Source organism: Lutra lutra, chromosome X (genome assembly GCF_902655055.1).
Source record: "Lutra lutra chromosome X, mLutLut1.2, whole genome shotgun sequence".
In the NCBI taxonomy this organism is placed as follows: Eukaryota; Metazoa; Chordata; class Mammalia; order Carnivora; family Mustelidae; genus Lutra; species Lutra lutra.
The window spans coordinates 78822062-78894150 of NC_062296.1; the positions used below are offsets into that span (position 1 = coordinate 78822062).

Genomic DNA, 72089 nt, shown 5'->3' on the forward strand with positions numbered 1-72089 from the left:
ATCAAGCCCTGCATCGGGCTCCCTGCTTAGCTGGAAGCCTGCTTCTCCCTCTCCCTCTTCCCCTACTCACTGTGTCTCTCTCTGTCAAATAAATAAATAAAATCTTTTTTAAAAAGATATGTATTAAAATGAAAAGCTGAGGATGAAAACATGTGGTTAGAGAATCGGTTTATGCTAAGTGAAATAAGTCAAGCAGAGAAAGACAATTATCATATGATTTCACTTATATGTGGAACATAAGGAACAGCATGGAGGACATTAGGAGAAGGAAGGGAGAAATGAAGGGGGGATATCAGGGTGGGAGATGAACCATGAGAGACTATGGACTCTGGGAAACAAACTGAGGGTTTCAGAGGGGAAGGGGGTGAAGGAATGGGTGAGCCTGGTGATGGGTATTAAAGGGGGCACGGATTGCATGGAGCACTGGGTGTTACACACAATGAATCATGGAACACTGCACCAAAAACTAATGATGTACTGTATGGTAACTAACACAACACAATAAAAAATAATAATAAAATTAAATTTTAAAAAAAGAGAATTGGTAGTAAAAGTTCTATTTAAAAATAGATTAATTCTAGGAACACCTGGTGGGCTTGGTAGGCTAAATGTCTGCCTTCGGCTCCGGTCATGACCTCAGGGTCCTGGAATCGAGTCCCACATCAGGCTCCCCGCTCAGCAGGGAGTCTTCTTTTCCTCCTCCTTCTGTTGCTCCCCTTGCTTGTGCTTACTTTCTCACTCTCTATCAAATAAGTAAATAAAAATCTCTAAAAAACAATAATAATAAGCAAAAATAGATTAATTCTAGAGAACTGTGTGAATTATCAAAATAGACTAAAACAAACATAAACCTTAACAGTTCAAAAATAATAATAAGATGAAGAGGAGGTCGTGAAATGGAATAATAAAAATGCTCCTGTCTTTACATTTCACATCAGGAATTTAAGTTAATACTGTAAAAAACCAAAGCATACACATGTACACCCTTAATTTTTCATATTGTCTTTTATCTTAACCTAAGAGGGATCATGGGATCATTCAGCAAAGAATAACTCCGTGATAGAGAAATGTTGACTTAAAATAACTCCTTTAGGCTTATTTCACTGTATCATAATATTCTTAAATTCAGGTGAAACTAGAGTTAATGATACTTAACAAATGGCTTGTGTAGTATAATCCTATTTTAAAGTGTGTTGTCTACTTGTCCTTTCCATACAGGTGCACAGAATAATATCTGGACCATGGTCCCTAATGTTAATACTGATTCTTTTGAGGTAGTAGCTTTTTTTCCTTTATTACTTCAATGCCTTATGATCAGCAAGAATTAATCTTACCAAAACAAAAGAAGTCGTATTATTAAAAATACAAATCAAGGTACACCTAGGCACCTAGGCATAGAACTAGGTAGTTCGGGTGCCTGGGTGGCTCAGTGGGTTAAGCCACTGCCTTTGGCTCAGGTCATGATCCCAGGGTCCTGGGATCGAGCCCTGCATCAGGCTCTCTGCGCAGCAGGGAGCCTGCTTCCCCCTCTCCTTCTGCCTGCCTCTCTGCCTACTTGTGATCTCTCTCTGTCAAATAAATAAATAAAATCTTAAAAAAATATATTTAAAAAAAAAAAAGAACTAGGCAGTTCTATGCATATTTTTATGAGCTCTTACTGTGTCCTAAGTCTTAATGTTAGGCTTTGGGAACAGATCAGCAAACAGACTAAACACAGTCTCTGTCCTCACACCACTCACGGTCGGCAGAAGGTTTTCACTTCATTCAGATCCTGTCGCCGGCAGCCATCTGGATCACAATCTCCCCGTAGGGCAATGTCTCACGGCAACTTCACAGAAGACCTTCTTGGGGCCAGATTTATGAGGAAGCCATGCAGACAGTTACCTTTAAAGATAGCAACAAATTCATTCAAAATCAAAGTCATTTTAATCTGCTACATTGCGCAGAGAGTGATCTGGGAACTTGAAGGAGGGCAGGGTTGGGAAGCACTCAAGTACTTGAAAGACAGTGGGGTAAAAAGCTCAACGTGAATTCACACCCCAGCTCTAGTGCTTAATGCGGATGAGACCTCGAAAAGGCATTTAATGTGCGCTTCCATTTCCTTTTCTCTAAAAACTGGCAACAGAAATGTATTGTTATGAGGACACAGTTAAATGAACGAAGTCTATAAAGCACTTAGAACAGCAGCTGAAACACAGTTGAAACTAAGTGTTAGCTATTGTTATTTTTCAATTGCATTACTTGCGTCAAAAAAAAATCACAATTTATTGAGATATTGTGCCATCACTGTTGGTCCCATTGTCATCAAGGGGATCTAAAATTCATAAAACCATTTCTATACCATGTGAGCAGATAACAAAAACGTTTAAAAGCAGGGAAAGTTCTTTTCTGGGTTAAGAAATTAACTGAAGCAAATTAGCTCTTCAACCTTTTTGAGAAATGAAACTCACTGTAGTCTTATTACAAATGACTAAAGGCATATAATAAAAGGTTCGCAGTCACCAAATTATAAGGTATTATTACCAAGCTATAGAGTATGTGTTTGATTAGCCTTGAGGCAAGGAGCTAGAAGTATCTTAATTGCTTGTTACTTCTCCTCTACCTTCTATTGATAAACTTGAAGATAAGAGAGGGTAAATTTGATTTACTCAGGCAAAGACAACAGATGTTATATGTTGTAAATTTTGCTAAAAGCCAGCAAGATAAGAGAAGGCATTTACATGGCTGTCTAACCATTTTCAGTTTAATTTATGTGGTACAAGTAGAAAAATTAGAAAAGTTTTGCTTCTTCCCATCTAGTGCTGATTAAATCAACCTGAAGAATCCCACTAAATTAATCACTGCAAGACAGTGTTCTTTATGGCTTCTAACGATATTGTGACAAGAAGAGTAGGAGTCATAGATTTCTGATAACAGAACCAGGGAACAAACCCAGCAAATAGAAAGATACATAAAATAAGTGAGAAGAAAAATAATTTACAGATTAGATAATGCTGCTTGAGGGTTAAAAGTCTCCACTATTAGCTTGCTGGAGGAGAGAATATCCTTGTGAGTTTAGTGAAGAGTCATTGGCTAGATACAGCATGAAGGGGGGGAAAGGTACAAAATTGGCACGACAGTATCACACAAAGAAAGAGAACATTAAAGAGGATGGGGTGGGTCTTTTTTTTTTATCATAATGGGAGCTTTATAAGTGACTCCTCTGTTCTCAAAATTGTCATACTCTGAAAAACTTCTCAAAGGCAGGCCTATAATCTACAGGTTTCGCAACCACAGGAAAAAAGAAAGGCAGCTGTTCTTCCATCCTTCAATTTAGGCCCAGAGAGAAAGAGAGCCCTGCGGTGTTAAACACCCGATCCGGAGCGGGTCAAGAGGATGCCGTATAACCGCAGTTAGTCGACTCATACCACAAGTCTAATATTGCAATTTTCTTCCCTAATCCTCTGGGAATTTCAGAAACCCAGGGCTGTAATTAACTTCATTCTCTGTCTTCGTTTGAACAGTTGAGAAAAATAAACTGGAAGTTTAATGAGGGATCAGGCCAAGCCTTGATGATAAATGCAGTTGTGATAATACTGATACTACTTAGCATTCATACAGCGCTCCGCGGACTCCAGGTATGGGGCTCAAACATTTACGCACCACGGCAAGTACTGATTCTCCCACAACATTTCTGGGAGGTAGATACTACTCCTGTTTTACACATGAAAGTAGCACAGGGTGGGGAGCACCTGGATGGCTCAGTCAGTTAAATGCGCAACTCTCGATTTGGGCTCAGGTCATGATCTCAGGGTCGTGGAATGCAGCACCGAGTTGGCCGCCACCCTTGGTGTGGAGCCTACTTAAGATTCTCTCTCTCCTCTCCTTCCGCACCTCCCCCCACTCTCTCATAAATAAATAAATAAATAAATAAATAAATAAATAAATCTTTTTAAAAACACAACCATTAAGTAACCACAAATTGCACATCTAGCTAGGACCTCCGAACAGGCAGAAACTTACAAAAGCAATGTTCTGTAAAGGGGGTTTTCTTTGCCGCCTGTTTTTATCCATTCTGTGCCCAAGAGCCTCCCCCCACGCAGTCAGTTAGTTCCTCCCAACCTAAAGGACTACAGCAACTTCTGGAGGACTTGATAAGGCAGAACTTTGTTGAAAACAACGATAAAGACTGGATCCCCACCATGGAATCAAAGTCAGATCAACAGCCAGTTGAACAAGCAAAATTATTTAGCAAACCACAACTGGAATATGCCACGGTTCTTAATTTCCAGCTCTTTCAAACCACTAGCACATGTGGGTAAGAAAACTGTCTCTGCTTGGACCCTGTCTACCTGTCTCTTCCCATGTGACTCAGGTTCTGGGGCTCTCCTGTTGTGCGGCTTATACATTTCTGGTCTCAGACCAGGTTTTCACTGTGGTAAGATTTTATTTCAGGTGAGCCTGCAGTAACAATACGGATGGGCTCAAACTCCGTCTGGAGCTACACAGAGTTCCCGAATCTCCATCAGTGGCGCTCCTTCCCTGTGCTCTGCGAAAACAGCCTGCCGCTAATCAACCAGTCCCACCACTTCACCCGTGTTGGCTTTCCTCTGGGTCCTCTGACCTCCAATGTCCTCAGTATCCTGCCTGGCAGCCAGCAGTGGGAGGGGTGTTTGTGGTTCTGGTTTTCTCCAGGGAAGAGTCACTTCCTGCCAGAGATCCAACATGAGAGCCACTCCCTCACGGGGTTGAATTTCACACAGCACTGTACTTCCTATGTAACACAGCTGCCTAGATTTGTAGTTTTCAAAACATTTCCCCCATTATCTTTTGGGTTCCCCTCCCATGGGCTCCTACTTCAAATAATCTTCAAGAGATGGCATAAGATTTAAATCCACTCCAAATGTCAGAAAACCTCCTTACATTTTATTAATTATAAAATAGGGAAGAAGGGAAGGGCAAGGAGGAAGAGTACAGAGAGGAGGGCAAAAGGAAGGAAAAGAGGGCAAACTTAGATTTAGGGAAACGCAAACAGCAGGTGTAAGTCAAAGAGTAAAATGTGATTCCAACTGCACTGTCACTCTGCCTGTGCCTTGCCAGCCCACGAATAGCTACAAAGGCATCTCTGCATCAGATCAGTGCCTCTGACAACCATCCTGCCTTGAGAGCCCTCTACCCGCCCACCAGCCCTAAGCCCCAAGTATCCTAGGCAGACCTTCAAGTCTAGCATGTAAGCCTAAGGGCATAGCAGCATGACACTTAAGAATGCTGTCATTTGGAATCTTGCTATGATATGAATAAGAAAAGAGACGAAATGGGTAGCTTTTAAATCATAATTTAAGTCTAGGCATGATCATACTGACAGAGATTAAAACTAGCTAATATATGCTACTTAGATTTTTAACAATGAAATTAAACAGTAGAAAGACATTTGAGATAGAACTATTGGAAAGGAAAGGCAAAACTATCCCTATTTGCAGCTCATATAATTATATCCCTGGATAACTACAGAGAATCTACTGGAAAACAAATAGAAGGAAAGTGGGATATAAAATTAGTACCCAGAACCCAACAGTCATACCACACCCAAACAATAACCATAACCCAACACAATGGAAGAAAAGACCCTCTATGCAAGAGCAGCGAGGGAGATAAAACGCCCGGGAATAAACTTACCAAGAACTGGACAAAACCTATATAAGAAAGACTATGAAATAATCACAAAGGACTCCAAAGTAGACTTGAAAAATGGAAACACAGACCCTTGGAAAGGAAAACTCAGCATCATAAATGCATCAACTACCCTAAATTAGTTATAAATTGAATATAATCCTCATAAAAATGCTAATAGACTTTTTTATAGGAGACAAGCTGATTCAAAAGTCTATCTGGAAAAATAACTAGAAAAACTTGAGAAAAGAAGAAGAATGAAGAGGAACTGGCACTACACGATGCCTTGCTTGCTCTGTGAAAAGCTCTTGGATCAGTATTTCACACCGTACACCAAAATAAACTCCAAATGTATCAAATGTTTAACCATCAGCTTTAAAACCATTAAAGTGCTGGAAGGACACATAAGAGAGTTGTCTGATAACTGTGGCACGGTAAAGACCTTTCTAGTTATGACTTAAAGTCCTAAAGCCTAAAAGAAAAGATACAAGTCACTGAAATAAAAATTAACTGATTCTTTTTGTGGAAAAAAATATGTTAACCAAGTCAAAAGGCAAATAATATGAGGGAATTTATTTGACACATGGCATTAAGTACTAATCTCCATTGTAAATTTTTTTTAAAAAATCTTCTAGAGGGGCGCCTGGATGGCTCAGTGGGTTAAGGCCTCTGCCTTCGGCTCAGGTCATGATCCCAGGGTCCTGGGATCGAGCCCCGCGTCGGGCTCTCTGCTCAGCAGGGAGCCTGCTTCCCTTCCTCTCTCTCTGCCTGCCTCTCTGCCTACCTGTGATCTCTGTCAATTAAATAAATAAAATATTTTTTTAAAAATCTTCTAGAAATTGAGATGGAAAAGATTAACACCCCAATAGAAAAATGGACACAAGACACGCCCAGTTACAGATGAAAACACAAGACCCTTAAACATTTTATAAGAAGTCAAATCTTACTCATAAGATCCAAAAATCTGGCAGAAGACACAGTCTGTTGGGGAAACTGTGGAAGTAATTTCTATATGACCGGTTCGAGGGCAAAATGGCTAAACTCCTATGAAGAACAATCTGGCAATGCTGATCAAAATTACAAATAAATTTGCCCTCAAGCCTAGCAATCCCACTTCTAAGAACTCAACCTATAGGTATATCTGCCCATAGAAAAAATGTGTATATGGGTTATTTTCTCATAGCATCATTTGTAATACCAAGAGACTAGAAACCAGCCAAGTATCCAACAAGAAGATTCTGACTAATACACTGTAAGACACTCACACAGTAAGTGCAGATGCAGTCAGGAAGCTCTCTATGTACTTGTTCAGAAAGATTCCCACAATATACTATTAATGAGAACAATCCAGAGCAATGCATGTAGCTTACTACCTTCCATATGAGAAAGGAGAAAAAAAATATGCATTTGCATCAGATAAATACTGGAAGAGCAAATAAACTAAAGTAAATGTGCATTCATAGAAACAAGATGGAGATCAGGAAGGACAAGAATAATAATGGGAACACAGCTTCTGAATGTTTACTTTTTTATGCTGTTCTGAATTCGAAACAGGGGAGTGTACAGAATCTTAAATGTTAAAATTAAACAATATTTGCTAACTTTTTAAGTGTTGTGAAAGATTTCTTTGGTTTTATATTTTATCAACGTTAATTAGCTTACAAAAGATAATTTAGTACCGTAAGTAAAATTTTTACTTAATTTCCCCCCAAATATCTTAAGTTTCCATAAGAAACACATTTCAGGGGTGCCTGGGTGGCTCAGTTGGGTAAGCGACTGCCTTCAGCTCAGGTGATGATCCTGGAGTCCCAGGATCAAGTCCCGTATCAGGTGCCCTGCTCCTTGGGGAGTCTGCTTCTCCCTCTGACCTTCTCCCTTCTCATGCTCTCTCTCTCAAAAAAAAAAATAAATAAATAAATAAAATAATTAAAAAATCTTAAAAAAAAAAAAAAGGAAAGAAAGAAACACATTTCAGAGGCTCCCTTAGCATAGTGAAATTCCAAACCCTTTGCCTTTTCTAGAAGTTGGCCCCAAACCATTTACCCAGCTTTAGTTTCCCAAATGTACCCTTCATTCCACCTAGTATACCAGCTACTAACACATGTGAAAGGGTGTCACAGCAGAGGAAAAGAAAAGGAGTTAGGAGTTAGAAAGAAGACAGAGAGCCAATCCAGCTAGAAGTGTCTAGAACAGATCTCCTTGGGTAAGCCAGTATTAGGACACAGCAGGTCCATGTTCTTGGATATTTGTGACAATGGCCCACACACTCTCCAACAACATTAACCACCAGGTCATATTAAGCCTACATCTTCTGTATTGGAGTTGGTCTCACTTCTACTTAGGAAATATCTTAAAGTGAAGAGTCTTAGATACTCTCTGTAAACCTCATTACTTATAGGTCCTAAACTTCACTCCTCCCTTATCTATACACCCTAGCCAAGTTACTCAACAGTCCCTCCCCCTAGACGCACAGCGAGTTTCCCCAGGTCATTATTGTTGGCTTTGGCCATAAGCCTTGGTTTCACCAGTGGAATAAGGATAGAAGTGTCTAAGTCTGTTAAGACTTCGGACACTAAAAGATATTAATGTATTTTGGCTCACTTCTCTTGTACTTCAGCCATATCCATAAGAACAAGCCCCAGCTAACCCACTGGCCCAAGAAAGATGAGAGACATGTGGAAACCTGGATGTAACTGGCAAGCTGGGTCAAGCCCTGCCAAGCCAAGCCCAGATCAGAAGGCCCTCGGCTAGTACACAGATGTGTGAGCAATAAAAATTGTTGTTTTAAGTCACTGAGGTTTGAGGTAATTTGTTAGGCAGCATCACTGTGGCAAGGAGAAAGGCCTCAGAAGAAACCAACCCTACCGACACTTTAATCTCAGGTTTTTAGCTTCTAGGACTGTGAGAAAATAAATTTCTGCTGTTTAATCCACCCATTCTGTGGTATTTCTTATGGCAGCCCTAGCAAACAAACACAGATTTTGGTACTGAGAAGTAAGATACTTCTGTAACAAATATCTAAAAATGTAGAAATGGCTTTGGAATTGGATAATGGGTAGACAACACACTGCCGGGAACATATCCCCTGTGGCAGAGAGGAATTAAGATCTCTGTTACCACCATACCTATGTCTCCTCAGGCTCAAACTCCCAAGTATAACTCAGCCTTGGAGCCTAGAGGTGGAGAATGGGGAACTCTCCGGACACTGGACAATCAAGAGAGCAGAGCACAGGGAAGGGCACCAGGACTAGCCGTCTGAGGGGAATGTTTGAAGAACTTGAAAGGTTACCAGATAAAATACAGGACACCCAGTTAAATTAAATGTCAGATAAACAACTTATATTTAAGCATATCTCAAATACTGCATGTGACATTCTTATATCAAAAAAATATTTGTTGGGCGCCTGGGTGGCTCAGTGGGTTAAGCCGCTGCCTTCGGCTCAGGTCATGATCTCAGGGTCCTGGGATCGAGTCCCACATCGGGCTCTCTGCTCAGCAAGAAGCCTGCTTCCCTCTCTCTCTCTCTCTCTGCCTGCCTCTCCATCTACTTGTGATCTCTCTCTGTCAAATAAATAAATAAAATCTTTAAAAAAAAAATATTTGTTGGAGCAGCTGGGTGGCTCAGCCAGTTAAGCGACCGACTCTTGATTTTAGCTCGGGTCATGATCTTGGTATTGTGAGACGGAGCCCTGCACTGGACTCTGCGCTCAGCAGGGAGTCTGTTTGAGATTCTGTCTCTTCCTCTCTCTCTGCCTGTCCCCCTGCTCACACTCTCTCCCTCTCTAAAAATAAATACATAAAATCTTTAAAAATATATAAAAGTATTTGTTGTTTACCTGAAATTAAACTTTGAGTCAGCATCTCGTACTTCTGTTTGAGAGATCTGGACTACTCTCCCTCCCCTTCACTCTTGTCCAGGATTGAGCCTATAATAAGGAACAGTGTTGGGGTAGTCTCAGGCAGCTGCTGGTCAAGAAAGGGGTGGCAGACAAGGGATGTCCCAAAACATACATTTTTCATTAACAGATGAACAGCTAAACAATATGTAGTGTATAATCACTAATCACAATGGAATTTTACACAGCCTTAAAAAGGAATGAGATCCTGACAACATGGATGAGCCTTGAAAACGTTATGCTAAGTAAAATCAGCCAGACACAGAAAGGACAACTCCTGTACGGTTTCACTTGTATGGAATATTTAGAACAAATTCCAAGAGACAGAAAGTAGAACAGAGTTTACGAGGAACTAGATGGAGGGGGGAATGGGAAGCTGTTGTTTGATGGGCAAAGAGTTTCTGTTTGGGGGAGAAAAAAAAAAGACTTTCTGTTTAGGAGGATAAAAAGTTCTAGAAATGGAGTGGAGACAGCTGCACAAAATGTAAATGTATTAATGCCACTGAATTGTACACCTAAAAGGGTTAAAAGGGTAAATCTTACATCTATTTTACCACAATAAAAAATTAATGTGGGGCGCCTGGGTTAAGTGGGTTAAGGCCTCTGCCTTCGCCTCAGGTCATGATTCCAAGGTCCTGGGATCAAGCCCCTCATTGGGCTCTCTGCTCAGCAGGAAGCCTGCTTCCCCCTCTCTCTCTGCCTGTCTCTCTGCCTACTTGTGATTTCTCTCTGTCAAATAAACAAAATATTTTTTAAAAAATTAATGTACATTTCAAGAAAAGAGAATCCTTGATGCCCCTTGCCATTGCCTGGAGCGATTTTCTTCAAGCCAGTAAGGGATAAACACCAACTGAGGGCTACTGCATTATTCTTCAATGATTTGCATGGACATATATAACTAGATCACAAGCTCTTGTTGGCACTAAATCATGTTTCTTTATATCTTCCTCGGTGTAATACACAGAGCAGATATTGAAAGGTTTTTTTTAATTATTTATTTATTTGAGAGAGAGAGTGCATGCACACGTGCAAGCAGCAGGAGGGACAGAAGGAGAGAGACTCCCAAGCAGACTCCACTTTGAGTGTGGAGCCTGATGTGGGGCTCAATCTCACGACACTGAGATCATGACCTGAGCTCAAATCAAGTCCAACACTTAAGTGACTGAGCCATCCAGGCATCCCAAAAGTTACTTCTTAAAATATTTAATGCCTATGGCCATATATTTCTTTTTGGTCAGCATAAATTAGCTTATGTGGGGAGCTTTCCCCATATTGAATATTTTTACCAATGACTCATTATGACTTCTGAGTGGCTATTCTGGACCACATTTTACTCTTCAAACAGATCTTAAGATATTATATTAAATTAGTTTCATACCCAAAGCCCAAAGCCCTTGTTAACTTGCTTGCTGCTATCACAGTGCAATTTTACAACAAACAACTTATACATCAAATATTTAAGAGATTGAGGTCTACCAAAAGAACTTAAGAACTTTGAACCGGAAAATAATATATACAATGTTCTTGAAAACACTGATTTTTTAAGTATTCAAAAAAATAAATCCCCACTCCTCTGTGAATCTGACATTAGATGAAGGTTATAGTAAGACACCAATGAAATAACTTTATTATATTTCATCTGAAATCAGGTAACAGTATCCCTAACACAACCACTACAAACATAACTTACAAAAAGTATTTGTCAAACTGTCCTGACAAGCAGACAAGCAGTGGGTGAATTGTCAGAAGATTATGTTTAAGCATGAAGCAAGTCTCTACCTACTAACCTCTCAGTTTCCATGTACATAAAGAGGATTGAAAAGTATCTATTCCACTGACCTCACAAGATTGTTCTGATAGTCAAATGAGACAGTAACCTTGAACACACCTTTGAACCTGTAAAATACTATATAACATCCTGTTGACATTATGAATTTCAGGAGTGAAACTGAACTTATCCCCACCACAGATAAGGAGCTGAACAGTCAGAAAAACTTTTGCATTAAAAAGTCCAATGTGATGTCAAATCCATAGGAAACTGAATTCATATTTCAGAAAATACGTTAGATTCCAGGGCAGTAATTAATAGGATGGTAAATGGGACCACGTGTCTGGACCAATTCCCAGGGCTTATTCAAACAATTCAGTGAAGTAACCGACATTTGGTTCGGGAGTGCTTGAACAGAGTGTTTAACATATTCAGCAGATGAGAGGTTCATAATTTTCCAGAGATAAAGCAAAAACCCTCATTAAAAAAAAGTGGGAAATAATGAAGTCATCAGATAAGTTGTATATAAGCTTGTAAACCACATAGTGTCCCTAGTATAGACAGCTAATATCTAATGAGATCTTTCTCCTTGGTGGAATCTAGATACCGCAGTAAAGGTCATGCTTATTAGAAGTCTGAATGTTCCAGTTGGAAATGATTTCTGCTAACTGATCCAAAAATCTGAACTGGTTCCTAACATAATCGTACTGCCTTGGCCTCATCAACATTATGTTCTAGCCAACTAAACTGGGAGTCTTCCTTCCTTCTCCAATGACCTTCAAGAATATAAGCAAGAGGCCCCTCTTTCATGAGAGCATGACATAGGGATACAAGGACAGGCCCAGAGGGAAACAGCCCACAGAATAAAAATTTCAACTTTGAAAAAGAAAATTACAAAATTCTTGGACATGCTCAATTTCTAGGGGGGAAAGAAAAGATATTTCCAGACTCTACTAAGGAAGCTCATGGTCTAAGGGATTTGGGAAATTATATGTATTTACCCTGAAAGATAAACAAAGAGGTTCAATATATCCCATCTTCGGATGTTCTCAGCGATTCTACAATTTGGTTTCAAAATTAAGTTAATTTACTTCAAGATTCTCAGGGTTAAAAGATTTACTCTGAAGAAGCTTTCTGCTTGAAATTGTTATTGTTGAGGACAGATTTAAAATGCATTAGGTATATTCAGAAAACTAAATGGAAAAATAACAACACTAATTGGGCTGACCCTCCTGCCTCCATAAAGTTAAGATATATGTTTGACAGGTAATTAAGTGCAATATTCTAAAATGGGAGTGAAATCAACAGAGAAACTCTGCAGAATACCAATGGCAGAGTGGCTTGTGTTTCACTTACCTTCCTTTGACTCCCACAGAATATTTTCCACTAAAATGGATATTTGAGCCACTGCCAAAATGAATAGCTTCTCTCTGGGAATAATGCATATTTTGTACAGTTAGGTAATTTGATGCTGAAAAAAATAGGTTTTAATATTTGGTACACATGGGTCCAAATTCAGGTTTATCACTTACCAGTTTGTGATGCTAACTTATTTCATTTCTCCAAGCCTCAGGGAACTTTTTTCCCTCTATAAAATAATATGCAAGATCGTTAGGGAGAATAGAAAATTTTATAAATATTTATAAAGCCCATTTCAGTGCGAGAGCTTAGTACATTCACAATAAAAGTTTGTTGAGCCGTATGTATAGTAAGAATGCCAATTTCAGATGATGTCTCTAAAGGAGAACATCATCATTGCAAAGATAATAGCTATTATTCTCCTGAAAAGGAGGTAGTTACTTTCTACCAGGACTATTCTTAGCACTAAGAGCTTTCAAACACAGATCTAGCACTTTTAGCACTCACACCCAACCACAAGCAGATTTAAACCACATCAGTCTTCCCTTTAGGGAGTTATAATTGTATCAAACACTGAAGGTTCTGATTGGATAACTCAAAGGATTTCCCACCTACTGTGATCTCCACTGGCTGAGTGCAACAAGAAAACAGCTGTATGAGGGTTGACCTATAAAACTCATTTTTAAAAAAAACAAATGGGCATTTTAAGAAAAGATTATCATTGCCAAATGGGAGAAGGGAGTTGTTTTTTTCAATCACATTATTCATTTTCATCTTAACTGTATTTCTTTAGGGCCCCTAGGAATAACATGTGCAAACAAAATGAAAACGGGACGCTCATGTACATTTAAGGGCTTGGAGAATGCTAATGAGATCTTTTAACTCTAAAAAAAAAATCCCATAGCAATAAAAATATATTAAAAGGAAAACCACAGAAAACAATCAAGAGAAATGCAGAAAAAATACTCAAAGACTGAGCTCATATTATAGTCCAATGAATTGGTCTGCTTGGGTTTAACAACGATAAAATGTATATATATACACATACATCAGATGGCCTATTTGTGGTGATTTCCTTCAGTTCGAGCATGAACACATTTTCTCTCTACTAAGAATGGGTTCTTTTATTCTCAGTTTCATTCAAGTAATAGTGGACTCAACTTTTCCTCAGAATTGTGGGATACCATGCTGCGGAAATGGCTTCCTATAATGAGCACTGGTGGGGTGAATGAAATGCTGTTCATGTTTACACTGGCACACAGGCACAAACAAAAGCTCCAGCACACCAGCAGCATTCTGTTGATCTGCTGATTTTCTCCAATATGGTTCCTGCCGAGACACAATAACAAGGGAAAATAACAAAAAGTCAGCTAAGAGATCTGCTGTGGGGATGAGGAGAAATGTCTTTTTAAAATAAGACTATAATATGGTCATATAGTGCTGAAATTCACCCACACTGGTCAAAATGATTCATAAAGGTGAAGTTTCAAGTCTATTCAAAATATTGCCACAGGGAGCTCTACTGGTGCACGCCAAATAATAGAGTCCAAGGGCGTCAGCCCGTCTAAAGGAAATGTTCTGCGCTGCCCCCTCTCCCTGCACTTCTTACTGCCCAACTCAAGGGTATTGTTAGAGGCAGCCAAGAGTAGGTCATGGGGCCAGAAATGGACACAGTTCGTAAGGGATGTGTAGTACATAACTTGAATAGAGTAATTTAATGACATGTGAGCTTCACTACCATGCCCTCCATTTTGGGAAACAATAATAATGAGATTTCCCATCAGAAGACTGAAATCAATAGCATGTATCTAATTGACCTTCCCATCCCAGGGAATATTCCTTTTGTATGCGTATGTACCAGAGATTAAGTTCCACAAACTTTAGGAAGAGGGAAGGGAATGACTTAATCTGGAATTCCCTTAATTAGGTGTATTGTTCTGTCTTTCCATAAATAATCTTACATCAGAGCCTCAAAAATCAGTTACCACAATGGAAGGAAGGCACAGTAGATATCACAGTGATTTGTTCTGAATATTTCAGTAATGCAGCAACAGCCTGTCTAAATGCCTTGATACTGGTAGTAGGCGCATTACAAAAAGAAATCTAGGCATAGGGAAATGTTTGGCCCTAACCCCCAAACTGTTAGCAGATGGAACACAAGTGAAAGCAACACAAAAAGCCATATAATGAATTTAATGACACTCAAATGGCTTGGTCTCTGCTGGATGCCACTGGCCTCCCTTTAAACATCCTATTCAATGCCACTCACAATACTGGCAGAAACACTTTTACTGACAATTTTCAATTTGCTGTGACTCTTTGGACCAATTCTACCACCCAATCACTGCAATTGAAGTGTTGGAACAAAGGTAAGTTAATGGCTCAAAATAATTCTTCCTCTGCCACCACGACTTACCCTCTGCCCTCCTCAGTGCTGATCCTCCTGTCTATATTTGTGTATTAGGTGGAGAAAAGGCTTAAGAGAAAGAGAAGAATTGAGAGGAGAGAAATTCAGTAACCATTCATGGCCCTAAGGCCCTATACCAGAACCTATGATATCATTCCACCAAAGACATGAAGGCAGGAAAAGACTCAAAAATAAATTTAACAGTGAGACCATGTTGGGGAACAGTCTTGATCTTAGATGACAGAATTTGAATTCAAACACTCCTAGATGGAAAACCAATGAGACCTAAAGGAAATGAAGTTTAGTAAGGATTATGGTGGTGGATTTAACAGAATTCTTTCAGTGGCGATTGATAAAAATCTAACACAAGATAACAAAAATAAATGGGATCTTTGAATTATGTAATTAAAAATCCAGGGAGATCCCAGCTTCAGGAATGGTTTGAACTGGGGACTCAAACAATACCTTCCAGATACCATTTCTCTCTATCTCTCCATTCTGTAGCTTTACTTCTCTCAGTGGGTTCTTTTCTGTGTTTCAACCCAATGACTCAATTCTCCCAGCAGAAGAGGAAAAAAAGCTTTACCTTCTCACTATGTCCTAAAAAACACTCTCAAGTTCGAGTTCCACTGTTCGATACAAGTTCACATACCCAACCATGCAATGAGGGGAAGTGTAGCAAGGAGGGGCATATTGGCCCAACCCAAAGTTCATGGCCTGAGAATTTTCCAAAGGAAAATTTAAGTGCTATTACCCCAACAGAGAGGAAAGGACACAGGACAGAACAAAGCAAAAGATAGCCACACCATTAGGGCTTCATGCTTAAGGAGGAAATCTAGTCTAGATATGCACAGTTTGGTTAAGATAAAAGAAATTGCTAACTGTCCCTCAATATCCATTTTCTCTTTCTTTCTCTTGGTAATGAATTCCCCAAGTCTTTTCTGGTACACCAACACCCTTTCAGTTAGGCGTAGCTGTCTAAGTTCAGGCTGATGTGATGTGAGAGAAAGTCATGTGCAACTTTGAGATCATCTCAGAGATGAAGATGTTTCCAGGAACTTCTTTCTGCCTTCTTGGTATTTGAAAAATAGCCACAACTACAGCTGCGACCCCGGACTAAGATCTAGAAGCCACATAATGAAGATGACAAAGTTGACCCACTAGCCTGGGTCACTGAATGACCAGGTAGAGCAGAAATGTTTACCCAACCTAAACTATCTGCCTTTGAACTTTTACCTGAGACAGAAGTAAGCACCTCATCCATCTTATATACCTTATTTAACCCAAAGTATTTTCAAGAGCTTTTTGTTTACTCTATACACTAACTAATATAAGACTCACTATAACCAAGTTCTAGAGGAAAATAGCCAAAATATTTTCAAGTAATGGACCTAAAGGTTTTATGAATACATTTTATTACATATACATAGCATTTTATGTAACCACAATACTAAGATATATACTAACAGCATATTTCTTAATCTTTCTAACATTAGATCCTTACACAAGTTAAAGAAAAACAATAGTTATCTCTGAGTGGTTGAATTAGACATTATTTTTACTCTCTTCTTCATGCTTGTCTTCATTCTGTAAGTTTTCTAAAATTAGCTTATAATATGTTTGAAGTAAAATACAGGTTCTTATCAATCTTATAAAAAGGAATGAAATGGCTTTTCCAAGGAAATTCTGTTCAGGAAATTAAGATAGATTTACTGCTCAGTGAGAGATGAGAGAGCAATGGTCAAGAGTCCAGAATACAATCTCATATGCTGTGGCAGGTAGCAAAAACGGCCACAAATTCCTTCCATGTCTGCATCTATACTGTATAGTTTGCACCAGGACCCTGCAAAGTAGAGGTGGCCTCTATTTTCCCACCCACCTGAAATCTGAGCCTGGCCATGTGATTTGCTTTGGTCAATCAGACATGGGCAAATACAATGGAAGCTAAGACTTGAAAAGTACTTGCGCACTGAAGCTGGCTCCTTGGGAGCCCTGAAAATACCACCAGGAAACAAAGCCAGGCCAGTCTGCTGGATGATGATATGTGCCCAAGTTAACCCTGTTACTCCAGATGACCTCAAGCCAATCAGCAGACATAAGAACGAGGCCAGACTAAACCATACAACCCTGGCTATGCTGGCCCAGACTAGAAGGGCCAGCCAGACGATCCACAGCATGGTGAGAAATAACCCCATTTGTTTAGAGCCACAAGTTTGGTGGTTGATTGTTATACACCCTCTTAAATACAGGCTGTCCCCTAGTTTAATCATTTTAAAGACTAAAGCATATGTGGTATAGATTCTATTGGTAAAAATGAGGAATTTATCAGTGAATATCATATCATAATTTGAGTTATTTGGCCTAAAGCATAGGGAAAAAATGACTAAAGTCAGAAATTAGAAATTGAAAGCAATATATAAAAGCTATAATGAATAAGGCATTTTTTTAAAAGATTTATTTATTTATTTCACGGAGAGAGATCACAAGCAGGCAGAGAGGCAGGCAGAGAGAGAGATAGAGGAGGAAGCAGGTTCTCCTGCTGAGCAGAGAGCACGATGCGGGACTCTATCCCAGGACCCTGAGATCATGACCTGAGCTGAAGGCAGAGGCTTAACCCACTGAGCCACCCAGGCGCCCCTGAATAAGGCATTTTTAAAGTTACGAGGTTCAAGTAGCATTATACAATATTTTTCACTCCTATAAAATTCTCCAGAGAAATATAACGGGCAGGAGAATCATAGATGTTTTGAATTGAAAAGGAATTTATGGTTCATAAGATTCATGCAATTCGCTTTGCAGCTGAAAACACTAAGAATCAGAAAGGTAAACTGGTTTACCTACGTTTTACATGATTTATGCCAACTCCACAAAAACGCGGCACTGCATTGCAAAGGTTTCTTGAATCAAACCCCAAATCATAGGGCAATTTCAGAACCTCAGAGACAACGGGTCTAGGAATTTTGAATCAGAACACTACCTGACACTTAGGAAGCAACCAATGTAGGAAAATCACTACAGAGCAGCTCATGGATGTAATAAGGGTGTGGCTAGTCAAGGGAGCTCTCCATAAACATAAGCTCGGTTTTAGTTATATGCTTATACTCTTCCTCCAAAATACAGCCCCCCAAAATTGAGGGTAGACAATTTTAAAAGAAGATAGATTCTGATTGGCAATTAAAGGTAAGAAGAATTTTGTTAAAGCCTTAGATTTCTCTTCTGCCACAGACTCTTTTTTTATTTTTATTTAAATTCAATTAGCCAACATAAAGTACATCATCAGTTTCAGATGTAGAGTTGAGCAATTCATCAGTTGCATGCAACACCCAAGTGTTCATCACATCATATGCCCTCCTTAATGTCCAATATCCAGTTACCCTATCCCCTATTCACCTCCCCTCCAACAACCCTCAGTTTTTTTCCTATAGTTAAGAGTCTTTCATGCTTTGTCTCCCTCTCTGATGACTTCCCATTCAGTTTTCCCTCCCTTCCCCTATGATCTTCTGCACTGTTTCTCATAGTCCATGTATGAGTGAAACTGAACAATAATTATCTTTTTCTGATTGACTTATTTCACTCAGCATAGTACCCTCCAGTTCCAACACACTGAGAAATGGTAAGTATTCATCCTTTCTGATGGTTGAGCAATATTCCATTTTATACACACACACACACATATATGTATATACACACACATACAGAAACATACACACCCCACATCTTCTTTATCCATTTGTCTGTCGATGGACATCTTGGCTCTTCCCATAGTTTGTCTGCCTCAAACTCTTAAAGAAAATTTTGCTATGGACTGAACTTCTGTGTCTCCTCAAAATTCCTCTGTTGAAACCTAATCCCAGTGTGATGGTACTAGGAGGTGGGCCTTTGGGAAGCTCCAGAAGCGACTACTGCCCTTATAAAAAGAGACCGCAGAGAGTTCCCTCACATGTTCTACCAAGTGAGGACACCACGTGAATCTGGCCATCTATAAATCTGGAAGCAGGTTCTTACAAACACTGAATCTGAATCTGGAGGCCCCAGCCTCCAGAGCTGTGAGAGATAAATGTTTGTTAGTTAAGCACCCCAGGCTATGGTATTCCTGTTACAGCAGTCAGAACGGAGACAAAGTCTCACAGTTGAAAGAATCCCACACTCAATTTATTTTTGGAAACCAACCACTTCATATCCTCAGAGACTTATAACGACAATTTATTTGTCTCACAATTCTGCAGGTTGACTAAGGAGCTCTTCTGGCATCTCTCTTGGACTCAGTTGTGTACCCATATTTGGCTGGTAGATGAGCTGGAGCTATGCTCAGCTGGCACTGACAGCTTAGCTGGGCCTCTCCTCCATTTAGTCCTTCATCCCGGACTTCTTCATGGGATGGTGATCCCAAGGCAGCACTCAAGAGGACAAGGAAAGGCTTTGGGGCATGGCCAACTCAGATTCAAGGGGTGGGACAAGAAATTCCACTCTTTGGTAGCATAAACTGCAAAACACTGTGGCCATACTTCTCATCTTACAGTCTGATCCAGGCTCAAATATCTACTTTTCTGTCATTTAAACCTAATGAAAAATGACACTGCGGAAATGAAATTCTCTAGAATTGTACACCTAAATCTGTCAGCTGCACCGAACTCAAATTTTTCCACAGAGAGACACTGTGGTACATGCCGTATTGTGATTGTCAAATACATTAATATCTCCCTGAACGAAATGCTGCATTAGGAATTATACTCAACAGTCATCACCATAAGTCATATCCAAGATGATTATAAATTCAGCTTTGCCAATACACAATGCCACAAAAGAAGTGCTAGAGTTTTTTTCTGTCAAATGGATTTAAGATTTGAATGTTAAAAGGTGTAACAACAGGAAATATGGGTGAAGCTTTTTTTTTTAATGACATTTAAGTGAAGATCTTTTTAAGCATGACACACAGGCAGAAACTATAGATGGAAAGATTGATCCAGGAAATCAAAGAAGAACTTAAACAATTCATGGAAACCAATGAGAACAAAAACACATTAGTCCAAAACCTATGGGATATGACAAAGGGGGTCCTACGGGGGAAATACATAGCCATCCAAGCCTCACTCAAAAAAATGGAAAAATACTGAATACACAAACTGACTTAACACCTTAAAGAACTGGAGAAAGAACAACAAATAAATTCTAAGCCAAGCAGAAGAAGAGAAATAAGTAAGATTAGAGCAGAGATCAATGAATTAGAAACCAGAAATAAAGTAGAGCAGATCAACAGAACTAGAAGTTGGTTCTTTGAAAGAATAAGATCAATAAATCATTGGCCAGACTTATCCAAAAGAAAAGAGAAAGGACCCAAATTAATAAGATTATGAATCAAAGGGGAGAGATCACAACTAAAACCAAGGAAACAGAAACAATTATTAGAAATTATTATCAACAGCTATATGCCAATAAATTAAGCAACCTGGAAGAAATGGATGCCTTCCTGGAAACCTATAAACTATCAAGACTGAAACAGGAAGAAACTGACAAGTTAAATAGACCTAGAACCAGAACCAGTAACAACAAGAAGCAGTGATCAAAAAACAGAGTCCAGGACCTGATGGATTCCCAGGGGAATTCTACCAAACATTCAAAGAAGAAAGAATACCTACTCTTCTGAAGCTGTTTCGAAAAATAGAAACAAAAGGAAAACTTTCAGACTCTTTCTATGAGGCCAGCATTACCTTGTTCCCAAAACCCGGCAAAGACCCCATCAAAAAGGAGAATTTCAGACCAATATCCCTGATGAATATGGATGCCAAAATTCTCAACAAGATCCTAGCTAATAGGATCAACAGTACATTAAAAGGATTATCCACCACACCAGGTGGGATTTATTCCTGGGATGCAAGGGTAGTTCAACATTTGCAAATCAATCGACGTGACAGAACACACAAATAAGAGAAGAGACAAGAATCACATGGTCCTCTCAATTGATGCAGAAAAAGCATTTGACAAAATACAGCATCCTTTCCTTTTTTTCTTTTTTTTTTTAAGATTTTATTTATTTATTTGACAGAGAGGTCACAAGCAGGCAGAGAGGCAGGCAGAGAGAGAGGAGGAAGCAGGCTCCCCGCTGAGCAGAGAGCCCGACGTGGGGCTCGATCCCAGGACTCTGAGATCATGACCTGAGCCGAAGGCAGTGGCCTAACCCACTGAGCCACCCAGGCGCCCCCAGCATTAAAACACTTCAGAGTTAGGAACAGAGGAAACATTTCTCAATTTCATAAAATCCACCTATGAAAACCCAACAGCAAATACCATTCTCAATGGGGAAAACCTGAGAGCCTTTCCCTTAAGATCAGAAATACAACAAGGACGTTCAATTTCACCACTGTTATTCAACATAGTACTAGAAGTCCTAGCATCAAGCAATCAGTCAACAAAAAGAAATAAAAGTATTCAAATTGGCAAAGAAGAAGAAGTCAAACTCTTTCTCTTCGCAGATTACATGATACTTTATATGAAAAACCCAAAAGACTCCACTCCCAAACTACTAGAACTTGTATAGCAATTCAGTAATGTGGAAGGATACAAAATCAATGCACAGAAATCACTTGTTTTCTTATACACTAACACTGTAAGTGTAGAAAGAGAAATTCAGGAATCGATTCCATTTACAACAGCACCAAAAAACATAAGATACATAGGAATAAACCTAACCAAAGAGGTAAAGGATCTATACTCTAGGAACTATAGAACACTCATGAAAGAAATTGAAGAAGACACAAGAAGATGGAAAAACATTCCATGCTCATGGATTGGAAGAATAAACATTGTTAAAATGTCTATGTTACCCAGAGCAATCTATACTTTCAACACCATCCTGATCAAAATACTAATGGTGTTTTTCAAAGGGCTGGAACAAACAATCCTAAAATTTGTTTGGAACCAGAAAAGACCCTGAACAGCCAAGGAAATGATGAAAAAGAAAAACAAAGCTAGGGACATCACATTACTGGATTTCAGCTCTATTACAAAGTTGTGATCACCAAGACACTATGGTACTGGCACAAAACAGACACATAGACCAATGGAACAGAGAGCCCAGATATGGACCCTCAACTCTATGGTCAAATAATCTTCAATAAAGTAGGAAAAAATATCCAGTGGAAAAAAGTCTCTTCAATAAATAGTGCTGGGAAAACTGGACAGCTATATACAGAAAAATGAAATTCGACCATTCTCTTACACCATACACAAAGATAAACTCAAAATGGATGGAAGACCTCAATGTGAGACAGGAATCCATCAAACTCCCAGAGACGAACATAGGCAGTAACCTCTTCGACATCAGCCACAGCAACTTCTTTTAAGACCCGTCTCCAGGGGCGCTTGGGTGGTTCAGTGGGTTAAAGCCTCTGTGTTTGGCTCAGGTCATGATCCCGGGGTCCTGGGATTGAGCCCCGCATCAGGCTCTCTGCCTAGCAAGGAGCCTGCTTCCCCATATCTCTCTGCCTGCCTCTCTGCCTACTTGTGATCTCTGTCAAATAAATAAAATCTTTAAAAAAAAAAAAAAAGACACGTCTTCAAAGGCAAGGGAAACAAAAGCAAAAATGAAATTTGGGGATATAAATTATCTTCATCAAGGTAAAAAGCTTCTGCATGGCAAAGGAAACAGTCATTTTGAATATATACAAATTTAAGAGACTTGCATAAAAATACATCACATTAAAAAATGATAAAGAAATAAGTACTGACAGTGCTTACTAAGCACCGAGTACCATCCTAAGTATTTTGCATATTTTATTTCATTTGATTTTAATAGCCTGTGAGGCAGATACTATTATTTTCCCTATTTTGGGGTGAGCAAACTAAGGCACAGAATGCTTGTATAAGGTACCAAGGTCAAGCAGTAAGTAACATAGCCAGTGTTTGAACCCAAACATTATTGGCTCCAGGGTCTAACCTCTAAATTACTAGGCTCTACAGAAAGCCTGCAAAACACGAGCAAAATAAATATGACGAAGGCTTAATATCATTGATATGTTAAAAACTTGTAAATAAAAAAGAAACAGAAAAATATACCATTTTCTATGGACAAGAGCTATGAGCAAACAGTTCACAAAAGGGAAATGTAAAAGGCCTATAAAATATGAAAAATGTCCATCGTCACTAGGAATCATAAGAGCTCAAATGAGATACCATTTGTCTCCTGGCCAGTTTAGCAAAGACAAAAAGAATGATAATACCCATGGATATTATCTTCTTGCTGGTAGGAAGGCCAAGTGATAAAATATTCCTAGAGGATCATTTTGATATAGATACACCATTCAACTACTCAAATATGCATACAGTTTGATCCAGCAATTTTACTTCTAATAACTTTCCCGAAGATATCATCAGACAAGCACATGAAGATGCAGGTTAAAGAAAATTATTATTGCACTGTTTGTAATATTTATTAAAATATGGAGAAAATGAAAGATTGATTAAATACACTATGATTCCTCCATATAAGGAATATTATTTTGTTTTTAAAAATGATGATGTAGGGGGCGCCTGGGTGGCTCAGTGGATTAGAGACTCTGCCTTCGGCTCGGGTCATGATCCCAGGGTCCTGGGATCGAGCCCCGCATCGGGCTCTCTGCTCAGCGGGGAGCCTGCTTCCTTCTCTCTCTCTCTCTGCCTGCCTCTCTGCTTACTTGTAATCTCTGTCAAATAAATAAATAAAATCTTAAAAAAAATGATGATGTATAGGGGTGCCTGGGTGGCTCAGCGAGGTAAGCCTGTGCCTTTGGCTCAGGTCATGATCTCAGGGTCCTGGGATCGAGCCCCGCATCGGGCTCTCTGCTTGGTGGGGAGTCTGCTTCCCCCCCCCCCCACCTGCCTCTCTGCCTACTTGTGATCTCTCTCTCTCTGTCAAATAAATAAAATCTTTTAAAAAAAAGATATATATATTTCCATTATCTGATATGGAAGGAAGGTCATGAGATACTGTTAAGAAAAACAGTAGATTTCCAAAACTGTTTAAAGAGAATAATCCTGTCTTTTAAATCTGTGTATCCATAGGGTCATGGAGGATTTTTTTTTAATCTTTATAATGTTACACTTTAGCCTTTGTATAACTCTTAATGCATCACTTTTATAATCATAAGAAAGCCAATTCCCCTTACTTCTAGAAGTTTAGAGCACTGAAACTCTTTCCAATCCCTAAAATGATTCCTTTTAAGAAAAAGCAACCAGCAAGAAGACTTTTCTATTCATCTCAGTGAACACTCGTGTGACTGATTTTGCTAGAAACACAAGGAGTACATTTACTGTTACATAGTAAGGGCTATTTGATACTCGGAATGACCCAGTGGTCAGGGCCCCATGGTCTCCAACATCACATCCCCGGCCTGGTCGGCTGTCTAATCCCCAGTCACCTGAGAGCTGACAACAGTAACAGAGATGACAAATCACAGCTCCGCAGAGCTCCTCAGCCAATCCAACTCAAGCGGGGAAAGGCAGCCTTGTAATGGAGACTTTCAAATGGGTGTGAGGAGAGAGGAGGAGAGCCCAGGAAAACTCACAAAGGGCAAGCAATTAACAGTCACTGCACGGCGGGCCTTCTGAGGCAAAGCCGTCCCATGCTCAGAGCCAGGGACGGTCAGAAGCCACGGAGTGTCCTCACCTGCTGACTGATGAAAATGGCTGGTGCAGGGGTGCCAGCTGAAAGATCAGTTATTCGAATCTACTAGGCAGCCACCACCCCCACCACCCCCCACCCCCATTCGGCCAGCGGAGGCAGGTCACAGGAAGGGGAGGCTGCTGTGCTTTGTTGTTAACAGCGCTACCCATCTCTCTGGCCGGAGCTCAAAGGCTGCAAAATCATAGGCGCCTTCAAGCTAAGAAACAGACTAGTTGGGTCCCGACTGCATTCTAAGCACCTGGAAATCTCCTGACAACTCTGCCACAGAAGAATGACAAGAGAAGATTCCTTGTCCTGCCACCATCATTTTCTATACTCTGTGTCTTTCCTATTTGCCACAGGAAGGAGAGAGTTCTGTGTCTCCCTAACCATCAGGACACCTTCACCGAAAGTGGGAAAACAGGGATTCACTTTCGAAGGCTCCTCCGCTGTTCGTCACTCTTCTATTCATCGCTTGCCTTATGTGTGGGTGACCCAAAAAGTTCTCTTTACCTACGTGCGCCTGTCTTTTTAAAGAGCAGAACCTAGAAAGATTAAGCCCAGAAAACTCATTTTGGTATCTAACAAGCATTGTGAAATAAAGAAAATATAAAAGTTGTTTTGTCAAATCATTTGGCTTTTTTTTATTTTTTAAAGATTGTTATTTATTTATTTGACAGAGAGAGATCACAAGTTGGTAGAGAGGCAGGCAGAGAGAGAGAGGGAAACAGGCTCCCTGCTGAGCAGAGAGCCGGATGCAGGGTTCGATCCCAGGACCCTGAGATCATGACTGGAGCCGAAGGCAGAGGCTTAACCCACTGAGCCACCTAGGTGTCCCTGTCAAATCATTTCTGTTTAAAATATATTTTAAGAAAATATTAATCTGTATGGTTCTAATGTCTGTCACTCTTGACAGTCAACCTTGGAAGGTTCCCTCCCCATCCCCTAGGAACCACACTTTCACATAAAATATTCCTATTTCCTGCAGAATGCAATCACCTTCAGCCATTGGGCTGAAACCTGTTTTTCCATCCAACGAAGTTAAATTTTACCTAATGGTGGATGGTCAATATCCTTAGTCAAGCAGAACCTCTTTAGAAAAATTCTCAGCTGCCTATCAAAACTTTGACGGACATGCTTGAAAGGAATAAATACAGGACTAAATTCTGGCTTTTTCCCATTAAAGAGTTTAAGATCCTAGAGATTTGCTCTGGAAGAGGGTGCAACCATCTGATAGGGCTTCCTTCCTCAATCAACCATCTCAGTTATTACATATCTCACTCTACCAACTCACGTAGTGTATGTATATAACAGAGTCATAAAGCAGAAATAGTCTGAAATCCTCTGATTTTTATATTTCCTTTTTACTCTGCATGTAATGTATGTTGATCCTGATTCCATAACTCTATTAGGCATATGAGAAACATATATGTATAATATATATAATACATACATATACACTTTCTTCCTTTCCTTTTCTTCCTTCCTTCCTTTCATTTGTCCTTTCTTTCATTCTTCTCTCATCTATATAAAGTTCCAGAACTAAAACACAAACTACATGGGAAACTGGGTCACCTGAAGATACACATGGTCTACTTTCAGTCCTCAGAGCACTGCTTAGGACTTGCAAGTTATGAGACCTGCTTTACTTTGATTTTTTTTCCACAATTCCCCCAAGTAACATTCTTCATTCTTCCTTTAAACTCAGGAAAAAAAAAATTTTTATCTCTGTGTATGTTTCTGGCTGGAGTGGGAATAAAAACAACTCTGCAACATGAGAAAGAGAACTACACAGCGGGGTGAGCAGAGAACGGCCTTAAGCAGGGGCGCCCGCGGGGCTCAGTCCATTGAACATCCACCTGCGGCTCAGGTCATGGTCCCGGAGTCCTGGGATCAAGCCCCGCATCGGGCTCCCTGCTCAGTGGGGAGTCTGCTCCACCCCACCCCCTACGTCCCCCCACCCCCGCTTGAGCTCCCCCTGTTTGTACTCTGGCGCTCTCTGGCAAATAAATGAAATCTTTAAAAGAAAAAGAAAAAAAAAAAAAAGAACAGCCTCAAATAGCGGAACCCATCCCACCAGCGAGGCCACCGTGGGCGTTCAGCGAAGCACTAGTGCCACCCCCCCAACAGGTCAGAAGCCCACAGCTGCCCCATTGAGCCCCAGCGGAGCGTGGCGTCCACCCCACTTCTCCAGAGGGTGTGAGCGGTACTGAGGCTCCTCCGACTCTGCCGAAACCCTAACGTTCTTTATCCATCAGGGGTTGCTTTGTTAGAGGCCGGAGAGTAAGAATGTCTTGGGCAGGCCATCTGGGGCTCCCCCAGCGCAAGGAAGGGGCCAAGTAGCACACACGCGGATTGCTGCCACTTCTCCAATGTAGGGTCTTCATCCGGTTGAAAGCCTGCCAGAATCTATTCCCAGGAAATACAGACAGACAACCAGTGGCCGTGTTCGAGGCGCCTCATTTTCCAAGCAGTTCTGTATTGAGCCCCTGCCGGTCTGGCTAATCCATTCTCGCAGCGCTAAGGCCGAGGCCCTCTGGCAGCGCACTAAGGACGGCACTGAGCGCATTCTCCGTATCACACAAGAGCAATCGCAGCTCTGACCCATCTCTCTCCAAGGCCCGAGGCAAAAATGCGCGCTCGACTCTTCCTGGAAGCCTTTCCTTCCTTCTGATTGGCCTTTCCTTCCTCTGTTCCCCACCTGCCCGTATACAAAGCCACCCCATTTCCAGTCCTCATAATGATCTATGACTCTCCAAAGCCCCAGTCTACAGGACACCCATCCCAAATCACTTCTCCCTCCCTAGCACTCCATGGTCGTACATGACTGAGAACACTCTCCAGACGTATGTTAATTTTGAGGTAGAAATTATTAACCCGAAATAATTTCTCTCTCAAAGAAAGTAACTAGAAAATGGGCTTCTCCATTTTCAATTAACTTTGCCTTCCTCAGATGTCCAGAGGGAAGACAGTGGAGGGGGCGGGGACCTCTCCACCATCTCAGACCTTCTTTCCAAAGGAGAAATAACTTCCTGTCCGGCCTTCTCCAGGAGGAAAGCATCAAGGAAGGAACACCTCTCCCTCCTACGGAAGCCACCACCCACTTTATGATACCTCATTTCAACCTTATCAATGAGGGTTTTAATGAGGTCATTCAATCTATTTTAACAATTTATAGTAAAGTACCTTTTTTGAAGGTAAGTTTATCCACTGTTTGTCACAGATCCCTAATTTCCAAATTTATGTCACTAATAACAATTTTAAATTACTGTTTTTTAATTAACCTCTCTAACTTCAGAAACTTTATCTCCTCTTTCTAATTATCTTTTCAGTTTTATTCCAAGCGACCTATCGTAATACTCTTCTGGAAGTAAATGGGCTATAAGCAAATGTCAATACAGATACATTTTAAATACGTCTGTAGATGACAAATACAATTGTCCCGATTCTCGCAATGAGCACAGTTACAGGCTTATGCCGGGGCAAGATATTAACTCCCATGCTGTGAGAGGACCCAGGGCTGGGGGCACCTGGGTGGCTCAGTCGGCTAAGCTGACTCTTGACTTTGGCTCTCCCTCTCCCTCTGCCCCTCCCCGCCCCCAAAATAAAATGAGGACCCAGGGCTAAAAAAGCTAATAAGGTTAGCAACTTACTCCACAGAATGAGACTCATCAACTATTTAAACAATGCACACATGTGAAGCAGAATGACCTTTGGAAAGCTTCTTTCCCAGACTGAACTGTCAACTCTCTCCCTTGAAAGACGCCTCCATCTAAAGTGGTATCTTGACTTCCCAACTGACTCCACCTGGCTCCTACTAACAGTATCAGAATGCAGGAAAACCATCACAGATAATTTCTTGTTGTGTTGGGTGCTTTTTGAAAGAGGGAGCAAGATTGGCAAACAGCAACTGAAAAATCCATTAAATAAATCTATCAACAAAATGCAGAATAAGCTGGAAAAAATAATAAGACCATTGCTGAATGAGGCAGATGGCTTGGCAACCCTAAAAGACTAACATCAAACAAACATTCATTTGAGTCTTCAACTAGCTTCACTAAATTAGTATGTGAATTCAAACATTTGTCTTCCGATATTTCTTTCCCGATGATGGGGACTATGTGAGTAAAGACCACTAGCAAGAGGAGGAGGAAATGCTAGCCAAAGAAAATGGCACTTGTAACTCATGCTGACACTAAGCCTTATGGGGGTATAATAGAAACTATTGGAGACCTTCCATCTATACCTCAAAGGCCTAAGGACACATTTGAGTTCTTCCCTCATGTGTAATTATCCGTAATTATTGCCCCAAGTTTTCCAAACTCTGCCACCACATTCACTATGCTTTGCAGTAGAATCCGTGCCATGCTATTGGTGAATTGGTCTTCAATGATAGATGTACTCACAAACAGGAAAGATAGACTCTTACCCTCTGTGGAAGTTCATAGAGGGGTGGGGACTGAGGAAAGAAAATCTCTTGCTAATCTCACCCATAAATTGAGGGACACAGTCTTATAAAAAAAAAAAAAAACCACAGGACTTAAAGAGTTTACACTTAGGAATATCAGATCACAGTCACCAACCCATGCAAAGGCTATACTGAAGATGTGTGTGCGTGCGTGTGGGTGTGGGTGTGTGTGTGTCCCACAAGACTGACTTAGATTTTCTACTCAAAAACTAAAAATTTCAACACACTGAATATTTATGAGACCATAAAAGAAAATTAGTAGTTAAAAAAGGAAGCCACTACAAAGGAAAGAATTTGTCATTCACTCTGGAGAAGTCCGTGATGATCTCTCTTTTAAATGATTCACTATGAAAATAAAAGATGTTCAAAATGCATCAACAGAATATGTAAGCAGGATTAAAGGCAAATTTACAAAAAAGCAGCTTTAATAAAAAAGAATGAATCTTGCCATTTGCAACAACAATGGATGGAGCTAGCGAGAATGTGCTAAGCAAAATGAGCCAGAGAAAGACACATACCATATGATTTCACTCATATGTGGAATTTAAGAAACAAAACAGATGACCAAAAGGGAAAAATTAAGGGGGGGGCACCTCGGTGGCTCAGTTGGTTGAGCATCTAACTCTTGATTTCGGATCGGGTCATGATCTCAGGGCTCAGGTCAGGATCTCAGGGTTGTGAGATCCAGCACCGTGTCAGGCTCTCCCTTCAGCAAGGAGTCTGCTGAAGATTCTCACTCTCCCTCTCTCTCTCTGTTCCTTGCCCCGCTCATGCATGTGTGTGCTCGCTCTCTCGCTCTCTCTCTCTCTCTCTCTCTCAAGTAAATAAATAAATAAATAAGTCTTTTTAAAAATGAGAGAGAGAAAGACACAAACCAACAGACTCTTAACTCTAGGGAATGCCCTGAGGGTTAGCAGAGGGGAAGTAGGTGGGGGGATGGGTGTTAACAGGGGTTGGGGTTAAGGAGGGCACGCATATGAGCTGCGGGTCATGTATGGAAGTGCCGAATCCCTGTTTTGTACACTTGAAACTAATATTACAATGTATGTTAGCTACGCTGGAATTAAAAGTAAAACTTTAAAAAAATTAAAAATGTAAAAAACCACTTTTTTCTCTTTTCAGAGTTGTCAGCCAAAAGTGTATCTGTGGTACCAGGAAAAGAATGACCTCTCTGTTAGTCATCTAACAGAATCCATAATCCTAATGAGAAGAAAGATGATGATTCGTAAGCATAAAATATTAACACATGATGGGACACTGTCTGTGGTGAAAAATTACTTCCAGTTAGACAAGAACTGAAATTCTTGTAAAAGAGAAAAGCATTATAGCCTTTCTTCCCAGTATCCAAGTTGACTCCGTGTGCTAAAATCTAGGGCAAACAACTAAAACGACTCACCCAAGTATGTGCAGTATAGTCTGAGAGGAAAAATTACCTAGGCGGAAACACACAAAAATATTATTTTATAATAAATGCCTTTGGGTAGGTCAACTTTCTGCAGTTTCCATATTTTTTATAATGAGCACACACTGAGTGGGAAAAAAAAAGACTGCACATCTTCAAAATGGTAAGACAAATAATAGAGACAAATTCCTTAAATTGTTTTCCCTATTTGCCAGGTAGGTAAATGAGGCCATCTTCTACCCTGAGACGCTCCTGTGAAACACTCTTTTTCCAGTGTCACGAAAACTGCTGCTTCTCATCCTTTTAAAACCCATATGACTTGTCAAGCCAAGAAGTTGTTTCCCCATTTTAACTTTAAAAACATCTAAAATACCCTTCGCATATAAAGTTATTAGTCAAAGCCGAAAATTACAATGGGTTTCCTGCTTTAGCTCGATTTCATAGGGAACCCAGAACCAATAAAGGAGGAGTTAATAGATAAAAGGTTTTTCCTCTAGACACCAATTGTGTTACATCGATTATAACGTAAAATTCAAGTGTATAGAAATTCACTTGACAGCTACTAAACAAGACAGCATGAACAAGAGTAATCTAATATATACTAATTTCAGTGGAGAAAATAAATGTTTGTGGGAGGGGGGGAGTTTAAAGTGGCATTTAAACCTAAGTACTATTGTAAGTACTATTTCACTGTAAGTTCCCACTGTGCTTCATACAAGGCTCGGCACACAGCAAACAGTCAAGTTGCTGAGTAGAAAGAACACTGGATTAGAAGTCAAGAGGCCTAGATTCTCGCTCTAGCTTCACCACTATGTAATTAGCTAAATTATAATCCAGCATTTTATCCATTCCCCCATCAGTAAAACAGGAATGGAATCTACCTCGCCTGCCTCAGAGGCCTGGGCGAAGATAATGAGAGCAGAGAAGGAACATTTTATTGAAATTATAGAGCATTTTTCAGTTAACTAATTCACCCCTTTTATATAATCCTGATAGGCAAAGAAACACTTTGTTTTAGAATTGCATCTCATTATCCCGAAATTCCCTCAAGATCCAACAAAAATCAAATTCCACCTGCTTCTGGAAATAAATTTCAGGACATGCAATGGTAGGGTGTTAATAAAGCATCAAAGATATTTGCAGGGCTGCTTTCCAAGTTATTTGAAATTCCTATTTAATATCATTTTTAAAATTCCCTCTTCTCAGAATCAAGCCACAGTCATTTAGGGTTTTGACAACCAGCACACACATAGAACCAAGCAAGAGTTGTGTTTCTTCTACCAGACTCCCAAGGCAGAAAAATGTGGCCCCTCCCCACGGCGGAAAGATACAGACTTCCCAGAGTGGGGCTGGAAAATCCTAAATAATTCATTTTCATTTCTACCTGGAGTGACAAAAGGGTAGTGCAAAGAACTAAGAGTGACATCAGGACACTGAAAAGACTTACAGGCCAATAGTCAAGTTAGATCAGTGAACATGCTCCGAATGTAACAAACTGCACAAAGCTGGCTCATTTCGCACTAGGGGTCAGCAAACTTTTTCTGTAAAGAGCCAGAGAATAAATATTTAAGGCCCAGTGGGCCATGTGGCAACTGGCTCAACTATTTAACTGTTATTGAAGTGTGAGCAAACCCACAGGCAAACATAAAGAAATATGTTCCAATAAAACTTTATTTATGGATGCTGAAATTTGAATTTCATATTATTTTCCTATGTTATGAAAAATTTCCTACCTTATGAAAAATTATTTTGCTTTTCAAACTTTCCAAAATTATTCTTCTTTTCATTTCACTTAAAAATATTAAAGCCATTCTTAGCTTGAGAGCTGTACAGAAACAGGCCACACACTGGACTTGGGCCACAGACTGTAGTTTGCTGACCTATTTTAGACAAAGAATTAGCATGCATTTAGGCCAGGCTCCCCAGAAACAGATTCTAAGGCAAGAATGAGTGTATAAGTAATTGCTTAAGTAAGTTCTGCCATAGGAAAGCAGTCAAGGAGAGGAGGCGGCAAGAAACAAGGAAGAAAGAGAAAGTATGACGTTCAGCCCTCAAGATGGTCCCCAGTGGCTCCCACCATCCGGTATGCATGCCCTTGTGTGGGCCTCTCCTGTAGTGTACCAGGGTTGGTTTCCACGTGCAACCGAACACGACAGAGGTGACGATATATCCTTCCCAAGATTAAGTCATAAAAGACTGCTTCTTTTGTCTTGGGTGCACTCACGCTCTCGCTCGCTCTTTCTCTCACTAGCTCTGGAAGGATCCAGCTGCCATGTCTTGAAGGCACTCAAGCAGTCCTGCATAAAGGCACACAAGGCAAGGACTTGAGCTCTCCATCGAGTAGCCATGTCAATGACCTTGGAAGCAGATTCTCCAGCTTCAGATGATGACATTCCCAGCTGACAGCTCACCTACAACTTCATGACAGACCCTAAGCCAGAACCACCAGCCAAGCCACTCCTAGATTCCTGACCCTCAGAAACTGTGCATTAAGACACTACTGCTGTTTTAAGCTGCTAAGTTTTGCAGGAACCTGTCACAGAATAATCAGAATTCCAAGGTCAAACAAGGAAGTGGTCTCTGGCCCAGATCTATAGTGTCCCATCGGCCTGATCCTGAAGAGTGGGGGCAGGGGGCCTCTGGGGTTTAAGTTCCTCCTGAGTTACCCTGACCAGAGAGATAATGGAACTGGACAATTTACACTCTAGCCCTCGTCTGGCTGAGAGCCACCCCAAGGGAACATAGATCCCCAGGCAGTTCTCTCTCTACATGTGGAGGGCGAGACTGAGGGCAGGCTGAGAATGAGCCACATGCGCCAGCGGTTGGAAGTCAAATGTCAAATGTTCAAAAAATACCTCCGTGGATCTAGCACTTTGGATACAGCACTGACATTATCCACCACAGGCCACACACATCTTGAGATGTGTGACATGTTCGCGTGACACATTTGTACACTGCAATATGATTACCACTGTGGAGGTAATGCACGCCTCTATCACATGGCCCAATTACCATTTCTTTCTTGTGGTGGGAACAATTAAGATCTAGACTCCTGGCAACTTTGAAACTTACATTACAATGCTGCTGTCTCTAATCACTGTGCTGTGCCTTAGCTCTCCAGGACCTACATATCTCCTGGTTGCAAGTTCATGTGCTTAAACACCATGTCCCCAACTCCCCTACACCACCCCCAGCCCCTGGTAGCTACCATTCTACTCTCTGGTTTTAAGAAGAGTTTGGCTTTTTTAAATTCCACACGTGAGTAAGATTATACAGTACTTGTCTTTCTCTGTCTGATTTATCTCATTTACCATAATGTACTATAGGATATTTTTATGAGTCTGTCAAATGTACAGATACATGTTTAAACCTGAATTTGAGTGTGCAGGTTTGCAACATGCTGTAAATGAACAGACTTAACAACAAGGCTCAGTGTTCCAATTTCACATTCCACACATGTCCCAAAGACAAGCTGAACATAAAGAACACTCACCAGGAAAATCAGATATTGCTGCCTTTAGATAACCTACCACGAAGACAGTCAATAAAATCACTTTGCCAGTTTTAGATGTTAAAATAAATGATGAAAATCAGAATGAAGCTCTTATGGCCACAGACATCAACTTTCCCAGGTACATACTGGGTTCTAGCCTCTGAATTCCTGAGTAAATTTAGGGCAGTCATATAAAATTCATAGTAACTTCTTCAATGAATCAAATAACTCTTAAACTAAAGACCTGTTCCCCAACCAATACTAAAACTTCTACATAAACCTTGGTATTTTCTAAAGGAAGACTGAACTAACCCTCACCTCTAGATCTTAAATATCCTTCCTCATCTCTGCAAATTATCCCACTTTTCTCCTCATTTATAAAGGAACTCAAACTGGACCAAAATAGTCAGCACAAGTAAAATCTTGCTAAGCACTGATCCTATCAGAGCCTGCCTTTGGGGGGGGGGGGCTGCCATAAGGACAAAACGAAAATAGCATGGACTGGGGGGCCTGGATGGCTCAGTCAGTTACGCACCTGCCTTCAGCTCAGGTCATGATCCCAGGGTCTGTGATCAAGCCCTACATTGGGCTTTCTGTTCAGCAGGGAGCCTACTTCTTCCTCTCCCTCTGCCTGCCCCTCTGCTTGTGTTCTCTCTCTCTCTCTCTCTTTCTGTTAAGTAAACAAATAAAATCTTAAATTTAAAAAAAAAAAAAAAACAACAACAGCATGGACATAAGCAGGGCCGGAGAGCTGATCCACAACGCTGCCAGTACATGGCACTGGTCGGTCAAAACTTAGGTCCCCAGGATTCTGCAAAATACACAGGGGACTGGAGCACCAGGAACGATGCCGGTTCACACAGAGCCCTTGAAGATCCCTTTCCATCCTCAAGCATCACACGCTCATGCACGCAAGCATGCACTGTACCAGTCGTTTTCCATTTGCCTTCGGGTCCCTTTCTTATACTCTAGATCACAGAGAGGCTGACCCCGGCAGGTCAGTGGGTTTTCTGGCTTGGTTCAGCCAGTGACAGGCACAGGCGCAAGACCAGAGGGTGCGAGAAAGAGAAAATCCAGAGTACTTCTGACCCACTCTCTTTTTGCTGTAGGGCAAAACTACACACCCTCACGGCTCTGGTTCCACTGGAAAACCCTCCCATCCTAGTTCCTGCCAGGAGGTGGGAGCTTCTCAGAGACTTTGAAGATCACACTAACCACAGAAAGCATTCGACTTTGGTGCTTCTCACTGAGGTCTCCAACCTTTGCTTCCTTGGCCTCCTGGGGGTGACAGATTTCCTGACCTTTGTTCTCACAGTTTCTCAATATTCATCTAAGCTCTTATTCCCAGAGTAAACCACTGTGTTCCCAGATTATTTAGAATAGCTCTGTTTTATCGACCAGCAACAGATTAACATGCCATATAAGTAGATTTGAAGGGCATGGTATCAAAATCTAGCCAGTCTGCCATGTGAAATTTGATGCGTCCTTATATGCCATTCTTTCTTCTCTCAAAGAAACTGACATTATTGAAGTATATACTGTAAATTGTCCAACTCAGTATCATTCCAATGATACTATAAAGGCAGGACAGATGAAAGCTCACCTTCTCAGACTCCCTCGCCTCTAGGAGTGACCCTGGGACTCAGTCTTGTGCAATGAAACACAAGTAAAAGTCAGCTGATGCTCCTTTCCTTTTTCCTTCTTCCACTTCTCTGAATCTTTGGTAGTGCTCAAAGTGAAACAGCCATTGGTTAGGAGGGTACAACAGGAGGACAGGAAGAATTTTATTCCTTGATGGCCTCTCCAAGCTGTTTTCTTTCAGATTTCTGAAGCATTAGACAAATAACCCCATTAATTTTTAAACCACTGTTTGTCAGCTTTTCTGGGATTTTCTGCCAAATGCGATCTCTAACAGATACAATTTGTATAGAGAAGAAATTGTGCTTTTTAAAAAAAATCAGATTAGCTTAAATTTACTGAGTCTCAAAATACACTTCCTGCTGGGTAAAAGCTGTGTGTGTCTTCTAATTTCTCCATTGTAATCATTATTTAGAACAATGCGTCTTTACCAAGCATGAAAATAACTTTCTTTGCAGTTGGAGTTTACTTTACAAAAGAGACATGTTGCTAGTAAAGTCAACTGAAAATTTAATTATATTCTAATGTACACCAGAAAAAGTTACTATTTAAAGTAACCTGTTGGTGAACATTTTTACAATGGAAACACTTATCTTAAATCCAAATATTCAGTTATCAGACTAGCTTAACATGGGACCTGAAAACAGGACTCTATTTTGGAGCTTTTCATACTGAGCTAAAAATTACATAGAAATTTATTTTCTTTACAAAGGAGTATCAGGCAGGTAGGTATCCCTGGGGGTGTCCAAAGTCTAAGGCAGAATAAACTGTCCCGCCTTAGAGGCTTCTAGCGCAGAGCAGATGTCACATGCTGCTGGACGTGCCTACCTGCCATCAGAGAGTATAGATTCTGTCCTCTGCTCTGGTTCTGCCACGTCAGTGAAGGCAGCACACAGAGCAGGGGTGGAAAGCACAGACGGGGGCACTGCTATTGGTATCTCAGAAAGAATTCGTCTTCATAGGCACCTGGGTGGCTCTGTCAGTTGCACGTCTGCTTTAGGCTGGGGTCATGATGCCAGGGTCCTCGGATCGAGTCCCGTGTTGAGCTCCCTGCTCAGCGGAGAGCCTGCTTCTCCCTCTCTCCACTGCTTGTGCTCTCTCCCTCTCTCTCTCTCTAATGAATAAAGTCTTAAAAAAAAAAAAAAGAATTTGTCCTCATTCCTCCATCTCCCACTTGCCAGGCAGCCATCTCTCTTTTTGACAAGCTAGCAACCTACTCCTTGATAACATCTCTTATACTGAAGATGCGGCACAGAGACAGTCGTCCTGTCTCACTGAAAGGAAGTTCTTCTCCACCAGGCCTTACAGGAGAAAAGAAAGAAAAACAAGAGCAAAAGTACCCAGTGATTTCCCCAAATACAAGACTCCAGGCCAGCGCCTACTGTTTCACACTGGGCCCACTGCCAGATTCTTTAGCCTTAAGTCCAGACTCCTCCCTGCACTACTTCAGCCATCACATCATTCTCGAGGGAATCTTGCTTCAAAGGCTACATCCATCAACTTCAGTTTATGAAAGCTCTCTGTGATCTCTCACACCAAACCTCAACTCTTCTACCTGCTTTTCAAAGCTCTTAACGTTTTTCCTCCCTGTGACCTAAGCACACCTATTTCCCAGGTCAGCCAAACCTACACTGGTCCCTCTTGTATCATTTTCTATGCTCTGGGTTGCAAATAAAAAAGGAAAATCCATGCAGTCCCGCTGGCTTTATTAACTGACAAAGTCTGGAGAGACAGAAGTTTTAAGATTGATTCATTCAGTTTCTTCACAACATCATCATGTACCCTGGTTTCTTCCTCTCCTCTCTCCTATCCCAGGCCCCAGAGCTCATCCTCCGCAGGGAGACTGTCCTCAGGCTCACACTCTGATGCTCAAGGCATCACATGCAAATACGTCCACTGGGAGAAGAGGAGGCATTTCTGTCTCTTGCTCTCTTTTGAACAATAAGAAGAGCTTTTGCAGAAGGCCCCCCCCCCAGTTTGTCCCCTCATGACTCTCTGGCCACTGTATCACATACCCATGTCCAAACTTGGCAAGAGAAGAGGGACCACCATGGCTGTATAAAGGAGCATAAACACCTGAAAAAAAAACCAATTGGGCTCTTCTGGCCAGGGAAAAGGGGGAACAGCTGTAGAAAAGGCAAACACAACATTTGTAATATCTCACCTTGTTCTTAGCCCCTGTATAGATCACCCTTATTCCAAAGTCTGTGCCTTTGTTCTTGATTTCAACATCTTATACCCTCTCTCCCTTTCCATCTAGACAAATGCCATCTATTCCTGAGGGTCACAGAGAAATAAAAAAGAGAGTTTGACACTGCAAGATCAAAGAGTGAAGGGCACATAGCTCAAAAAGGGCCAAACTGGGAATAAAACCCAGAACTTTTTTTTTATTGTTGTGTTATATTAGTCACCATAAATTATATCATTAGTTTTTGATGCAGTGTTCCAAGATTCATTGTTTATGGACAACATCCAGTGCTCCATGCAATCCGTGCCCTCTAACACACATGTCAATCCCAGCAACTATTAAGCATAGATATCAGGAAGAACAAAAGGAAAAACCTTACCAAATGGAGATAGAAAGCCAAGAGATCAAAATACAAACACCCTATACAGATTTGGAACAAAAAAAAGTTTTAAGGAACTTCATCTAAAAAGTAAAGGAGAACAGTACATAAATCTGTCTTTAGGATTTACATTAAAATTTGAAATGACATTTCATTCCTAAAAACAGAACCACCTAAGGTCAAGAAAGATTGCTTTCAGATGAAAAAAAAAAATACAGTGGAGCGAGGTGGACTACTGCAGAGAACTAAACTAGAGACTTAGAAGGAGTTTAAGAACATTTCCTCAAACTCAGAGGAAACTGCTAGAAGATAAATATCATGGGAAAATGTAGGGGATGTGGAGGATAAATCTAGGAGCCTACATATCTTCACTGTAAATCAGATGTCAGCTGGCCTTCATGCTCCTAGGGGATCTAGCTGTAATTGGTTTCGGTCTTGCCATTTCCATGACCCCTGAAAGTCCAATGCCATCCCCTCAATTTCTGTTCAGTAGAGGTTTAAGCTCCCAGGGCTCCTCTGGCCCCATTTTCCATATTTTTTTCTCTATTTCTTGCCACATCAAACTGGACTCAACCCCTTTCCCAGCTCCACCAGAATTCCAGTCCCTGGTAGATTAGTACACATTGACCCTTGAACACACAAGATTTCGGGGCACTAACCTCCCTCGCACTTGAAAATTCACGTATAACTTTTGACTCCTCCAAAACTGAACTACTAATAGCCTACTATTGACCAGAAGGCTTACTGATAACATAAGCAGACAATTAACACGTATTTTTGCAGATGTGTTATATACCATGTTCTTAAAATAATACCTTTTTCTTAAATTTTTCAGTATTTCTAGGCTGTGTGGTTGGTCTGTTTCTTTCAAATTGTTGCAGATCCTCAAAAAATTGACCAATATATTTACTGAAAGAAACCCACACGTAAGTGGATCTGTGCAGTTCAAATCCATGTTGTTCAAGGACCAACAGTATATGAGACTCATGATCATTTGCCTTTTCAATGCTTTCCACCCCTTTTTCTTTCACCATCTCTGTTCCTCATGCTCTTCTTGGAAACTGCCATCATTCATTCATTCATTCACTAAATATCCATTTTGCTAGCAATACAAGACAGGCAAGTCCCTGCCCCCCTCGAACTTATATTCCAGTGGAAGATAGAGAAGACAAGTAATAAAGATATAATGTCAGATAATGTATTAGCTGTACAGGGCTGCCAAAACGAATTGCCACAACCGGCTAGCTGAAAACAACAGAAATTGATTGTCCCACAGTTCTGGCAACCAGAAGTCTGAAATCAAGAGGTCAGCAAGGCCATGCTCCTTCTGAAGGCTCTAAGGAAGATTCCTTCCTTATTTCTTCTAGATTTTGGTAGTGGTCAGCAATCCACATTCCTTGACTTGTGGCAACATAACTACAATCTCTGTCTCCATCTTCACATGGCCTTCCTCCCTGTATGTCTTCTCTGTGTTTCTGGATCACTCTCTCTTTCTGAGGACACCAGTCTTTGGACTTGGGGTTTCTACCCTCATCCAGCAGGACCGCATCTTAACTGGATTACATCTGCAAAGGTCCAATTTCCAAATAAGGTCATATTCATGGGTACCAGAGGTTAGGACTTTGTTATGGGCTAAACTGTCCCAAATTCATGTTGAAGTTCTAAACCCTAGTACCTCAGAAAATGACTGTATTTGGAGAAAGGGTCTTTAAAGAGGGGATTAAGTTTAAATGAGGTCACTGGAGTGGCCTAATCCAACACGACTGGTATCCTTATAAGAACAGGGGATTAAGACACAGACACATGCAGGGGGAAGAAAGAGGAAGAAGAGAGACATCTACAAGCCAAGGAGAAACTCTTCAGAAGAAACTGACTCTGCCCACACCTTGGGATTTGATTTCTAGCCTCCAGAACTATGAGGAAATAAATTTTTGTTGCTTAAGCTACCTAGTCAATGGTATTTGTTATGGCAGCCTTAGCAAACTAATGGATATTTCAACATATCTTTTGGGGGACACAATTCAGTCCACAACAGGTAGTGATGCATGCTATGAAAATAAATAAAATAAAGGGGTAAGAGAGTAAGAAGAGGGGTGGGTAGAGGAGTTCCGTTCTCCCCCTGTCTAATCCCAAATCTGCTTACCCAAAACTATTAAGGTGTACAGCAGAACAGAGTTCTTTATATAACTGGATCTACTTTCCTTGGAAGGAGATTAGAAAAAAAAAGCAACAAGTTCTGTTAAATTACATGAACAATTAATTATTCAGCACTGTAAGGCAGTGTGCCAAACTTTAATTGCATGATCTCATTCGATCCTTACAACAGTCCTAAGTATACAGTACTGTTATTTTCTCCATTTTACAGATGGGGAAAACAGAGGCTGAAGAGGGTTAAATGGCTTGCCCAAGTCCAAAAAGCAGAACCTACATCCTCTAAACCAAAGCCCCCTTCTCAACCAATGTGGCACACACTTCCTCTTTAGGTAGAGGTTACAAATGAGGACTGGTTATATAGAACTGCTTGGGGGGGGGTCAATAATTTCTTTCAAATTTAAGAGTTCTGTGTAACTGCGTATCAGATACATGTATGGCTTACCAAAGCTCTCCCAGTTTTCTGTTTTCAAATATGAAAGGAAATAATGGGAACACTTAGTGTCCCCCCTTATATTAAAAATCAATTTCTTTAAACCATGGAGAAAGACCCAATGGCCCATGTATTCTCAAAGGCAAAGTCAGGCCTCCACCAAAGAAAAGCTCTTTTTCAGACACTTTGCCCTCCTGTGACACGGTGATGGCAGACACGAGTGCTCACCGTATGCCACACTCACCGAGCAGCTCTCAGCGGAGGCAAATATCAACCCCATGCCCTCCAAGCCACATTTATTAAGCAGCCTATCATGAAAGAAAAGCCCCCAAAATGCCGTTCTCCTGGGGGATTTACAGCCGACTGCATTAACGGGCAGCTGCGAACACAAAACTCCCCAGCTTCGCAGGCGCTCCTTGGGAAATGCCGAGCTGGGTCTCCTTGAGGAAGACGGTCATTCCGAGAACAGGCCGAAACAGAAATCCTAGGAAAGACCTGGAAAATGCTCCCATCACCGTGAAAAGCAAGAGTGAGTCATAATTAAAACAAAGAGAAAGGAAAATTGAGGCAGAGGCTCCTGCCGTGAGTGATGGAGCGCCAGTCACAGCTTCTAACTGGAGACTGGGAGGCGCGATCTCCACTCCCTACCCTGCCCACTGAGTAACATTTACAGCTATTACTTTCTTGCTGTTTGTAGCAAATATTTATAGATGTCTAGAGAATCCACCCAATATAGAAAAGGGCCTATTGTTTTGGCTTTCTTACTGCTAAGCTCTTGATATTTTAGGAGAGTCATTGAACTTCCCGGTATAACTTGTTTTCTTCGTGAACTAGTATCCCCCGAAGATAAGTGAGTTGGCGGGGCATGCACGAAAGTATCTGTAAATCCAGTGCCTAAATGGCATTTGTGCTTATCAGCCTTTGAAGGAGAAGGGGGCCGCCTAGCTGTAAAGCATTTCCTCCAGTTTAAATCTGTCCTGGCCTCATCTTACACACACACGCAAGCATGCACACACGCGCATCTTGCAATTTGGCATTTTTTGAGAAAGGGGACAAAAAAGCAGATTTATTTTTGCAAGCTAACAAGTGATATTTCTCCAAGAGAGCTCCCATGATCTGTTTGCCCGCGATGAAAAGTTGCTTTCATCCCACACAGTCCAACCTTATTCTCAGGTTGCTGAAATAATGAGCAGCATTAAGTGAGTCAAAATCAGCACCAAGACCCATAACCACACTTGGTCCCCAGGCGACTAGGAGCCTCACTGGGAATGGCAGTGCCCCCTCTAGCCAGTGCCCTCCCCCACCCCCAGCACCGACAAAAGCCCCAGTGAGTGCCGTCAGAGAACAGCATGGGTCAGTAATCCCTCCAGCACTTCTCACCAGGAGAGAAGAACAAGTCTTTCTCTCACATCTCTCCCATGGTCCCCCTCCTGCCTCTGCTGCCAAGTGGCCGGTACATGAGTTAATGAGACAGCACTTAAGGACTCCACCTGTCACCCCACACAGGGGCAGCCCTCCTCTTAGCCCCGTGATCAGTTCGCTGGTCACAGTCCGTTCACCGCAGTCATTCCACAAGTGTATCTCAAGTGCCTCGTCTGTGACAGGCCATGTGCGACAGGTTAGGGTTAAACGTGACATCATCATCCCTAAACGTGTGGTTTCTGAACCTCAAAGAACTGGCCTTTGAGTGGGAGAGATGACCAGCTAGACGAGCAATGCCAACAGCAGGGACTGCAGGGAACAACGTAAGGAAGGCTCTGAAAGCACATGCGCAGGGCAGCTAACCTACCTGACCATAGCAGAGGCTTGTTAGAGAAAGTGTGTCTAAACTGAGAACCAGAGGATGAGTACAGGTCCTTACATGAATGTGCCCGAAGTGTGCCAGGCAGAAGGGATGACATCAGTGAAAGGTCAGGAGAGAAGGAGTACAAGTATGATGCAGTGACAGGAAGTTCACTATGTCTGACATGTGGGGTGAAAAGGGGCCGTGGCTTACCACACTTCCTTCCATAGTTCATTCTCCTACTCTCCACACCATGTGCTCCCTCACACTTCAGAGTGTCCCCAAATGCAACACTCAAGACTTCCCCCTCAACTCTCAGAACGTGATATCACCCACTGTTTTATAGATGAAGTAGAGGCCACGAGACAAGAACTCCACTTTCTGACCAAACACAGAAACCTACAGGCACCTGTGCCCATTCTGAGTGCTTTCCTCAGTCTGACCCTCTACAATAAGATTGAGGCCTGCCTTCCACAGGAGGCCAATCCCTTGATGCTTTAGATCCCATTTTCCTCTGCCACACCCCTACACTGAAACTTACTTTCTTCCTCCTCCCTCATATATCCAGCCCCCTCTCTCAAATAGACAGTTCCCATTAGGTCTCCAACATGCTCAAATTTCTCCCATTAAAAACAACAACAACAACAACACCTCCTTCTAACCCATAAGCTCCAAGTAAATAGTGACTTATCTCCATCTTCTGCTTCAAAGCAAAAACTTCTCCCAAGAGTTGTCTATGTGTATAATCTCTGTCTGTTCATCTTCCGGTCGTTCTCCAATTCATTCTAATCTGCCTACCACCAGGTGACTCCTACTAAAGTCACTAATGACATCCATGTTGCTAAACTCCAAGGGGACATTTTTCAGTCTTCAGCTTCTTTGGCATCTCGAGAACATGTGACACTATGATCCAATCAGTGTCTAATACTCTCAGTCCATGGTTTCTACAGCGCACACTCTTCTCCTGGTTTCCTCTTACTTTTCTGTTCATTCCTTCCAAGACTCCTTTTCATAGTTTATCCTCTACCAGGCCATTAAATGTCTGGATTCTTCAAGACATGGTTTTGGGCCCTCTTTTATCCCAGTTCTCTTGGTGTAAAATGATAACCCTGATTTTGATTACCATCTTTATACAGATAGCTCATAACTTTCTATCTCCAATACAAAGCTACTGTAGGTTCCAAAGCTGTGTCTACATACATCCACCTGCCTGACATTTGGCTGAGCTGTCTCAGGTGCCCCTCAAATGCTACATGTCCAAAACTGAACTCAGAACCTCCCATGCCCTTCCTTCCACACAAACACATACCCAAACATGGTCCTCTTCAAGTATTTCCCACCTCAGCAAATGGTACCACTATCCATCCATTTTCTAAAACCTGTATGACAGGAATCATCTTTTACATTTCCCTTTCATTCCCTGCTTTCAACTTATTACTGAATCCAATTAATTTTGCCTCTCACATGTCTGTTGGAACTATACCTTCCCCATCAATTCAGCTGCTACCGTCCTACCACAAGCTATCACCATCTGTTAAGTAGACGGTCACATTAACCTCACTGCATCCTCTCTTAACTTGGTCCAGAGATTGATCTTTTCAAAACATAAACCAAGACTGAAGTGCTGGCCAAGCTGAAATAAGCCTACCACTGTCTCCTCCCCCAATGGCGATAACTAAATATTCCAGATATAAAAGGCACTTTCCCAAGGACTCTGTAAAGTAAACAACAGCAAGAAAATTTGGGAGAGAAGTCCAAATTTAAACAATTGGCCCATATGGTAACAAGTTTCCACATACTTCCCCCACTTATCTCCCTCAGCTTTGACACTAGTTACAAAACTGTGCAGCGGATCCTTCAACAAAACCTCTAAGAGAAATTCCATATTCCTGATCAGAGGACCAGGGAAAGGGATGTTTGCGAGTAGAATGGTATAGGAGAATTCTTATTTTTTTTTCCTTTTTTTTCTCCTTGCCTTTCTCTGTGGAGAACCTACTATGCGTCCACATGACAGAGAGCCAAAACTCCAAGAGAAACTTTCTGACAAAAGAGTAAGAAAAATAAGTCTACAGCGTGAATACTGTGGAAAAATCCTTGGTTACTCTGCCCCCTTCCCCTTCTCTCTCTCTAAGGTAGCAGCACAGAAAATTAAAACTTGAAGAGAAATGCTGTCTTTCTGGCCAAGTGACCATAGTGAGGGGTGTCTCAGATCCACAGGGTATGACAAGAATCCTGGAAAGGAGAGATGCTTTCCCTTAACTTTGGGAAGGGGATCCTTTAACTTTGTGTATAAGTTCCTCCCCTGTACTTGTGCGGGACTGACCCAAAGCAGCTAAGATGTAAAGAACCTGAAAAACATTATCAATCAACTTGACCTAATTAACATTGATAAAGCACTCCATCCCAAAACAGCAGACGCCATGGTACACCTCTTAGAAACACTCCTTGACCTTTGGTCTAGGCAATGATTTCTCAGATGTGACACCAGAAGTACAAGTACAAAAGCAAAAATAAACGAACGAGACGACATCAAACTAAAAAGCTTGTGCAAAGCAGAAACAATTAACAAAAGAAAGAAGCAACTTACAAAAGGGGAGAAAAAATTATAAAACCATGTATCAGATAAAGGGTTAAAATCCAAAATACATAAGGAATTTCTACAGCTCAATAAAAAAAGGCAGAATCTTATTTTAAAAATAGGCAGAGGACCTGAATAAGACATCCTCCCAAGGAAGACATACAAATGGCGAAGAGACGCATAAAAAGATGCTCAGTATCACTAGTCATTAGCGAAATGCAAGGCAAAACCACAATGAGCTATCACCTTACACCGACTAGGAAAATTATGACCAAAAAGATTAGACTTGGCACATGCTGGTGAGGATGTGATTAAAAGAGAACCCTCGTGCGGGGTTAATGGGAATGTAAATTGGTGTAACCACTGTGTAAAATAGTATGGACAGTCCTCAAAAAGTTAAAGATAGAACTGCCATATGATCCAACATCCCACATCAGTGAACATTATCCAAGGGAAATTAAATCACTAACTCAAAGACACATCTGCACCCCCATGTTCACTGCAGCATTAATATTCAAAATAACCAAGACATGGAAACAACCTAAGTTTCCATGGACGGATGAGTGGATAGAGAAAATGTGATCTGTATATGCAATGAAAATTATTCATCCATAAAAAGAAGAAAATCCTGCCATTTGTGACAACATGGATGGACCCTGAAGGCATCACGCTAAGTGAAATAAGTCAGACATGGAAAGACCTGTACTGTATGATCTCATGTCTATGTGGAATCTAAAAAAAAGCTGACCTCAAAAGCAGAGAGTAGAATGGTGGTCGCCAGGGGCTGGGAAATGGGGAGATGTTGGTCAATGGGAACAAACTTCTAGTTTTAAGATAAATGAGTTCTGGGGATCTAATCTACAGCATGATGACTATTGTTAACTATACTCTGTTACAGCTGCTGAGAGAGTATATCTTACATGTTCTCACTACAAAAAAAAATAGCAGTTATGCGAGGTGATGGATATGTTAACTAACCTTATTATGGTCATCATTTTGCAATATATATGTATACCAAGTCATCAGTGTGCACACCTTAAATTGGTCCAGTGTTACGCATCAATTATAACTCAGTACAGCGAGGGGAGGGGGAGGGGAAGCAATGACTAAAACAAAATACCTGATAATACCAAGTGCCAATGAGGATGCAAGGCAACCGGAACTCACATATCGCTGGTGAGAATGCAACATGGCACCACTGCTCTGGAAAGCGGTTTGGCAGCTTCCAATAAATATACTTACCATAGCTTGTCTAGTTTAAGAGCAGGAATGGGGATGAAGGAGGCTTGGAAAAAGACATGACCAGCACTGGTCAAAGAGGCCAGAAAGTTCACGATGTTCAGGGAGGCTTTGAAGCAGCTGAGCCTAGATGAACAAGAAGACAAGTATAATAAGATCTGGGAATAAGAGAGCGAATGAAGAGCATATTGCACACATAGAGGAAAGTGAAGGAGTTCACAGTTAAAGAGGCAATGTCCCAGGAATCAAAATCAAGATCTTGAGCTCACTAGGTCTTAAGATGATAAAATCCCAGGTGTATCTGGCTTTGGTCCTAGTGCCCAAAGAGATAATGTGTTTTGCTATAAATTGTGAAGATTTAAAGTGGCTTACCGGGACATTTTATTAGACTTGGTGTGACCAGTTCCTGCGTATAGTTACAAATTATAATTTCTTTGGCAGTCTTTTTCCCATTTATTGCCTACTCTAATTTACATTTTGTGTATGGAAGTAGTCCCAAATATTTACTGCAGACTCATCATTAAAAACATATAATATCTTCAATAGGTTAAAATTAATTTACTTGTAATATAATATTATATTTATATATAATATTATATATGATATATATAATATTATAATATAATAAACATATATGTAGAGCTGAGAATGTCATATACATCATAGCTTTCCCCAAAACAGAAATTATTTTAAAAGAGATAAACATTGTAAAAGCAATATTTTGAAGTAATTTTTATGTCATTTCTTTTTTTTAAGATTTTTTTTTTTAAGATTTTTTTTTTTTTTAATTTATTTGCCAGAGAGAGAGAGGGAGAGAGAGCAAGCACAGGCAGACAGAATGGCAGGCAGAGGCGGAGGGAGAAGCAGGCTCCCTGATGAGCAAGGAGCCCGATGCGGGACTCGATCCCAGGACGCTGGGATCATGACCCGAGCTGAAGGCAGCTGCTTAACCAACTGAGCCACCCAGGCGTCCCTATGTCATTTCTTAATGGTACCAAAACCTTGTTTCTCTCCCCAAAATATTATCATACTATAACTGTTCTGGGAAAAGTGATATGATTGAATAAGCTTCACCTTTTTAAATCTTGGTTTAACACCTTTACTGTAGCAATCTGAAGTTCTGATTGTAAGTTCAGTTTATTATAATTCTTAGTTTTAATAGCTGCTGTAACTGAAAAAGACATATCATACAAATATGTACTTAGAAATGAAAGAAATGCTTCACTGCCCATGCTTACCAAATTATTGTATTTGCTTTCTTTTCCCAATAACCAATTATACACAGTGGCTTCAGGGGCAACAGACCAATAAATTTCTACCTTCCTTAATGCTATTCGTTATCCTTGCAAACTATTCAGAATGTGCCAAATCTTTGTATCTTTAACAAACTGTTACAAATCCCACCAAAATTCCTTTCTGAAAAAATTTCAAGGTGTTGAAAAATTCTGTTTCAACAGAATTCAACTTTATTTTTATAAACTTTAGTAGTTAGCATACAGTGCAATATTGCTCTCTAGAGTAGAGTGTACTGATTCATCAGTTACATACAACACCCAGGGCTCATCACAATAAGTGCTCTCCTTAATCCCCATCACCCAGGGCACTTGGGGTCCTGGGATCAAGTCCTGCGTCAGGCTCCATGCTCATCAGGGAGTCTGCTTGAGGATTTCTCTCCCTCTCCCTCTGCCGCTCTCTCTCTCTCTCTTTCTCAAAATGAATATTAAACCTTGAAAAAAAACTAAAGATTGATTTTAAAAATATCCATCACCTATCGAGCCCATCCCCCACTCACATCCTTCCATCAATTGTCCCTTTGTTCTCTATTGTTAAGAGTCTCTTATGACTCGTTTCCCTCTCTCCTTTTTTTCTTTTCTCCCTTCCTGTATGTTCATCTGGGTTTTTTTCCCTTAAATTCCACATATGAGCAGGGTCATATGGTATTTGTCTTCCTCTGACTTACTTCACTTAGCATCATATACTCTAGCTCCATCCACATTGTTGCAAATGGCAAGATTTCATCCTTTTTGATGGCTGAGTAATATTCCATTATATATAAATACCACAACCTCCTCATTCATCCATCAGTCAATGGGCATTTGGGCTCTCTCCATAGTTTGGCTATTGTTGATAGTGCTGCTATAAATATCGGGGTGCATGTACCCCCATCAAATCTGTGTTTTTGTATCCTTTAGGTAACTTTATATTGAATATATAGATTGTATGTGGGTGTACGTGCAGGCACTTAAATACTAGGAAGTATTCTACTGTCAGATCTGATTAGGCATCACTGTTCACACTCCACAATGAGGCTAAGGAAGAACTCACACAAGGATTAAAAGAATCTATTCTGCCATTTTCTCACAGTTTGCTTACACCTGCATTCAGAATAGTCTCTGAATCCTCTGTTTCTTAGTAAGATTTCTTTCAATCTACTGGTCTATTTGGAGGCAAACAGACTAGTTAATATATAATATAGTTAACATATAGTCTATATATCTACTGAACAGGACACAAGTCAACTGAAATACATGAAAGACTGAAACAACAAATGAGGGAGTCACCATCAAGCCCCTTTGGAATTCTCTCTTCCTCCTGGATCCCCCTTGGCCAAACAGTGCTCGTAATCATTTCATATGTGAACTGAATGGAGGCATCTATGTCAACTTGTATACTTATATATACTTTCTTCCTTATTTTATAAGGAACTGAACAGAGGCATCTATGTCACCTTATATACTTACATACTTTCTTCCTTATTTGATACAAAAAAATAAGTAGAAACAGAAACTATGTTTTCATTCCACACCATACTCGGTGATGCCCACATCCCATTATGGAGAAATTCATGAAATATATAATAGCAAATCCATTTAAAGGAACACTTTACAATCAATAAAATAATGTGACAGAAAAATAATTCAAAACAGGGAAACACAATATGCCATTAGAATGAAAAGGAGTTTACCAACAGTATTTTGCATACTGGTTGGAGAGAGGAAATATGTTTATATTTGGGTGAATATAGGTAAAGAAAAGTTACTAGAAGCATATATACCAAAATATTAATTTCTACATATTCCTGCATGTTTTCTTTTTTTTTATATTTTCCAAAATATCTGCAACCATTTTGTAATCTAAGGAAGGCATATTATTTTTTACTAAAAAGTATGTCTTATCTTTCTTATTTCATAACAGGACTGTTATGAAATACAATGACCGTACCATGTTCATTCCATTCATTCATCAAAAGACTAACAGCCTGCTCTGTATCATGCACTGCTTAAGACCACAGAGAACACAATGATGAGCAGGAACAGACTGTTCCCGCCCTCATGAAGGACAAACAATGATCAATGGAGGAAAAACACAGCAACAGTAAGAACTATGAAAAGACAGTATACAGTGCTATAAAACTCCAAAAAGGGAAACCTCACCTAGAACAGAGGGGGGAAAGATGCTGCCAAGTATTGGTGAATGCCCAGACCTCTTATTTAAAACATTTTAAAGGAGGGATGGCTGTGTAGCTCAATCAGTTAAGCACCCAACTCTGGATCTCAGCTCAGGTCATGATCTCAGGGTTGTGAGATGGAGCCCTGCATCCGGCTCCATACTGAGTGTATTGTGTGCTTAGGATTCTCTCTTCCTCTCCCTCTGCCCCTCCTCCCTGCCCATACGTGCACACTAACGCTCTTGGCACACTTGCTCTCTCTCTCTCAAATAAATAAAAAAATAGACATCTTTTTTTCTTTTTTTTTTTAATATTCCATCCATTTATTTGACAGAGAGAGAGGCAGGTAGGCACAAGTAGGCAGAGAGGCAGGCAGAGAGAGAGGGAAGAAGCAGGCTCCCCGTCAAGCAGAGAGCCCGATGCGGGGCTTGATCCCAGGACCCTGAGATCAAGACCTGAGCCGAAGGCAGAGGCTTTAACCCACTGAGCCACCCAGGCGCCCCACAAATAGACATTTTAAGTGAAAATGCTATCACTTTTCATTAAAAGCCAAACTGTAATAATCCGTGGGTTACGTGTGGAATTCTATTAGTGATGTCTCTAGTCCTACCTATTAGGATGAATAATAAACAGTTGCTTGAACTTCTCAAAGTGTCAGATAATGATCAACCTGATGACAGAGTCCTCTGGCAAAATCATTTTATTTTAAATAATTTTTATGCCCTCTCATGGTCTTTCCAAAAGGAAAAAATCAAAAGCAACCTTTTAATCTAACCATAAGAAATTATGAGAAGACAGAAATTCTAACAGATATAGAAATTCTAGTGAGCCAATCCCCAGAGAGATGGGTCCCCTTTACTGTGTTTCCTTGGTTACCACTAAAAAATTGGTGAAAGATATTTGAGAACAGTCAGATTTAATGTGAAAGATGTGACAAGACAAAATGGAACTGACTTTAGACAGAGTTAGACAGACACTGTCAATTTCATGGTCCTGCCCTTCCCAATTTATACTTTTCACCAATGTGCAAATGACTTAAAAAGAGAAACAAAAATTTGGCTTCTATATGGCACTCTCAAAAAATGCTAGACAACTATAAATTAGTACATATTATCACCTCATCTGGTTTTCTAATATTGCTCTCTTAAAGCATTTTAGAGGGTCAGTGATTTTCCAATTCCTTAAATCATTTCTGCCAACATTGTCACTTGCAATAAATCGCTAGAAGCCTAAATCTGCCATGTTCCTTTTCTTGATGAAAATGTAAATCTTTCCAAACATATTGATTTTATCATTGTAAAAACAGAGCATACTGTCTCGTATTTTGCAAAGCTCTAATTCACACTGCACGATGGGAATTTTAAAGAGAGATGCCACCACTCTGCTCACCATCATCATCATCTCTCCTCTCTGGAGAAGTGAAATGGTCCTGGGCAATGCACCAGATCACACCTGCGATACACACCCGAGGTACTGGCCACTCTTTTAAGAAGACTTCATGATTAGAAACCCACGTGACAGACAGCACTGTGACACTGTGGATGGCTGAGCTCCTGAATTTGGGGGCAGAAATGAAAGTTGATTAGTGTCTGTTTCCTCTTTGGGTAAAGAAAGATGATGCTAAGGCAATTCTTTTTCCTGCCTTTCCCAGAAAGATGAGAGAAAAGTCAGAGTGTCATAGTTAACAACTCTCTCAGCTCCATTACTGCTGGCCTAGCATCTGAGAGAGGTAAATGATTTCACTGATTAGAAAATGAATCTTGAAAATGCAAGAGCTGCACAGAATACTGGTCCAGAATTGTACAGGTATTTGAATGAATACTAGAGAATAAATTCATTTAAAATTACCAACCACAAAAATGTACTATTAAAGATGCGCATTTTGGTCCAATGATCATCATTGATAATATCATTAAATATTCTTTCATGGTACTAACTTCAAGAATAGTTAGGATATTTAAATATGCACATTATTAAAAATTAGAAATCCAGGGCACCTGCGTGGCTCAGTTGGTTAGACGGCTGCCTTCAGCTCCAGTCATGATCCCAGAGTTCTGATATTAAGCCCCACATCTGTCTTCCTGCTCAGCAGAGAGTCCGCTTCTCTCTCAACCCCTCACCCCACTCGTGCTCTCTCTCACTCGTTTTCTCTCTCTCAAGTAAATAAATAAAATCTTTAAAAAGAACTAGAAATCTAGCTCAACCCATAGGAATAGATATGCCTTATTTCTACAAATGAGCCCCTTTTGGGGGGTGGAGGAAGTCTGTATCTTAATAGTATAACAAAGAAGCTGTAAGCGTGAAATGTTGATAGTGATGGTCATACTGACATTTCTATAATACATTGGATGTGATAATATGAGGAATTAGCTGCTCCCTGGGTATAAGGTAGACATTTTGAGAAGTGCATTAACTTGTTCTGGCTACTAGTGTACCATTTAGTAAATTGTATCTCCAGGGCATTAAATAGCATCATAATGGTCAGGAACAAAGTTGGGAAAATGGGAAATGCATTCTCTGCTGTGCTGAATAGTTCATTCACCCCATGAAATCTGGCCCAATGATCATTTAATCCAGTATTTGAGAATGTCTAATCTGGTATGCAAAATGTGCATAGTACATACCTTAGTCTTTGGTGCACTGAGACAAATATTACCATTTGGTAAGACATTTCTACATATAATACCCAGGAAAGACATTGGATCACAAAGGCTGCACAACACATGGTTAGAACTCATGCATTTTGTTTCCAAACCCTATCAGTCATTCCTTTTGTCTTCCTATTCCTTTCTGGAGGAAGTGACAAGATTATTTCCTCAGGATTCTTTCCTCACTCAGGGAGGACCAGGTAGAAACATCATCCAAGAGACACGGCCACAAAGAAAAGTCCGTGGACTACCAGTTACAGTTGTGCTGCCTGCCTTAATCAAAGTTCTTATGTATCCACCGAGACGTGCCAAACTAGACTTCTTTCATGGTTTATAGATCAAATAATATCAAAGAAAGATAAAATATAGCTCAGGTGAATAAAAAAGGTTAAAAAGGAGTAAGATCACAAAAACATCATAAATATGAAAAATTTTATACACACAAACACACACACACCACTCTTGATGGTGAAGTTACACTGGTGACCAAGGCTACGAATTCAGATAAGAAAACCAAGGCTAGCCATGGAGGTGTGGAGTCAGAATTCTAATACAAGAAGGGGCCTCAAGGAGTTTCTTTTTTTTTTAAGATTTTGTTTATTTATTTCAGAGAGAGAGCATGAGAGAGTGGGGATAGAGAGGCAGAGGGAGAAGCAGTCTCCCCACTGAGCAAGGAGCCCGATGCGGGACTTGATCCCAGGACCCTGGGATCACGACCTGAGCCAAAGGCAACCTGAGCCAAAGGCAGACACTTCACCAACTGAGCCACCCAGACGCCCAGAAGTTTCTTTTTCAATCGCATTACTTATCAAACAAAGAAGCTGAGGCTCAGAGGGCCAAAGAATTTATTCAAAGTCACAAGGATCCCTAGTTAACAGGGATAGGACTAGAAATGCATATTAGCTCTGTCTTTTCCTCTTTAGCATTAAACAATGGCAGTGAAATGCATAAATTGAGGAAATTGGTTCCTGGTCCTAAAGAAGCTGAGCCGTTCTTCTGACAGAGTTTGAAGATCTTAAACTCCCTCAAGGACGCTATGCCATACTAAAAAAAAAGGAAGGGGAGTCCATAACGCATATGTATTTATATATAATCTTTAAAACACAATTCTAATATATTAGTAAATTCCCTGATATGCAAACTCAAATGCTACGTGAGACAATGCAGTTTTATGACTCTGTTGCTATACTGTGTATTTAGCCCAGGAAAACAAACAAAACAATACTGTTCTGTGAACAGAGCCACCAGATTGTATTATTTAATACTCCTGATAGATGACAGTCATTTTTGCAAGTGGCATCTGGCCAAGATTGCAGGTCTCCAAGAGTGTCTCAACTGCGCTCAATCATTGCATCTCCCTCTATTAAAAAACTGTATTGAGATTTCTAGAACCCACAGCAATCAATCTGCTTGATTAATGAAATTTTTTTAAAGCTTTTGTTTTCCTGGCACGGGCTCTCAAAAAAATTAGATGCTCATTTCCTCCTCTATTTGTGGTTGCTAGGAAAGAGAGATTTGGAGATAAATATTTATTATCTTCCCATTCCTCTCTCCCTTATGGTGGGGTTATTGCTTTATTCAGTTCCAGAGCTAAGGAAAATGTCTGCCATGTCATTAATAATAAACAAAGCTGTAGTGTGTGTGTAATAATGAATTAAGCTCATCCCAGCCCATCTGTGCATCACCATTCACTGGTATCCTATCAAACAAAGGTTCTACAGAATCCACAGGTCCTTGGTCCTCTCGTTATCGAAGTAATCTGTCGGAGGAGGCAATTTAAGTTGTAAAATATTATTATACAAAGTGAACAACCTCTGCTCCCAAAGAAATGTATGGCAATGAAGCAAAATTCTAGCTAGGATTGCCCTAGGGTTGGGGGTGGGTGGAAAGGAAAAGTCAGCAATGCTCATTTGATAATGGAGAATCAACATAGCAGTGTCCCTATGGAAATTAAGCAGCTGGAGAGGGGCAAGGATCAGTCCGAACTTGTTCACTTTCTCCATTTCTTAGCCAATTTAGAATGGCTTCCTCAAGGCTGGTGAGCCTTTTCCAAAATGCTTCATAAAAATTTCACTAACAAAATTCCTACACTTTCCCTTCATTAATTGTTCCCTAGCAAATAGCACTGTATTTATTGTTCTCTGCCTCTATTCTCTTCTAGAAAAAGGCAGCCATACTTCCTTGACCTGTTGCTAACATAAAGGATCCCCTCAATCCGTGCTTCGCAGACTTTAATGAGCATATGGTCTGCTGAGGAATCTTGTTAAAATGCAGATTCTGATTCAGTAGGTCTAAGCAGGTCCTGAGCTTGTGCATATCTAGCATGGTCTTGACTGACACCAGTGCTGCTGTCTGCAGACCTCCCTTCCAGTAGCAAGACCCTAACAATTCGCCTCTCCCTTTAACACTTCCAAGAGTCAAGCAAAGACAATATATTAAGAAGCCCACATAGGGGCACCTGGGTGGCTCAGTGTGTTAAGCCTCTGCCTTCAGCTCAGGTCACGATCTCAGGGTCCTGGGATTGAACCCCACATCGGGCTCTCTGCTCAGCGGGGAGCCTGCTTCCCCCCCCACCCTCTCTCTGCCTTCCTCTCTGCCTACTTGTGATCTTTCTCTATCAAATAAATAAATAAAATCTTTGGGGAAAAAAAAGAAGATGACCACATAAACAAAGGCAGTATTTTAAAATATGTTACATATTTTTAAATAGATGACTTTGATGTTTCCATCCAGGGTTGCCTCTCAACATGTTGTTTCTCTAAATTATAACACCCCCTGACCAGACACATAGATTAGCCACAACAACTAGTCAAGTAAATATCAATGTGCTCTTGTGAATTGTCCTGCTATAAAGGTATTCTTCCACTGTTTGCTATCAGTACGCTTCCTCCTCAACTAGATGATAGGCTCCTAAAACCACAAGAGACATCTACTAGTCTATCTTCACAGCCCCTTGCTAAGCATGTTGTCAAATGCAATGCAACCAATGTTACTGAATACCTACTATACAGTCAGCACCAGGCTGAGCACTGGAAGAGATGCTGAAAGGAAGCAGAAAACAACAAGCTCCCAAGGAGTTCAGTAGTAAGTGTGGTAGTCTTCCTGAATCACTTCAATATGGCATGGTCAGAAAGCTAGCTAAAGTCAATACTACCTAGTCAAGATCATAATATGGCAAAAAGGCAAAGATATTCATTTCCAATTCTAACATTTTAAAATCCAAGTCTCCTCCCATGGGAACTCCATATAACCCTTTTCATTCTTTGGAAACTTTACATAAACTTCAAGACCCATAACTTCTTTGTGAAACCAATGCTCTGTTGTCTTTTATACACCACTAAGTGCATTTCAACTGACCAGAGGTAAACAAATGAAAAAATGGAAATAACAACAAAAGGTATTCTTAATTCCTGAGAAGATCTGACAGCTCTAATATGGATGGATTCTACACCACTGGAGTGGAAAGCTTTCACAAACAATCAAAAGAAAGATGTTTTCTCCTACTTCGTACTTAGCAATCCAGTCACAGCGAGATTAAAAATATAATTTCCATATTCCTTATCTAAGGGGACTCAATCAAGCAAGACTCCTTTCAATCCTCATTGGGACAGGAAGGAACAGATGTAAAAACATCTGCCCTGCTTCAAATGATGAAAACACCACCGTGATATCAAAGACAGCGCTGGGTCACTTCACAAAAGTCTCCAGTTGCAACATGAAAGTGTTTCATCGACTGTCATTGTGGTGAAAATCAAGAATGGTACAAACTAACGTTTTAATTATTCAACCTGAAAACCTAGTTATTGGTCTTTGTTCCATCTCACAGCATTATCACTGATATCCCTAACTGACACTTCCTTATGTGCCTGTTGGGGGACTAAAAAAATGCTTGAATACTTGACATTTTTGGTGCAGCAACAGTGACATCCAGTGGGTAGCAAGATTAACCCCAAAATTCTGTGTAAACTCAATGAATGAGGGTTAGGATAGCCCAAGAAATGTTTTTGGTTATTCATGGTCATTTGGTATAAAAACCATACGCTTTGAACTTCCTTGGGACAACATTCTATTTAGTTGTCATGGTAGTTAACAGATAAAGCAAAGTTGTCCCTCATCTAACAGACCATAACATTGCTACAGTTTCTTCCCAAGTCAATGTCTCTCATTGCAGAGAAAGAAACTGTTAGCCAGAAAAGTCTTATTAATTTTACAAATAATATCCTTTCCGTATTTGCTTAGATTCTCAGTTATTTAACTTAATGAAATTTACCACCTGAAATTCTACCAATTACCAAAAATTTCATAAAATTTAAGTGAAGAAATGTAATGATTAGGTTTTCTTTTTGTCTATTTTCTTTCCATATATTCTATGTATATACTTACAAATATATTTATATAATATATTATATATATTGTAAATACATATATTTAAAATAAATCTGCACTTCTTGTTCAGTAGATGGCTAATAGAATTATACAATACAAATACAACATTCATGGAATTCCAGACTTTATTTTAGTAATCTGTTTCTATCACTACGACAAACCATTGTTCACATTTCAGTTTTAAGTCATTAGGTATACTTCGATCAAACTTCTGGCAAATAGACACCAAAAAGGTGTAACAGTTTTGAAAAAAATAACTGCTCCTCAGGTAGGGTCCCTTGGTCCTAATGGAAAGAAGTTAACTACTGAGACCCTGTGAATCTTTCAGAAAAGACACAGATACTGCTGAAATCCCTCTGAAAGTGGAACTAGATTTTAAGGTGTTTTGTGGAGGAAGACAAAGAAACCAATGAATCTGATCCAGTAGCCCAAATGGGTTCCCTTTGCAAGAAAGAAAACCAGGCTACAAAACAAAAGAGAGTACTTAGCGATTCATCTGTGTATACCCCAAAAAAGTGATCCACCAAAAAAACAAGATTAGATTCATTGTATAGAAAAACCAAATCTATACACTTTCAAAAGCAGCAGGAGGCTCAGAATTCCTGGGCTCTGCTATTAACACAAGAGGTTTCATAAGGCATTGGAATAGGCCCATCAAATCTTTTAGACAAACTAAATGACAGCGTATGATAATACATGCCAAAAAAAAAAAAAAAAGCAAAGAAAGTCAGAACAATGCACGGAAACAAAAACATAAAAGGGTTACTCCTAAGACATTTAGCCTATTAAGCCCACATTATCCAATATGGCAGCCAACAGCTACCCGTGGCTGAGCATGTGAAACATGGCCAGTGCAGGTTGAGATGTGTTGGAAGTGTAAAATATATACTGGATTTTGAAAACGTAGTATAAAAAATATATATAAAATAACTTTGATAATTTATCATTACATATTAAAATGATAACACATTGGATGTGTTTAGTTAAATAAAATATCAAAATTACTTCACCTTTTCCTTTTGACTTCTTTAATCTGGCTATTAGTAAGATTAAAAGTACATACGTGGTTTGCATTGTATTTCTATTAGTGCTTCTCTAAGCAAATATGCAAGAATGAACATGTTACTTCACATAACAATCTCTATCATCATTTTATATACCATACCGTCTTAATGTATTTACCCACTCCTGGACTGTCCTGGCCTTCTCAAATTCACGTACATGATTTAAATAATAGTTTAAATTAATGATTATATTTTCCATTTATCTTACAGGTACAGTATAAATAGAAAAGTTTAATTCACCAGTTAAATTTGCAAATTCTGGGAGACAAACCATAAGAGACTCTTAATCTCACAAAACAAACTGAGGGTTGCGGGTTGGGGGGGGTGGGGGGAGCGGGGTAGGGAGAGGGTGGTGGGGTTATGGACATTGGGGAGGGTATGTGCTATGGTGAGTGCTGTGAAGTGTGTAAACCTGGCAATTCACAGACCTGTACCCCTGGGGCTAATAATACATTGTATGTTAATTTAAAAATCTAAAAATTTAAAAAAATTTTGCAGATTCTGAAACCAAACTGGCTAAATTCAAATCCCAGTTCTGTCTCTTACTACCTTACTATGGCCAAGTTACTCAAACCTTCTGTGTCTCATTTTCTTCAAATATAAAATGAGAATAACAATAGAATTATTGAGGGGATAAAACAAGCTAAAATATTAAATGGTTCCCAACATTTCTCAGCTTCTAGAAAACATTATTAATTATATAATTGATTTATTCTTTTTAAGTGACAGCTTAAAAGAGAACCATGAACATCTGACACCTTCACGTATTCTTGAAACTTTAAAGAAGCTCTGTATGCATTTAACATTTCATCATACTCTTCAAATATGATTCACACAGTAATCTTTCCTAAGGAAATTAGTGACTTACAATATTGGCTATTTCTTCCTTTTTTTTTCCTTTTTAAGAAAACCCATAATGGATTTTTGTAATCATGTTTTCTCTCCCCACTATCCAGAATTCAAAGCCCTGCATCTCCATCTGCACTCCATTCTTCTATCCAGAACTAGAGAGCAGTTTTCTTCTATTCTTTCCCTTCCATTCCTAAAATCCCTCCTTCCTAATCACATCTGCCATTTTTCAGACCTTGTGCAAGTTCCATCTCTCCCATAAGGCTTTCGCCATCACGTCAGCCTTCATTAGACTCCTCCTTAAACTCTCATATTACTGCCCATTCACTCATTCAACTAATGTTTACTGCCTGCCGCCACCAGAGAGGCAGGCTCCAGAAAAATCAAGATAAATGCAACACACATGTATTCTTATCCTCATGGAAATACAGTCTGAATGGGAAGCTAGATATCAAATAAGTCCTCATAAGACAGATGACTGTCCTGAGATATTAGCCAGGGAGCTAAGAGACTAATTTAGTCACATGCCCATGTTTGTTTCCTTAACCAGACTACAAACCACCATATCTTTTATTTCTTTAATAACACCTCCAGCATCCAGTACAGTACTAACCACATAATAGGAGTGTAAATACTGGATGAAGAAATATAAATAATATTTTTTTATTATTCAGACCCTATTTCTTTCACTCACATGACCTACCATGTGACTCCCTAAGGTTCAACTTTTGCCCTTTATTATTGTACAGGAAAGAGGACAGATCACTCTACTCAGATGACCCAAACTACATGCCAGCACCCAAACCCATCAACTGTATATTTACACCTGTAAGCCAAAGTGTTGTGCAAATACTTAAGTATTTAAGTATTTTTGGCCCATTCTTGAAACATCTTCACCTCTTTAGAATCCAGCAACATTCCCCCAAGGTCCCTTTCTTATATACCTTTTTAAAAATTAACTGTAACAAAATCCAAACTCAGGAAAGGAAGAAAATGATAAAGATTAGACCACAAAAAGCTATATAAAAACTAAATAAACACACACAAACAAAAGAACAGAGAAATGAAACCAAGAGCTGATTCTTCGAAAAGATCAACAAAATTGATAAACCTCTAGCAAGACTCCTTAAGAAAAAAAAAGGATCGAGGACCCAAATAAACAAAATTACTAATGAAAGAGGATAAATAATAACCAACACCACAGAAGTACAAATAATTGTAACAATATTATGAAAACCCAGAAAATTGGACAACCTAGAAGAAATGGATAAATTCCTAGAAACATATAACCTCCCAAAACTGAAGCAGAAAGAAACAGAAAATTTGAACAGAACAATCACCAGCAATGAAACTAAATCATTAATAAAAAAGAACTCCAAGAAAACAAAAGTCCAGAACCACATGGCTTCACAAGCAAATTCTACCAAACATTTAAAGAAGGGTTAATACCTTTTCTTCTCAAACTATTCCAAATATTACAAGAGGAAGGAAAACCTCCAAATTCATTCTATGAGGCCAGTATCACCTGATACCAAAACCAGATAAAGACACCACAAAAAAAAGAGAACTATAGGCCAATATCTCTCATGAATATAGATGCAGAAATCCACAACAAAATATTAGCAAACTGAATCTGACAACATATTTTAAAAATTATACACCACTATCAAGTGGGATTTATCCCTGGGCTGCAAGGGTAGTTTAATATTCACAAAACAACTGGCATATGCCACATCAGTTAGAGAAACGAGGAAAACCATATGGTCATTTCAACAGATACTGAAAAAGCATTTGACAAAGTACAACATCCATTCATGATAAGAAAAAAATTAAAAAACCCCAACAAAGTAGGTCTAGAGGGACCATATCTCAATGTAATCAAGGCCTTATATGAAAAACTCAAAGCCCACATCATACTCAGTGGTGAAAAACAAAGATTTTCTCCTAAGGTCAGGAACAAGGCAAGGTGACTAGCATAACATAATTTTTAAAAATAAATAAATAAGATTTTTTTAAAAAGGAACAAGACAAGGATGTCCACTCTCATCACTTCTATTCAGCATAGTACTAGAAGTCCTAGCCACTGTAATCAGACAATATAAAGAAATAAAAGGCATCCAAACTGGTAAGGAAGAAGTAAAACTCTCACTATTCGCAGATCACATGGTACTCTACATAGAATACCTGAAAACTCCACCAAAAAAACTCCTAGAACTGATAAATGAATTCAGTAGAGTTGCAGAATACAAAATCAATGTACAGAAATCTGTTGCGTTCCTATGTACTAATAATGAAGCTTCAGAAAGTGAAATTAAGAAAACAATCCCATTTATAATTGCACCAAAACAATAAAATACCTAGAGATAAACTGAACCAAAGAAGTGAATGACCTATACTCTGAAAACCATAGAACACTGATGAAAGAAATTCAAGATAACGAAAAGAAATAGAAAGACATTCCATGCTCACAGGTTGGAAGAACAAATATTGCTAAAACATCTACACTACCCAAAGCAATCTACATATTTAATGCAATCCCTACCAAAATACCAACAGTATTTTTCAGAGAACTAGAACAACAATCCTAAAATGTGTATGGACCACAAAAGACCTCAAGTAGTCAAAGCAATCTTAAAAAAAGAAAAACAGGGGCGCCTGGGTGGCTCAGTGGGTTGAGCCGCTGCCTTCGGCTCAGGTCATGATCTCAGGGTCCTGGGATCGAGCCCCGCATCGGGCTCTCTGCTCGGCAGGGAGCCTGCTTCCTCCTCTCTCTCTACCTGCCTCTCTGCCTGCTTGTGATCTCTCTCTGTCAAATAAATAAATAAAATCTTTAAAAAAAAAAAAAAGAAAAACAAAACTGGAGGTATTACAATTCCAGATTTCAAGTTATGTTACAAAGTGGTAGTAATTAAAACAGTATGGTACTGACATAAAAATAGACACATAGAGTGGGGCTTGGGTCATTCAGTGGCTCAGTGGAAAGTTTGCTTGAGATTTTCTCCCTCTCCTACTGCCCCTTTCTTTCTCTCTCCTCTCTCTCTCTCTCAAATAAATAAATAAATCTTTTAAAAAAATAGACACATAAATCAATGGAAAAGAACAAAAAACCCAGAAATAAATCTATAGTTATACGGTCAATTAATCTCTGACAAAGGAATGAATATCCAATGGGAAAAAGTCTCTTCAACAAATGGTATTGGGAAAACTGGAGAACCACATGCAAAAGAATGAAACTGGATGATTTTCTTTCACCATACACAAAAATACACTCAAAATGGATTAAAGACCTAAATGTGAGGCATAAAACCATAAAAATCCTTGAAGAGAGCATAGGCCGTAATCTCTCTGACATTGGCCATAGCAATATTTTTCCAGATATGTCTCCTGAGGCAAGGGAAATAAAAGGAAAAATAAACTATTGGGACTACATCAAAATAAAAAGTTGCTGCACAGCAAATGAAACAATCAACAAAGTAAAAGTCAACCTATTGAATGGAAGAAGATATTTGTGAATGGCATATCTGATCAAGGATTAGTATCCAAGATATATAAAGAACCGAGATAACTCAAAACCCAAAAAGCAAATAATCCAATTAAAAATGGACAGAAGAGATGAATGGACATTTCTCCCAAGAAGACATACAGATGGCCAACAGACATGAAAAGATGCTTAATATCACTCATCATCAGGGAAATGCAAATCAAAACTACAATGAGCAATCACCTCATACCTGTCAGAATGGCTAAAATCCACAACACAAGAAATAAGTGTTGCCAAGTCTGTAGAGAAAAAGGAACTAGCTTGCACTGTTGGTGCGACTGCAAATTGGTGCAGACATTGTAGAAAACAGTATGGGAGTTTCCTCAAAAAATTAAAAATATAACTACTCTACAATACAGCAATTGCAGTACTGAGTATTTATCCCCAGAAAATACAAAAACACTAACTGAAAGAGATACATGCATTCCTATGTTTATTGTCGCATTATTTACAATAGCCAAATTATGGAAGCAGCCCATGTGTCCACCAATAGATGAATGGATAAATAAGTATTATAATCAGAATACAATAATGTAATATTATTCAGCCATAAAAAGAAAGAAATCTTGCCATTGCAATGATGTGGATAGAGCCAGAGAGTACAATGCTCAGTGAAGTAAGTCAGAGAAAGACAAATACCATATGATCTCTTTCACATGTGGAATTTAAGAAACAAAACAAACAAGCAAAGAGAAAAAAAAGAGATACAGACCAAGAAACAGACTCTTAACTCTAGAGAACAAACTGATGGTTATTGGAGGGGACTGGGGAGGGTGGTGATAGAGGAAACCAATGATGGGGATTAAGGGATGTACTTTTCCTGATGAGCATCGAGTGTTTCATGGAAGTGCTAAATTGCTACATTGTATACCTGAAACTAACACTATGCTGTATGTTATCTATACTGGAATTAAAATGGAAAGTTTAACAAAAAATTGAAAAACAAATACATAGCTATAGGAGGAATTACAGGGAAGCAGAGCCAGAAAAAAAAAAAAAAAAAGAAAAAAAAGAAAGAAAAAGAAAAAAAAGTAAAAGGAAAAAAACCCTGAGATCATCACATGTTCTAAACGCAGGGATAATCATTGTTACACTTTGTGGCACATCCTGCCAGATCTATCTAAAATAGATAATTTAAACCCAAATAGGATTCTACTATACACTTTGGCTCTGAAAGCAGTTCTCATGGTTAGCACTATATCTTAAATATGCCATTAATTTTTGAGTCAGAAAAGTCAATTCCTTATGCTCCCAGTCCTGTATCATTAAGTAGTCTGCTCGTGCTTCTGTCATCACTCATTTCATAAATAAGGAACATGAATGAAGACAGCTAGAGAAGAGTGGTATCTGGCTGGTTTGCATTAAGTGGGGAAGTCAAATTTTAGGTAAAACAAAAACAAAAACAAAAAAATAAACTACCTCCTGGGTTAAACTGAGGGGTAGGAAGAATTGAACCTTTATTTCCTGTTACCTACTTCTGCTTTTGCTCTAAAGCCTGGGAATCCGCTATTTCATAGCCGTGTGTTATCTGTATAAAGAGATTCTTTAGAAGCAGTATCTAAATATGGTTTTGTGATGCTGTCATTTGTTTTTAGAAGTATATGTATTAGATCACATCTTTATTTTACCAGATACCTAACAAAAGGGGGATTATTTTTTAATTCTAAACACTGACTGGATTAGTTTCCTTGGGCCATTGTAACAAATAACGCCAAACTAGGCACCTTAACACAACAGGAAGTTATTGTCTCAACAGCTCCTGAGGCTAGAAGTCTGAAATCAAGGTATCAAGAGAACCATGCTCTTTTGAAGGCTCTAGGGAAGCATCGGTTCCATGGCTTTCTCTTTGCTTCCAGTGTCACCAGCAATCCTTGGCACTGGCTGATTTGAGATGTATAACTCTAATCCTTGCCTCTATTACCACATGCTATTCTCCCTCTGTCTTCACATTGTCTTCCTTAAAGACACCTGTGATATTAGATGAAGGGCCCTAATTATATCTGCAACAACCTTACTTCCAAATAAGGTCACATTCTGAGAAACTGGGGATTAGGACATCAACATCTGTTTTTGAGGGACACAATTCAACCCATAATACTTTTTTTTTATAATTTTTTTTATTTTTTCAGCATAACAGTATTCATTATTTTTGCACCACACCCAGTGCTCCATGCAATCCGTGCCCTCTACAATACCCACCACCTGGTGCCCCCAACCTCCCACCCCCCACCCCTTCAAAATTCTCAGATCGTTTTTCAGAGTCCATAGTCTCTCATGGTTCACCTCCCCTTCCAATTTCCCTCAACTCCCTTCTCCTCTCCATCTCCCCTTGTCCTCCATGCTATTTGTTATGCTCCACAAATAAGTGAAACCATATGATAATTGACTCTCTCTGCTTGACTTATTTCACTCAGCATAATCTCTTCCAGTCCCGTCCATGTTGCTACAAAACTTGGGTATTCATCCTTTCTTTTTTCTTTTTTTTTTTTTTTACAGCTTTATAAACATATATTTTTACCCCAGGGGTACAGGTCTGCGAATCGCCAGGTTTACACACTTCACAACACTCACCATAGCACATACCCTCCCCAATATCCATAACCCCACCCCCTCTCCCAACCCCCTCCCCCCATCAACCCTCAGTTTGTTTTGTGAGATTAAGAGTCACTTATGGTTTGTCTCCCTCCCAATCCCATCTTGTTTCATTTACTCTTCTCCTACCCCCTCAACCCCCCATGTTGCATCTCCTCTCCCTCATATCAGGGAGATCATATGATAGTTGTCTTTCTCCGATTGACTTATTTCGCTAAGCATGATACCCTCTAGTTCCATCCACGTCGTCGCAAATGGCAAGATTTCATTTCTTTTGATGGCTGCATAGCATTCCATTGTGTATATATACCACTTCTTCTTTATCCATTCGTCTGTAGATGGACATCTAGGTTCTTTCCATAGTTTGGCTATTGTAGACATTGCTGCTATAAACATCCGGGTGCACGGCAAAAATGAACTTTTGGGATTTTATCAAAATCAAAAGCTTTTGCACAGCAAAAGTTAACAAAACCAAAAGACAACTGACAGAATGGGAGAAGATATTTGCAAATGACATATCAGATAAAGGGCTAGTGTCCAAAATCTATAAAGAACTTAGCAAACTCAACACCCAAAGAACAAATAATCCAATCAAGAAATGGGCAGAGGACATGAACAGACATTTCTGCAAAGAAGACATCCAGATGGCCAACAGACACATGAAAAAGTGCTCCATATCACTCGGCATCAGGGAAATACAAATCAAAACCACCATGAGATATCACCTCACACCAGTCAGAATGGCTAAAATGAACAAGTCAGGAAATGACAGATGCTGGCGAGGATGCGGAGAAAGGGGAACCCTCCTACACTGTTGGTCGGAACGCAAGCTGGTGCAGCCACTCTGGAAAACAGCATGGAGGTTCCTCAAAATGTTGAAAATAGAACTACCCTATGACCCAGCAATTGCACTGCTGGGTATTTACCCTAAAGATACAAACGTAGTCAACCCATAATACTTTTGATGAAGGAATTTAGTTTTCTATTTTTATTTTACAACCTACACATGTTAAATAAATTATGTCCTTAGTTTTTTGTGTCTTGCTTTTCAAACATGAATATAGTAAATCACCTGAATAGGTCTAAACGTCTCAGAACACCACTCCAAAAGTATTCCTACAACAGTGTGATTCATCGACTTTACAAAATACACTCGAAAAGTATCATCTATACAGAATGAGTTTGAAAAGTAAAAGCCCCATGTATCTGAACCATTTATCAATGCCCTGTCAGGGACAGATACAGCTCTTGTGTCACTTGGGAGACTGAACATTTCATAATGCAACTCCTTGTGAATTTGAAATAGATTTTTTTTAAAGATTTTATTTATTTGACAGAGAGAGACACAGTGAGAGAAAGAACACAAGGAGGGGGAGTAGGAGAGGGAGAGGGAGAAGCAGGCTTCCCACTGAGCAGGAAGCCCAATGCGGGGCTCGATCTCAAGACTCCAGGATCATGACCTGAGCCGAAGGCAGACGCTTAATGATTGAGCCACCCAGGCGCCCCTGAAATAGATTTTAAAAACATTTTTCCTTTTTTTAGCAGGACTTGGTTTTGTTGTCAAACCCATACTAAACCATCACAAGAAATGAAACACATTTTTTCTTTTATTTTATGCTCTACTCAGAAACAATTTCTTGCAAAGAAAAAGTGGGAAACCACAACCCTTAAGTAATCAAGATGAGCTCTTGAAGAGCAAAAAGCTACTACAGTCTAAAAAGCAGCAGATCCACCACACTCTGAACAACTTCTAAGCATATTTGAGCAATCTTTTGAAAAAGTACCTTTTCATGCCAGCTGATGACCCTTGTCTGAAAGTGACGCCCCTACTACAGAGATACCATTTGAAAAAGTATAAAAAGCTAAAATTTAAAAAAAAAAAACTGTCATGTTGTTTTAAAAGGAAGGTCACCATTCCCTTTTCCCAAAAGATAAAGTTCTCTCATGATGGCCTTGGTGACCTCTAAGTGATAATACCAAGTGGTTGAGAAATTCAATCCAAGGGCAGGTCTAACTGGTAAGACTTCATCTTACCGGATTATTTCAGTGAGAGATGTAATTATTGAGACTTAAATATTCTGCAGTAATAACATATCCGTTAGGTACTGCCACAGTAACACTACGTAACAAACATCTACACAAATCTCAATGGCATTTGTCAGTAAGCATTTACTTCTTGCTCTTGCGTCTATGGGGCAGTTGGGTTTTACTGATACAGGCTGGGTTCAGCTGCGATTCAAGGCTATGAGTTAGGGCCAGGTCTGCTCCACATGCCCCTCCTCCTTGGACAAGAAGCTCCAAAGCACCTTCTTCTCATGATGAAAGGCAGGAGGCCAAAGGAGGAAAAGTTAACTATAGAAGCATATTTCAAATCTTTGCTTGCATCATATCCACCAACATCCCATTCACTTACGTAAGTCATGTGGCGAAACACAAAGTCAAAGGGCAGGAAAGAAGTCTTTTTTTTCCATGAGGCCATGGCAAAGACACTGAAGAACTGAGACCAATGATTCAATCTACCACAAACAGCATATAAATTTTAGAGTACTAAACAAGATAAACTCTTTTTGGAATATGCAGCAAATAAAGACCTATCCCTTGAAAGCACTTTGTCCACTAGGAAACCACAAGATCATGATAGCCTAAGCCATTCTTAACGATTACTTTTAGTGCTATGAGTGTTAGTACATCAAACAATTCAATAAAGATTATCATGATGGCTGGGGCACCTGGGTGGCTCAGTGGGTTAAAGCCTCTGCCTTCAGCTCCGGTCATGATCCCAGGGTCCTGGGATCGAGCCCCGCATCTGGCATTCTGCTCAGCGGGGAGCCTGCTTCCTCCTCTCTCTCTCTGCCTGCCTCTGCCTACTTGTTATCTCTCTCTGTCAAATAAATAAATAAAATCTTAAAAAAAAAGATTATCATGATGGTATAATTTTATCTCTATTATTTTGCCTTCTATTTTTATTTACATGTTAATAAATCCTACTGTTCCAAAAAGTATTTAATGATCTCTCTAAAGTTATCTGACTTACGCTCTTACTATTCCTATTGTCTATCGATATCCCTATTTAACTATTTGAAAGATTTTAATAATTCATCTGTTCAAAAATTAATTTTTTTAAAAAAACAAATCATTTATGTTTGTCACTAATTATTATAGCATCTTACTCTTGCAATGCCAAATACACATTTAAGTTTCAACTGATAACATGATTTAAATATATCAACATATCTGTCATGAGTTGCATTGTGCCCCGGAAAAAGATATTAAGGTCCTAATCTCCATGACTTGTGAATGTGAGCTTATTTAGAAATAGGGTCTTTACAGATGATCAAGTTAAGATGAGATCATTAGAGTGGGCCCAAATCCAATATAACTGGTATTTTTATAAAAAATGGCAATTCTGGACACAGGAACAGGCACTTACAGGGAGAGGACAATGGGAAGACACAGGAAAAAGGCCATCTAAAACTTAAGGCTTCCAGAAGTTAGACAGTGATTCTCCTTCACAACCCTCAGAAGGAACCATCCTTGTCAACCCCTTGATTTCAGACTTTTACCTCCAGAACTGTAAAACAATAAATTTCTGTTGCTTAAGCCATCCAATGCAGGGTGCTTTTTATGACAGCCCCAAGCAACTAATACAATCCAGTATAAGGAGATTTTGTACTCTAAATCAAACAGAACACTAGATATTAATAATTAATCTAAAATGATATCTTTTTTTGTTTAACTGATGTTATGTTCATTATTTTTTATTAACATATAATTTATTAGTTGTGTCAGGGGTACAGGTCTGTGAATCATCAGTCTTAAACAATTCACAACACTCAAATTACGTTATTTTTTTTTAAAGATTTGATTTATTTATTTGACAGACAGAGATCACAAACACAGAGATCACAAGTAGGCAGAGAGGCAGGCGGGGGTAGGGGGCAGGCAGGCTCCCCACTGAGCAGAGACACCCCCCTCAATGTGGGACTCGATCCCAGAACCCTGGGATCATGACCTGAGCTGAAGGCAGCAGCTTAACCCACTGAGCCACCCAGGTGCCCCACGTTCACTATTTTTAATGGTGACCTATACAATCCAATGGTCAATGATCTCACACGTCTCTGAATGCAAGAAATGACCATAAAGTAAGTATTTGGCTATTTGAACTTCTAACGGCCAAAGACAAAGCCAATTTGGGACAAATGGTGGAACAGAAGCTAAAAGCTAGCATATCACTATTTATCGTAATCTTGTATATACACATTTTTACATCTTTATTGTGTATAGTCTGCCTCCCTGTACTCCTATCAGAATTTGAGCACCATGAGAGTAGAGATTTTTGGTTGCTTTGCTCACTGCTTTATCTCCAATACTAGAACTATGCCTGGCAATGATAGATATTTAATAATTATTGCTTAAAGAATGAAATAAATCTCCAAGCAAGAGTCTAATAATTAAAGCTCCTGTTAATCATGCTACAGCTCTTTTTTCTCATCTCTTCACTTCCCTTGGATGACCAGAGATACACACACGCTGGATTCTGCCCCCCCCTCCAGGAAACCCTATAACAAGAATACATACTCATTTGCCAAGTCCCCAGTCATCAATTGCAAAAGTAGGCCTGCCATAAGAAAAGCCCCCAGAGAGTCAATTATTTCAATACTGTTCTCAGCCTGCAATATTCCTGGGAGAGAAATTCGCTCAGATGGACAGCAAGAAGTGCCAGGTAGAATTGGCAATGCACGGGCCTTCAAGTCAAACTAAACTTGGTTGGATGCTCACATTTAACTTTCTCTCTGATTTGCAGGTTCCTCCTATAAAATGGGAAGAACAATGCTTCCTCCATAGGGTGCTGTCCCATTAACTGGGGCGTACCAAATGACCCTAGCATTATACAGGGTAAGGTGAAGGATTCAGGCACAAATCTAAGGAGTGATGGTATCGCAACCAGTCCAAGAGAGGTCAGTGCTGTCAAGACAAAATATAGGCCACCAATGAGTTCCCAAAAGTTTACTGTACGATGTCTGGCTTTACCGAAAGCTGTTGTAAGCAAAATCATCATAGTCTTCAGAGTGAGAGCTATTTGCCTCAAAGGTCAAAGGGGAGTTGTTGTTGTTTTTTCCTCTGGTTTCTACAGACTGCGTACAGATTGCTCTGTTGAATGGTGGCATTAGCTGAAGCAGCATTTAGCAGTTCAACACACGGTTGAGTAAAGCCTGGGGGAGAATTAGATGATAACGTTTCAAGGGGAAATTGCCAGTGGACAAAAATAGCAAGGAGGCAGGGCAGCCTAGGGTTTAGCAGCAGAATTCTTAAAGAGGCAAAGCCACACAGTCCTGTTCTTTTCAGCAAGTATTCTCCTGAGAGCCGGCTCTTTACTTCCAATCAGTGCTGTAACAGCTGAAGGCTTTGGCCTTTGAAAGTACAGCAATTGCTCAGAGACAAGCTGAAATAACTAACATTTAATTCTGCATTTGCCATTTCTTCCACTCAGAAATCATGGGGCAAATGCTGCCCAATGCTACAACCAAGGAATACACAAAGCCACGTTTGCAGATGTGGCGTTTACCACCAGAAGAGGTTCCAGGAGGAAAAGGTCTGTAGACTACAGCTCCCAATTCTGCCACCACAGAAATGAATGCTATAAACAGACAATAATTTAGAAGATGATTATCCAATCCTGTGAATGAGCCAAGTCTTCCCACCGCTAACTTCTGGCACTTTAATAAATTTGCAACTCAACACCCCAAAAAATGAATAACCCAATTTAAAAATGGGCAGGAGACATGAATGTCTTCCAAAGAACTCATATAGATGGCCAAGAGACACATGGAAAGATGCTCAGCATCACTGATCATTAGGAAAATGCAAACTATAAACCACAATGAAGTATCACCTCACATCTCTCAGAATGGCGAAAATCCACAATGCAAGAAACAACAGGTGTTGGTGAGGATGCAGAGAAAGGGAAACCTCTTGCACTGTTGGTGGGAATGCAAACTGTAGGTACAGCCACTCTGGAGAACAGTATGAAAGGTCCTCAAAATGTTAAAGACAGAGCTACCCTATGACCCAGCGATTGCACTACTAGGTATTTACCCAAAGGATACAAAAACTAGCATGGTACCCAGCAGGTACTAAACACATTCTTGAGTACCCTTGTATCCCTCTTCCCAAACCTAACATCTAATCTTCTTCTCCACATCTATCCCTTCCAACAAATGCTCTTATGGTCAGAACAGGTAGAAGGGCCTACCATGAGGGCCACTACTTTCTCATTGCCAGTCTTTCAGAAACTCACCTGGTTTATAAATCCATCTCTTGAGAATGGGTTCTTTGCTTTCTGAAATACGACCAAGTAACATGAGAAACTAATTTGCATTGAGGTGAAAATAGTAAAATCCTAGAAGTAAGCAAAAAGGGTGTTAGTTAGCACCTCTCAATGGCAGATAATGTGCTTAGTAGGCGAGAGTTTCTTTGAACATGGGGAAAAGAAAACTGAGAAGAACACAGATTATTTAAACCTACCGAGACTTAAAGAATTATGTCTAATAATGTCCTAGAAACGAAGAATAGAGTTCCTTAGGAAATTCACCAATACTCTCTACTCAAACAGAATATAAATACCAAAGTTGGACTTTCTGCTTCCAGTAATGGTATACAAGGTTATTCAGATTAAACCATCTTTTGCAATTGGGAGAAGGGGGAGAGGATAAAACTCTCTTAATCACTTTAAAAGCATTAAATTGCTCCAAGACTGATGAAATTTTGGATGAAAGACTGTCTGGAGCACCAAAGCCACTTTTGCCCACAGGGTATTTGTATATACCACGCCACACATCTGGTTCAGAGAGGAAAGAAATCAAGGCCTAGGGTCAGCCAGGCATGTGCAGTCTCACAGGAGAGCCTTCACATATCGAGCTGTGGTCATAAAGGCAACACAACCAGCTCCAAAATCAACCACTAGTTCCCAAGACCATAAGACTAGAGAGAAATTCTGCTTTGGCAGAGGAAAAACTGAATAGGAAAATAATCGGTGACACATTCTGCCACAGAAAAGTCCTCAAATGGATTTGCACCTGGTTCAGCCAAGGAA

The 72089-nt window shown here is 40.0% G+C and overlaps 1 long non-coding RNA gene across 1 annotated transcript; it reads right to left on the minus strand.

Moving 5' to 3' along the window:
* Window positions 1-9515: 9515 nt before the first annotated feature.
* LOC125091856 (uncharacterized) lies at window positions 9516-46582 on the minus strand. Its single transcript, XR_007124768.1, has 5 exons — window positions 46472-46582; window positions 13721-14001; window positions 12846-12901; window positions 12670-12743; window positions 9516-9575 (listed from the first exon to the last, which is right to left on the minus strand). It is a non-coding gene; the product is annotated as an uncharacterized LOC125091856 (long non-coding RNA).
* Window positions 46583-72089: the final 25507 nt, after the last annotated feature.